The sequence below is a fragment of the Lutjanus erythropterus genome, chromosome 8, assembly GCF_056507025.1.
Source record: "Lutjanus erythropterus isolate fLutEry1 chromosome 8, fLutEry1.hap2, whole genome shotgun sequence".
NCBI lineage: Eukaryota > Metazoa > Chordata > Actinopteri > Lutjaniformes > Lutjanidae > Lutjanus > Lutjanus erythropterus.
In genome coordinates, this window is record NC_139324.1 from 782,677 (window position 1) to 854,765 (window position 72,089).

The 72,089-nt window shown below is 39.4% G+C and overlaps 2 protein-coding genes and 1 long non-coding RNA gene across 4 annotated transcripts; 2 read left to right on the plus strand and 1 right to left on the minus strand.

Annotated features, from left to right (window-relative positions):
- The first annotated feature begins 8,812 nt into the window (after positions 1–8,812).
- Positions 8,813–22,207, plus strand: LOC146322271 (uncharacterized). The gene is made up of 5 exons (XR_014771258.1): positions 8,813–8,907; positions 21,212–21,303; positions 21,417–21,518; positions 21,664–21,723; positions 21,819–22,207. It is a non-coding gene; the product is annotated as an uncharacterized LOC146322271 (long non-coding RNA).
- Positions 22,208–22,330: 123 nt separating this feature from the next.
- LOC146322272 (uncharacterized) lies at positions 22,331–25,270 on the plus strand. Of its 2 annotated transcripts, XM_084723934.1 has the most exons (4): positions 22,331–22,674; positions 22,786–22,848; positions 24,201–24,360; positions 24,702–25,266. In XM_084723934.1, exons 1-4 carry the CDS (start codon positions 22,624–22,626, stop codon positions 24,824–24,826), a joined length of 399 nt encoding a protein of 132 aa, XP_084580060.1. In that variant the 5' UTR covers positions 22,331–22,623; the 3' UTR covers positions 24,827–25,266. The 2 variants fall into 2 exon arrangements, with proteins under 2 accessions (XP_084580060.1, XP_084580059.1); XM_084723933.1 differs by lacking the exons at positions 22,331–22,674; positions 22,786–22,848 and adding an exon at positions 23,062–23,284 and having other exon boundaries at positions 24,702–25,270.
- Positions 25,271–34,418: 9,148 nt separating this feature from the next.
- On the minus strand, positions 34,419–42,804 carry LOC146322273 (uncharacterized). Its single transcript, XM_084723935.1, has 5 exons — positions 40,116–42,804; positions 38,651–39,679; positions 38,269–38,421; positions 35,549–35,638; positions 34,419–35,305 (listed from the first exon to the last, which is right to left on the minus strand). The coding sequence occupies exons 2-5, from the start codon at positions 39,536–39,538 to the stop codon at positions 34,997–34,999; spliced, it is 1,440 nt and encodes a 479-aa protein (XP_084580061.1). The 5' UTR covers positions 39,539–39,679; positions 40,116–42,804; the 3' UTR covers positions 34,419–34,996.
- Positions 42,805–72,089: the final 29,285 nt, after the last annotated feature.

The window sequence follows — 72,089 nt, forward strand, 5'->3', positions numbered from 1 at the left end:
CACTGGCTCAACATCTGTCTTAATGTGACCTGTCCAGCACCTTGGTGCTGAATGAAAACGATGCCAGGCAAATCAATTGTTATATAACAAAAAAATAAATCAGCGCATAAATCACACACAGTGACAAGCACAACCCCCGACGAGCGATGTAAATATCTAAAGCAGGATTTCCACTCACTCAACATCCATTTGGGGGGCATCGAAATTTAAAAAATTATCATCCACCAGAAAACGATAACATTTATAAATTAAAAGTAAGCCTACATTATGATGGGCGTTGCTTACCTTTCCAAATGTAGAGAAGACAAAGACTCTAAAGTGAAGAAAAGAAAAAGGTATCATGTTAGGTTACTGCGTTTCTTCCAGTGTTGCGCAACTGTGCATCATCAGCTGCTGTATCAACTTAGAAAATCAGAAAAATAGAAAAAAGAAGAAAATGTGCCCATGTTGTTCAATTAACTTATACTATACAATATTATACCCATACTTCACAAATAAACACGTACAAATAGACACACCAAGGAAGGAAAACGTAGCTGTGCCTTTTTTCCCGGCCGCTGTCTGACCTTAGAGAGCCACCGTAGTTGATAAGAGACCTGTAGCTAATAGTATTAGCCCTATGCTCTTTAGCTATTAAACGTGTTAAAAAGCACCACAATAAGACCTCCAAATAACCCACGCTTCATACAGTGTCACAGGCAACACTGTATGAAGCACCAGCAGAAAGCATGACTTGAAAATATGAACCACAAAAAGTTCGCGTGTAGCCCTGACAGCCCCGGTTTGATCGCGGATAGCTGCTGAACTCTGGCCAGCTCTACAGGAGAGGCGGGGGGGGGGGGGGGGTGACTGGAGGGACATGACAGAAACAACTGGAGTCTGTTGTGTTTTCCACACACCTACGTGAAGTGGATATTAACTTCACTTACAATACAAACACACCAACAATAGTCCATAACCTGTACCGAACTATGAGAAAATGTTACACCGAGTCATATTTACAAATGGAGCGGAGCAGAGCTTCCCTTCATTAGCTGCCAGTTAACCACTAAAGTTAACTCTGCAGCTGTAAAAACACCGAAGCCCACCAGCTACGAGCTAACAGCTAACGCTAACTAACGTTACCTGACCCTTTCCCAAATTCAACACTGATTTGTTGTCTAGATGGAGACTGTTCACGTGCTGGAAAGACTTATGGCTACCTAGCAATGGCTAAATGAAGTTAGAGCTAGTTGATACATTTGCTGGTCAGGTCTAAGCAACTAACGTTTGTTAAGCTAGCCTGTTAGGAGTCGGCATCTGGGCTCTTCACCTGTGCTAACATACCCAGTCAGGGCTTAACAACTTATGTTGCTAAATCCCGACTTATCTTGCTAACCCTGTATGTCATATTTATAAAACAGCTATTTTTTATATATTTACTTTAAGTGAGCTTACCTGAAGACTAGTCCTGGCTGACATGAAGTAGCCTCTCCGTCTCCAAAGCCTGCTCTCAGTTCCGTTGACAGTGACACCAATTGGATAACGTGCAATGTATCGATCCACAGCCGACCTATCGCCGACTTTGAAATGGCACGCATAATCCCGCCCCCTGGCAAACCATGTCCCTGCTATGGGCCAATGCTTCTCCGATGCATTTACAGACGTCAGGAGGAGAATGCCGACACACGATCTGAGGCCGACGTCGGCGAGACGTATGCGTGCTATCTGGGATGATATGCATGTGCTTGCTTGTTTTTCATTGTCTTTTACCTTTGTATCTTACACACAACCATATCAAATTTTTATACACAATCTCTCCAATTATTGCGAATCTCAAAATGTTATTTTTTGATATGAATATTCATGGGGCTGCACGGTGGTGCAGTGGGCTGCACGGTGGTGCAGTGGTTAGCACTGCCGCCTCACAGTGATAAACCTGTATTGATTGATTAACTACGTCAGCATCCAGGTAACATTTTTCAGCTCAACTTGTATCAACTTAGAAAATCAGAAAAATAGAAAAAAGAAGAAAATGTCTAACAGTTATTTGGCGGGGTCTGCCTGTCATCCGCCTGTGTCTCTGTCATTCCTGTCAGTCAGCAGGCGGTCTTTGAACGAGTGAGCCTGCAGGTATAGCCTAGTTTGTGTAGTGACTGACCGGCTGTATGCAACAAGCTGCAGTTAATTAAGGTATGTGCCGTTATACAATGCTCTATTTGAGAGGCTAAATAAAACGGCTTTGTTCGGGTATAACCTCTTGTCTCTGACGCTGAAATGTTACAATAAGGCAATGTCGAAAATCTATAATAAAAACACCAACAACAATACTTCTAATTATACTAATAATAATCGTAAAATTGATTTACAAGTCAAGCATTTTAACAGGATTAGAACTACATTGACCTAAAGGATCTCAGAGTAAGTAATACTAAGCCCCCTGTCAACATCTGATAAAAAAAATAAATAAATAAAAATAATGAAGTGGCCATGAGATGGTAGCCTAACGCATGGCCATGAGATAGCATTTTTACACGAGGTAACATTACTATCTGACATTGGATTAAAAAATAATAATAACGCGTGGCCATGCATTTCTTTTTAACCCAATGTCACCAGAGGGGCTCCATAAGAGTAAAATATCATATATAAGATTACTCCGTCCAGTAATATATTAACATAATACCTTTATTTTGGCATTTGCACCGATTCAAGTTTATGAAAGATAGCCTTTTGTGCACATTCTTCATATGTAACCACATGTGCCCATTAACACTAGCTGATAGCTAATAGGCTAGTGTTAATTAGCTAAACTATTAACCTAACCATGTGCAGTACAGCCCAAATATTGGTCATAGGCCTAACCCACATAAAATATTTAAGTTAATCTTGATCTACGAATATCAACATCCCATGTTATTTTAGCCCAAGTAGCCTTGGGGAAATATTTGAAAGGCCCACTTACCCTTGTCTTGCCGCCATGCTTCCAACCTGTGCGATGTCTAATTGTCGGGCGAATGGGTCGTTTCAAGGGCAAATCTCATCCGTAACAGTGTTAATTTACCAACTCAGAAATTAAAAATTAATTTATAATTAAATACCAATTTTTTTTAAAAGGGTTGAAATAGTATAGTATCAAAAAAGGGACATCGGGGGCTAAGTTTCTCAAAATTGATACAGTAAAACTGCTTGATACTGAGTGAGTGGGTAGTCAGGATGGTGGTGAGGTGAACTGCATCAACCATTGTCAGAAATTATGGACCAAAGTGTCGTTACTGTACAGAAAAAATGGAGTATTAGACCTTTTTGTAAGCAAAAAAGGGATATTAAAGGGTTAATTTCTCAAAAATGATACAGTAAAAATGCTTGATACTGTGTGAGTGAGTAGTCAGGATGGTGGTGAGGTGAACTGTATCAACCATTGTCAGAAATTATGGACCAAAGTGTCATTACTGTACAGCAAAAATGGAGCATAAGACCTTCTTCTGAGCCAAAAATGCAACTTGGATGCTTTATTTCTCAAAAATGATACAGTAACAATGGTTGACATTGAGTGAATGAGTAGTCAGGATGGTACTGAAGTCAACTGCATCCAACATTGTCCGAAATTATGGACTAAAGTGTCATTACTGTACGGTAAAATAGTTAGCTCGCTCTGTGTTAAAGTAGCCCTGACTTTCTGAGTGGACGTAGAGCATTAACCGTAAGTTTCATAATACGGGTGCACTAAAAATGTTCGTGCGGCTGGCTTGACGAAGCGACGACGAAAGACGGCTCACTTGACCGCAGTGTTAAATTCATCAGGCCATGCCGCTATTTGCTCCTCGCCACGCAGAGTGCCTTTAATGTTTAAAGTCGCGGAGGTCAGGGCGGAACTTGGACTCGATTGCTTTTTGGGCCCCGCCCATAGACGCAAATCAACCAATCAGAAAAGGGCCGGCCAAATTTGACCGTGTGTATCAAAAATGTGTATGAAACTGTAATACAGGAACAAACTCTAGTTGGCGCAGTGCAATACACTGGAATACACTGAAAATCACGTCAAGTGGTACATGAGGACTATCAAAGAAAATGAGAATATATGTTATTTAGACACTAAAAAACATGGATACACTCTCCGAATTACGAGGACACTGGCATGGTCCGCCTAATACCCCTAGGACCGTGGAGCCCAGGTATTTTGTCAGGTGTGTTGTCCGTCTAAACCATATGGACAAATACACACACACACACACACACACACACACACACACACACACGTGTGTTTATTTGTGCCTAAAAATGAATAAATATGTGTGTGTATAATAGGGCATGATTTTTTTCCCGTATGGTCTAGTGTTTCAAAAAAACAAACAAACAAGCAAACAAAAAATCAGAATGAACCCTCAGTGAATCTGCCACAGATTCAAATGCCGCGGTCTAAGGCAGCTGCCACAGATCTGCCACGACAAATACCGTTTCATTTTATCGTGAGTATAGTATTTTAAGATCATAATCTTTATCTAATATGTTGCAAAATTAGTTTTCTTCTAGAGACTTCACATCCAGCGACTCAGGACTGACAGTGTCAACACGTCTGAACAACTGGGAAGAAGTCTTCTGCATTTTTTGGTCAAACTCTGGATGTGAAGACAGACAAAGCAATTGAGAGTTTTAATCACTGGTTTCAATTGAACAGAAAAAGACTTAGACATGTTTTTTTTTTTTTTTTTTTTTTTTTTTTTTTTTGTTATTGGTTTGTTTTTTGTTTGTTTATTTGTTGTTGTTGCTTTAAATCATAATACATATTATGTATGACTTCCATTGTACTGAACTCAGTCCAAAATAAAAAAAAACAAAAACGTAACTTTATGGTTGTAATTGGGATTGTCTTTTTTTGGGATTGTCTTGTTTGTGTTTTTGGTTAGGTGATATGTCACATCCATGTTCTGAACGGTTTCAATGAAGCCAATCCCAGACAGCACGCCTATGTCTTGCCGACGTCAGCACGATGAATAAAGTTACATCGCTGCGACGTCGTATGGAGAGCGTTTGCTCATTGGGAAGACGTCGCCCAGACGTCGGCATTTGGTCGAAAATGCTCTCCAGACAACGTTTGGCCGATGTATCAAAGCTGCACAGCATAGCCTCTCTACAGCTTCTATGACCTTTATTTATTCAGGTCGAATCATTCTATCAGCAAATATCTCATATCTCATAATATCTATCATAATATCTCACCTTACATGTGATAGGAATATGGTAATATGACAATAAAAAACAATATGCTTGACCATCAAAATAGCTTCCTAATTTAGTGTGGTAATAAAATAAAGAGACACGAACGATTCAAGTTAATGATCATACATTTATTTCAGACTGCATAGTCAAAACAACTCCAGCACAGAGAACATATAAAAACATACAGGTGGCCGGTCAGGAGACGCACATGGACAGCACGGTCTGGACTGCTGGCAGAGCCTGCAAAGGGGAGAAAAAGATAAAACACATGAGCCCATGTTGTTCAGTTAACTTATACTATACAATATTATACCCATACTTCACAAATAAACACGTACAAATAGACACACCAAGGAAGGAAAACGTAGCTGTGCCTTTTTTCCCGGCCGCTGTCTGACCTTAGAGAGCCACCGTAGTTGATAAGAGACCTGTAGCTAATAGTATTAGCCCTATGCTCTTTAGCTATTAAACGTGTTAAAAAGCACCACAATAAGACCTCCAAATAACCCATGCTTCATACAGTGTCACAGGCAACACTGTATGAAGCACCAGCAGAAAGCATGACTTGAAAATATGAACCACAAAAAGTTCGCGTGTAGCCCTGACAGCCCCGGTTTGATCGCGGATAGCTGCTGAACTCCGGCCAGCTCTACAGGAGAGGCGGGGGGGGGGGGGAGTGACTGGAGGGACATGACAGAAACAACTGGAGTCTGTTGTGTTTTCCACACACCTACGTGAAGTGGATATTAACTTCACTTACAATACAAACACACCAACAATAGTCCATAACCTGTACCGAACTATGAGAAAATGTTACACCGAGTCATATTTACAAATGGAGCGGAGCAGAGCTTCCCTTCATTAGCTGCCAGTTAACCGCTAAAGTTAACTCTGCAGCTGTAAAAACACCGAAGCCCACCAGCTACGAGCTAACAGCTAACGCTAACTAACGTTACCTGACCCTTTCCCAAATTCAACACTGATTTGTTGTCTAGATGGAGACTGTTCACGTGCTGGAAAGACTTATGGCTACCTAGCAATGGCTAAATGAAGTTAGAGCTAGTTGATACATTTGCTGGTCAGGTCTAAGCAACTAACGTTTGTTAAGCTAGCCTGTTAGGAGTCGGCATCTGGGCTCTTCACCTGTGCTAACATACCCAATCAGGGCTTAACAACTTATGTTGCTAAATCCCGACTTATCTTGCTAACCCTGTATGTCATATTTATAAAACAGCTATTTTTTATATATTTACTTTAAGTGAGCTTACCTGAAGACTAGTCCTGGCTGACATGAAGTAGCCTCTCCGTCTCCAAAGCCTGCTCTCAGTTCCGTTGACAGTGACACCAATTGGATAACGTGCAATGTATCGATCCACAGCCGACCTATCGCCGACTTTGAAATGGCACGCATAATCCCGCCCCCTGGCAAACCATGTCCCTGCTATGGGCCAATGCTTCTCCGATGCATTTACAGACGTCAGGAGGAGAATGCCGACACACGATCTGAGGCCGACGTCGGCGAGACGTATGCGTGCTATCTGGGATGATATGCATGTGCTTGCTTGTTTTTCATTGTCTTTTACCTTTGTATCTTACACACAACCATATCAAATTTTTATACGCAATCTCTCCAATTATTGCGAATCTCAAAATGTTATTTTTTGATATGAATATTCATGGAGCTGCACGGGGGTGCAGTGGGCTGCACGGTGGTGCAGTGGTTAGCACTGCCGCCTCACAGTGATAAACCTGTATTGATTGATTAACTACGTCAGCATCCAGGTAACATTTTTCAGCTCAACGAAAAAAATGGTTCTCCGTGATTTATCTTTCAAAATAACAAGAACGTGTCAACTAGTGGCTTTTTAAGCTCATTAAAACAATTTAAATACTACTTTGCAGTGATGGAGTTTGATTTCAAAACTTTATGACCCAGATAGCAAAATGCATTTATTAAATGTTGGATTTTGGTCAGATTGGTTATTTTTGGTTGAGGTTGAAAAAGCTATGTTGATTCAACATTTAATTACAGTTACCATTTCAACAATTGAAAAACTGATGTTGAATCAATTTAGAATAGATGTTGTATTTTCAACGCTGAATTTACCTACGTTGATTTGACATTGAATCGATGACGTCTTCTCAACGCTGAATTAGCCTACGTTGATTTGACATTGAATCGATGACGTACTTTTCAACGCTAAATTAGCCTACGTTGATTTGACATTGAATCGATGACGTCTTTTCAATGCTAAATTAGCCTACGTTGATTTGACATTGAATCGATGACGTCTTTTCAATGCTGAATTAGCCGATGTTGATTTGACATTGAATCGATGACGTACTTTTCAACGCTAAATTAGCCTACATTGATTTGACATTGAATCGATGACGTCTTTTTAATGCTGAATTAGCCTATGTTGATTTGACATTGAATCAATGATGTCTTTTCAACGCTGAATTTGCGTACGTCGATTTGACATGGTATAGATGTTGCATTTTCAATGATGAATTTGCCTACGTTGATTTTACATTATTTCAATGTGTGGTGCTGATATTATTATAAAAATATTATAAATATAATAATAATTATTATTATTAGTAAAATGCCCTAAGGACGAGAGGAGACCGTAAAGGGCGAGGTTGCATAGTCGTTTTTATGTATGGATCTCTAGTGTTTGATTAGGTCATATGGATTTATGACTACAATATGTAGTAGGGCAGTCCCAGATAAAGGGGGGTCCTACATCTTGATCACTGATTCTGACATCACTCTGACTCACATGTCACAACACTTGGTGTGATGGACAAACAGACACTGATGACATCAGGGATCTCCATATATGGGCATAAAGGGGAGTCCTACATCTTGGTTACCGGTTCTGACATCACTCTGACACGTGCATGTCACAACAGTTCGCATGACGAACACACAGACAGACAAGATCTGCACGTTTTCAGAGTAAACAGCAACCTTTGGTCGCATCATTATTATTATTATTATTATTTTTATTATTATTATTAGTCCTGTATATCTCACCACTATGGAAGCAGTAAATATCCCCCCAAAAAACCTCTGTCTTCATGTAATAAGATAATATGTCCATATTGGTTTTTCTGTATATTAATAATTATGACTTTGAGACCATATGTCCTGAAAACAATGGTAACTTTAACTTTTCAGATTTCTGGGGGTTTGGGACAGATCCCAAGGTAATTTGTCATTCATTCAAGCTTATTTCCACTAATTTACTAAAATATGCAAATGATCCAATTAAATATGCACAATATAAAAATGTCCTCAGCAGAAATAGAATTCTACAGGACAAATTACCTGTGAAAAGCTGATAAGTGACCATTTTTTACAGAAATGTGGTTTAGAAGTCATGATAATTGATATACAGATTTATTTTTTATTTATTTTTATTATTATCTTTTTAATGTTCATAATTGCTGATCAGATGAACAAAGATCAGTTTATTGGGATATTTACTGCTTCAGTAGTGGTCAGGTGTACAGGGATAATAATAATAGTCAAAATAAATACTTTACCCTACCACCCCATCCCCTCCTCTCACCTCCCCCCGCCCCCCGAGAGGGTAGTAGTCAACTCGCGAGACCAGCGAGATTTCACGGGACTTGAGTATTTTCAAACCGTCACCACTGGTGCACTGCTTGTCTTCCTTCACATCATTCTGAGACAAACTGGTAAGTCCGAGTTAATATATATTTAATTTTGCCTTTCAGATACCATCGCCTGGCTTTAATCGTTTGACGACTAAACGATAGATTTATTTAAATTCTTGCCATTTGGAGGATAAGTTGTTTTTTCGGGCTTTATATTAGTGTTTAGCTTGGATGCTAGATAACAGCTAACTGGTAGGCAAGGCAAGTGCCTACGTGAATATAACTTATCCCGTTCAGACATCATCATCTGGCCGTCATCTTTGGAGTAAATGTTAACTTAGTGAACCATTGTCGTGAAAACGTAAGTGTGGACAAAAATAGCGATGCATGTTACTAGCCAGCGTGCTAACAAACTGCGCCCGCCATTTTGTTAGCATTTCCACGATCGAAACATATTTTTATTTGTTTATCTGTGCATATAGAATTATAGCTCATTAGCAGTTCCGGTCTAGACCGGATACGGAAATCCCATCTGTGCTAGCTGTGGACCCGGACCGAGAACCAATGCCATAAGACTCTATATTAGTGTGTTTTATGTTATGTTATTGTGGGGAAAGCTTTTGCAGAAAATAGCCGCTCGACAAGCTTACAACGTATCGCAGCGCGGTGCGCAAAAGCCTTTCCCACAAAAAGGATGCTGGGGTTAATATATATATATATATATATATATATATATATATATATATTTAACCTCCTGAGACCCGGCCCATTCATTTATGTCCTTTATAATGGACATTCTGTTCACCTGCATCTTCCTTAACTATTTGAAGTTACCCTACCAACCCCTATAGTGTTCTGTAGAGGACATCCTGGGCTTTCCAGTGATGTGTCATGTTGTGGGATTGCATGCTGGGAACTTTACTTTCTTCCTCTATGAAGATGGCCGCCATACCAACAAGCACATTTTATGGAAAGAGGAGAGGTAAGTCAAATATTCTTTATTTATTGCTATTTTTACCATGATAATTATATATATTCTTGTTCATAAACATGTTAATAACAATATTTTTACATCTGAAAACAGTTTCATTATTTCTGTTTTGAAATAACAGTCATTTAATGAATGTCAACTGTAGTGGACACCAGGACCATTTTAATGTATTTAATGACTGCACATTGTTGTAGGAGAAAGAAGTGAAGCAGAGAGGATTCTATACTGGATAGTAGAGGGAGATTCAGATTTGGAGCTTTCAGATGAGGAAAAGGATGAGGAGGATGAGTATCAGCCTGTGATAGGAGAAGATGATGATGGAGAAGGAGAGGAAGAAGATGCAGGAGAATCTGAGACAGAGTCAGAGGCAGAGAAGGAGCAGGAAAGTCGTCGTGCTCTGTGGACCAGGAATAACTTGTATGTTTTATTTAGTTTCAGGCTAATGTATTAAATTTTACTATCATGTTAGATTATTGTATTGTGCTATGTGTAAATGCTGTTAAAATATGCAAGTTATCTAAAAATATGCTTATAAAGATGGTCAATAGGGAGTCATATCACATCCATGACACTGAAATTACTGCATTAATCCAAATGGATGTCAAACAAATTAACTGCTACTCCTTTTATTAACTTTTATTTATTTGTGTTTTTTTCCATCCATCATAACAGATTCACACCTGTGCTACCTGGGCTTCCTGCCAATCAAGATGACCCCAAAATCCGTGAATACTGGAATCCAATCCAGTACTTTTCACAGTACATAGATGACAAAATCTTTGAAGATCTGGCAGCTTTTACAAATCAAAGACAGCTCCAAACTACAGGAGTGTCACTGAATACTACTGCCCAAGAAATCAAGAGTCAAAATGTTTTGGAAATAAAAACAGCCTGAGAAATCTGAGCCGTTAGCAGCAGTGGTGGACAAAGTACTCAACCCCAGTACTTGAGTCAAAGTATGGATACTCCTGGTCAAATATTACTCAACTACAAGTGAAAGTTGCTCAGTCAAAATTTTACTTGAGTTAAAGTACTAGAGTACTCGGTTTTAAAAATACTTAAGTATTCAGAAGTACATGTTTTTTAATAATACTTAAGTATTCAAAAGTACAAATTACAAAGTACATTTTCTAATATCAATACACGCTGTATTGTTTTCATGATGCATTTACAGAAGCTTGTAACTCTCTGAAACCATCTAATGAAGCACCGACTTGCTTGTAGAACCACTCTGCTACACAAAGCCTATAGAAACACCTATAAAAACTTCAACATAGAAATACAATCGGAAACAAAAAGGACAGTTATTGTCATTTTCTGATGCAACTGTATTAAAATCATATCATAAAATTAGATTGAAGCCAACTGTAAGGGGTTCTCCAAGTCTGTTAAATAACTGAGATTTTTTTTTTCTGTCCTCAGAGGCAGTATATATACATGAATTATGTGGTATTTTTCACCCCGATAAAAACAATCCAACTTTAAAAGCTACCTGGAATAATGAATAATTATAATAACATCTTGAGATTTAATTTTGTCTTTCTCCTGCCGTCACCATTACCGCTTTTTGTTTGAATGAAAGAGGGAGAGCTTGCTTGTTCTTGTTAGTGCGCCTGGATGTATTTCTGCTTTTACATCAGTCCCATTTGAGAGGAGCTACTGTGATTGGTTTCCTGTGTTTTGTGAGGAACACAGCATGTGACCAACTGCATTTTAGAAAAGAAAAAAATACCAACAGCTGACTTCAAAGCTCAGGCGAAAAGTAACAACAACCTTCCTACAAATGTAGTGGAGTCAAAAGTACAATATTTGTCTTTGAAATGTAGTGGAGTGAAAGTCAGAAGTTTCCAAAAAAACAAATACTCAAGTAAAGTACAGATACTCAAAAAATGTACTTAAGTACAGTACTCAAGTAAATGTACTTCACTACTGTCCACCACTGGTTAGCAGCGGGAACTAAGTAATGAACTGCTGTGGACAGGGTCAGCAACACTGTTGAACTGAATACATGTTTTACATTACATTGTAATGAATTATTACATACATTTTGTCCTTGCAAGCAGTAACAGAAGAGTGATACAGAAATTTATTGTATTTGTTCAAATGAAATGTGTTCTTGGGTGAATATCACTCTAAAGATATAATCTGCTCATTTTTTCTAATTTTCTAAATTCAGTTCTATTTTCACACGGATATCGTCCTGTTGTCCTCTACAGTGGACATGCTGTGAAATTAAAATAAAAAATATATTCAAAAAAATTAAAATTGTAAGGTGTTTTTTTAGGCCCAAATATATAGGAAATCACAAAAAAACAGAAATTTTAAGACACTTTTTTCCCTTGGTTCTCAGGAGGATATATATATTGGAAAAATATGTTGGGCCTGAAACAAATTGTGTGCTGTGCGTGTGCATACCGTATGTATATACATGTGTAAAATGTGTATGTCTGTGTGTGTGTCTGTATGTGTGTGTTAATGCTTTTATTATTTTAATTATTTGTTTTTTCTCTCTATTTACAGGGTTGTGCTACAACAGGACGCCAGGGGATCAACCACATTAAACTGGGCCAAGTAATAATTATAGCAGCACCACCTCTCTTTTCATACCATACATCTTTAAAACCAAGAGCCACCTCTGTCTCATTACTATTTGCTTTACATATAGTAACATAATTTGTTTTACTTTTTCTTGAATCTTGAATAAGAATTTGAAGGATTTCAGTTTAGGTTTTAGAATACATTTTTAGAAACAGTCTTGGATCTAAACGGGTTAAGATGGCTTCCTATTGGACTAAAAGACGTAGACTCAAAAGAACTGTAAGGGACATAGAGAAAGAGATCCTTAAGGAATATGAGGAAACTCTGCATGATCAAAGGGAAGCTGTATACCCCTGTGTAAATAAGGCAGCTCCCTTCACAATCTCGCATGTTCATGCTCATCCCCAACCAGATACACCAGCAGCATCCCATGTACACTTTGAAAATTGTATTGATGGCAGTGCAGCTGTTAATGATCAATTTGAATCAGATTACGTGCAAATAGAAAATGATCATACAGATGGTAGTGTAGTAAATGGAAATGAAGTTGTTGAACCAGATCATGTGCAAATGGAAGATAATCTTATAGATGATAGTCATGGTGATGAATCAGATTCTCACTCTGACAGCGACAGTGAGCATCCTCCTAGTCAGGATCTGCTTATAAGGAGTCTAAGATACTGGGCAACATCCTACTCCATCAGTCTTGTTGCTTTGTCTGCTCTGCTGTCCATCCTAAAGTTATTTCACCCTAAGCTCCCTAAAGATGGAAGGACTCTGCTTAGAACACAATCTCATGTTGCAACTACTCAAATACAAGGTGGTGAATACCATCATTTTGGATTGGTGCAAGGAATACTTTCACGATTGAAATGTCTGACTTTACCAGTGAACCTCACAGCTCTTACGTTGCAATTCAACATAGATGGCCTTCCCCTCTTTAGGAGTTCAAGACTTCAATTTTGGCCTATACTTGCAATCCTGAAATGTGATTATACTAAGTCCCCATTTATTGTCGGTATATTTAGTGGTTTAAGCAAGCCAAAGTGTGTTGTTGAGTATCTGCAGATATTTGTTAACGACCTTAAAAATGTACTGGCTAATGGCATTGTTCATAATGGTAAGCAACTGAGTGTACAGGTTTCCTCATTTGTGTGTGATGCTCCCGCCAGAGCCTTCGTTAAGAATATTAAGTCACATAATGGTTATTCAGGGTGTGACAAATGTGATCAAGAGGGTGTGTGGAGGAACAACAAAATGACATATCCTGAAACTAATGTCAGGCTGAGGACAGACTCAAGTTATTGTGATATGATTGATGAGGAACACCACTTGAAACAGAAACTCAGTCCTTTAACAGGGATTGTAAAGATGGTTTCTTCATTCCCAATAGATTATATGCACCTCTGTTGTCTTGGGTTGATGAGAAAACTGTTGAATATGTGGTTAAAGGGCAATCTAGCCTATAGGCTTCCTTCACAAACTGTTAACAGTATATCAAGTAAACTGCTGGTGTTACACGCCCACACCCCTACTGAATTCAACCGCAAGCCAAGAGGTTTGAATGAGCTTGATCGTTGGAAAGCTACTGAACTCCGATCCTTCATGTTATACTGGGGTCCTGTTGTGCTGAAGGGCTGCCTTCCCAGTGAGTTTTATGAAAACTTTATGTTATTTTCAGTGGCCATGTATTTGTTTTTGTCTCCTGGAATTTCTGACCAAATGGTTGAATTTGCACATGGATTGATGATTTCCTTTGTGGGACACTTTGGACAGTTGTATGGTAGGGATGAGATAGTGTTCAGTGTCCACCAGCTTATACATTTAGCAGACGAATACAAAGCATTTGGACCTTTAGATAATATTTCAGGATTCCCTTTTGAGAATTATCTTGGCCAAATAAAGCACCTTTTACGCAAGCCACACCAACCTCTACAACAAGTTGTCAAAAGGCTGTCAGAAATGCCACATGTTAAGGTTCCATTAGCAACAGAAGAACCAGTCTTACAGCACATTCATACTGATGGTCCACTTCCTCAACATTTCAGTGTTGCTCTACAGTACTCAAAGGTGTCCAACAGTCGTTTTACCTTATCTACAAAGCAGGGGGATAATTGTATTCAGGTAGGAGATAGAATTGCAGTAGTGCAGAATATAGTCCAAGAAGAAGATGATGTCTATGTCATATACAGAAGGTTCAGACAACAAGAATCATATTACACGTATCCCTGTGAGTCCTCACATATAGGAACATACAGGGTTGGAGAGTTGTGTGATGATATTGGGGTTGGTAAACTTGGCTCTATTAAAAGTAAATGTGTTCTATATCCAGAGTCAGAGGGAAATAGCCTCATAGCTATTCCAATAGCTCATATGCAGTAGACTTCCTATGATTCATGATTACTTTTTTATTTATTTTTTCGCCCTTTTATATAATTTACATTCTAATTTGATTTATTATTCACAGAATGGAAAGGGAGGTGGTGCTTTGGGCCGTTGTACTTTTTCCAAATGGTGGAACTGCAACAGTTCGTGCCAGCTGGTTCAATCCAATGGAAAAGACATTGCTATGGCCCCCCAAAAGTGTAAATTTTACAAAGGCCCTTAGAGAAAACATGATACCCAGCAATGGATGGAACACATATGAAAATGTTCGGATCTTAATTACCTGTGGTAAGTAGTCATTGTGTCTTTATTGCTGTCTGATGTTAATTGTTCCTTATCTGGGCTTGTCAGTCCCATTTGTGGCAGTATATGTCTGGCAATATTTCCTTTTCATACTACTGGCACATACTTTAACATGTATTTTACATGTCCGCGTTTTTGTGGATTGCAGTGTGCTGCTCTACGGGCGCGTGGCAGCGTCACAATGTGTCATTAGTTCGATGGTTTGACACTCCCCGTTGACTAACCCTAACCATAGTTGAACTATTTACACATCTTGATATCGAGATTCTCTTATGCCGTACATCAGTCACAAGTGGGATTAGTCAATAGGGTTGACTGATTGATTCACCTCATTAGGCTACAGATGGTAACTAAACAGAATTCAGTATTTGAATTAATGTCTGATTGTTGGAGGTGGCAATGTGTTAAAGTTACCAGCCCACCATGACAAAGGTTCTGGGTTCAACTCCACTGTGGTGCAACCAGCTATGTTGGGCATTTATGCCAACACAATTGGCCGGTGTTTATGGGGAGGGAGGCAGGGACCGTGACACTGGTCATTTCATACTCTTGCTGGCTGGTTGTACCTGTTGGATGGGAGTAGTAGTACTATATGTCCTGGTGACGCTCCTCTCTGGCAGGTGAGTCAATACATGTGTCGGGAGGAATCAATTTGGCATTACAACTAAAAAAGGGTGTAAAATTGTACAATTTATTTTCTATACCCTCTTTATATCAATTAGTTATACTTAATGTCATAATGTATTTTCTGCTTGTCCATTTACAGACTCATTTGAAAAGGCCAAGAAATATGAAGACAAGTACGTGACTACTGGATGCCCAACCACTGAGTTGGAATCAGAGGAGGAAGCAGATGCACGTGAGAAGAAAAGGAAATCAAGGTACAGTTGCAATTCCTTTGTTTTGTATATTGGTTCATTAAATTAGTCTATACTTAGACAAGATCCATAAATGGCTACAAAGGAATTGGAGATCTCTGATGTCATCAATACATGTCCTTGTCCCTTTTATGCCCCTATATGGATATCTTTGATGTAATCAATATTAAGTCCATATCTGGACATGCCCGTGGTGTATTGTGTCAGTATCATGTAGTCTTTGCCCCTCCAAAGTCTGGAAACCTGGCCCATACTGCGCTCTCCATATTTGGGAAAATGTGGCCACATTTTGTCCAACTTAAGTGTTTAAGGTGTCAAAGTTGATCCCATGCCAAAGCACGAGCACTCGCCCTGCTGTCTGCCTGGCGGATGCACGCACGTGCCCATGTGGGCGAGGTCACTTCTTGCACTTAAAAGGATCCCTGGTTAATAAGACAGATATGCCTTGAAACATCATAATTGCCCTCTATATCTAAAAAGTAAAACTAAAAACACCTCAAATTATTTATTTTATAAATAGTGAATCTATCACTCAATAGCAACCACTCATGTCTCTTGTTGATGTCATATGTCCATGTGGGGTCTAGCCCTATGGGATGTATGAAATGCATTATGCTAATAAAAATGTAAAATATTGCTTTGATGCTCAAATTAAGTTGAATTCTATTAGCAGAATGCATTCCATACATCCCATAGGGCTAGACATGGACATATCACATCATCAACTTGCGACAGAAGCCCCAGCTGGCATTTTAACGTTTTTTCACCGTTGAATCAACGTCATGGACCATAGTTGAATCACCGTTGGATTATGTTTTGATTTTGAAAGATGAAACAACGTTGATTTTGCAACGTTGAAACAACATTGCGAAAGGTCGCAATTTCAATGTTGATTCATCTTTCAAAATCAAAACATAATTCAACGTTAATTCAATGTTGACACAAGACCTAAATTCACCTATGTTGAAAGGGGCAACGTTGTTTCACCGTTGTGAAGTCAAGTCATGTTTTGATTTTGAAAGATGAATCAACGTTGAAATTGCGACCTTTCTTCAACATCTCACAAATTTATTTACATAGCACATTTCATACACAGGGGCAATTCAGTGCTTCAAACAGAACATCCATATAATAAATACAATTAACAAGGAGGAAATACATCAAATAGTAAATAAAAGGGGATCATTAAAGTTAATGATATAATACTAACATTTAAACTGATAAAGCAAAAAAAGAGTCTATGTATTACCTACAGTAGATGGATGTCGACACAGTTTTGTAGAAGCATAGACGAGTACCAGCACAGAAGCACAGCATGTAGGGTCAGCAACAACATAACATATTGTAGCCACTTACAAAAATCTATCAGTTTAAATGAATGTTTAGAAATACATTTGGCTCATATAATGGCTGTGTCCTGTCAGAAAAGGCTGGCTGACAGAAAGGTAAAGCAGTGAAAATATTCTAAATATTGTATAAAGTTAAATAGTTTTTTGTTAGGGAGGAAAACTTTTAAGTGGTTTAAATATGTTTTGCTGCTTACCCTGTATACAGCAGTATACTGTTTAGCTCTCCTACACCAGTACTCCTGCTGCTTCTCCAAACTCAGGGTGTGTCAACTGCCATCTACTGTGAGCAATACACTGACTATAGATAAGTATCTCATACAACCACACTTTAAATAACATGAACCATCCCTTTAACAGTTATATAGGTAGTGTGTGGCATGCTTTTGGCCATCAGCCATAACCAGAAAGGTGGGTCCCTGCAAATATGAAACCAAATGAAAATTTTTAAATTGTGTTCTTTGAGGACAATTTGTTAATTCAGTCATGAATTATTTATCCAGTCAGTCATGTATCAGTGAATATTCTTCTGTTCTGATTCAAAATTCTTTCCCAAAACTACCTACCTACCTAGTGCACCTTTATAAAAAAAATCTTTAAAAATGTCACACAACAGCTTACAAACACTACATATCTTTTTTTTTATGGTTAATGCAAAATTATTATATAAATAAGTTCAAAGGCAGTGTGTACTAAAAGTCTGTAGACTACAGTAGCAATTTCAACACAATGAGCTAAACAGTAGTCAACATGGATAATGACATATTTATGTTGTGGATCATGCTGTAACTAGCCACTTAAGTCCAATATTCCTTTGCAGAATCCACAAAATCTGTTTAGATCTTGAGTTCTAAAGGTGTCATCAAGTCATTCTTGAGTCTGTAGCCTTGGCAACAGTTTATGGTTCTGCTGGTGAGTCTTTGGGGATAGCTGAGATGTGCATCTATCAGGCTGAACATTACCAAGAAAGCATCAACAGTGTGGGGAGGTTGATCACTCAGGATGACAGATTTTCACAGGGTGGTAATGAAGCAGAGTGAGACTCATAGCATTGTTGCTAACAGTTGTACGGAGTCCCAATGATGCATCCCAAAGATCTGGTTCACCCAATTCATCCTAAAAGAATTAAAGAAGGATCATTCACTAATCACATCCAATGAAAAACCATGGAAACTAAGGCTGTGGTGAGCATAGAATTTTGATTGCGGTTGATTGTCATAAAAATGTTGAAAATTAGCCTGCTCACTGGTTGGCTAACATTGGCACATTTACAGAAATGTTGATCAGGTTATCCTTAGAAATAAATGAAAATATGAATATATTAATAAAGAATGGGCCTGATTTTTCTTACCACACGCTATAAAGACTTCCTCACACAGAAACACAGGAAGGGCAGGGAGAACAGCGGTACAACTTGTGTTGATATGATGAAGTTCCTAAGAAGATAAAAATAGTGTAAATTCCGTGACAAGTTTATTCATGAAACCCAATGCCAAACTGTTCCAACCAACCAGCCACTACAATATCTGAAATAAATCCACAAGTGATGTGCTGACTAATCTGGTGCAACCAGAGACAGAACATATACATGCAAAAACGCCAATTATGGAATGAAGCAATTGTGGAATTAAAACTCATTTGAACCATAAAAATAAAACATCACACAAAGATTTAACTTGTGAAATGCATAATCACCTGTTCATCGTGCATCGTGTTTTGGAAGCCTTCAGTCTGAATAAGGTCATCAGTTGAGGGGTGTGGCAATCAAGCTCAGTGTACAGTGTGTTAAGCTGGTTCTGGTAGACGTTGGAACTCTGCATACAGCTACATTTAAGAAAAGAAAAAGTATAGTAAGTTCTAGGTTTGTGTATCGTTAAATTATTGTTTTATTAAAAAAAAAATAATACATTCAGAACAAGATTAGAACAGAATATTCTAATTATGACTAAATGTTGTGTGTAGCAGTGCTAGTAATATTTATAACATAAAAGACACTACATAAACTCAATATCTTATTACGAACAAATCTATAAAGGTAAAAATAAATAATTCTCAGTAAAACCAATTAATTATTTCATGAATAATCAAATTAGGCAAAACTACGCTAAGCTGAACCACATTACCTCAGACTGCATATGAAGAACAGGCCAGAGGTCCATGAGCTCTTTCACAGAAAGTTGATTCTGCATGTTTGAGATGTTGGAGTGTGAAGGTTTAGTGCCTCTGTTTCTTTGGCTTCTTATTTCAGCTCAAGCAACCAACCCAAAGTCTCCGTATCTGATGATCTGAGAATGAGAATGAGATCTTTCTCCAGAATTGCTCACTGCTCCTTGAAAATCTGGACTCGTCTGACTCTAGGGAGAGAGACACACACAGTGTGTAAATAGGCAACAACAATATAACGCATGAGCTATCTGAACATTTGTATTAAATTTTGAAAAACACATAATATGGCTCCTCTGAGAAAATGTACCAAACAAAGTCTTCAAAACGTGTGAAATTAATTCATTCCCCTGCTCTGGTGTGACGTCATCACGTCAGGTCAAAATGTAACGGCCGGGGTCAGCTAAAGGGCCGGCGGGAGCTAGGTTAATCAAATAATGCAGAAAATATTTCACTTTTCAAAGCCCATAAACTCAAACAAAACATAGCAGAACAAGAGGACGTGGTGTCATGTTCATGTATTACCATTGTGTCTGCTAAGTTGGTTAGCCAAGCTGCCGACATAGCTTGTTAGCTTGCTAACGCTAGCTGTGTAGCTAATATAGTCTGTATACACACCGAATTTCCGAACAAATATTTAAACAAGTATTTGTTTCGTGTAAACTACTTACAGTTATGCCAATAGTGCTGATAGTTGAAGACACGAGCAGATGGTCAGCCTGGCCTGCTCAACTGTGAAGAGGATGATGCAATTCTCGCGCTGTCAGCGTAGGTCAACCGTTAGTACAGGAAGTGCAGAAACTTCAAAATAAGAGCACGTAAACACTTCCGGTCCCGCGATTTTGTTGGTACTTAAATAATAGTCAAAATTAGTCAACAATATAACATGAAAACTATTGATTAGCAGTTATATTTATTTATGTATACCACTCGTATTGATAATAATAATAATAATAAAATAATAATAATAATAATAATCTTTATTTATAGAGCACTTTTCAAAATTCACATTACAAAGTGCTTCACAAAGGCAACAAAATAAAACAGACAGGATCAAGTGTCACACAACAACTCAAACAGGTAAAATATAATAATAATGGTAATAATATTGTTATTATTATTGTTGTTGTTGTTGTTGTTATTGTTGTTGTTGTTGTTTATGAGTTCCATATGTTGGTCAGAAACGTTTTTTGTACGTCGATTTCAATGTTGATTTATGAGAATTTTGTTAACCCTTTCACAACCATTTGCATTAAACGTTGTTTCAACGTTGTTTCAAAGTTGAAACAGATCTTGTTGAAATTTCAGTGTTGAATTATAAGAATTTTCTAAACCTTTTTACAACCATTAGAATTAAACGTTGTTTCAATGTTGTATCAGCGTTGAAACAACAACTGACATAATTTCAACTATATTTCAACGTTGAAGGTCGGTCGTGTGCCAGCTGGGGCAGGTCTTATTGAGTGAAGGATTCATTATTATTTATAAAATAAATAAAATATTTTAGGTATTTTTAGTTTTACATTTTAGTTATAGAAGGCAACAAGATGTTTTAAGGCATATTTGTCTTATTAGCCAGCATTCCTTTTAAGGCAGTAAGGGTGCTTCTGACTGCCAATGTGTACATATACATTAAACTGCCTCATTCAATAGTAACAAGCCATGGGCTGTTAACCTGTGAATAATGTCCCCTCAAGGCTTGCTCACTTAATTTACTTATCCACAAAATGTTTTTGATTACTGGGAATGTTAAATGTGATTTAGTTTGCTTTATTTTCAAGGCCAAACCCTGTGTACCAGGACTCTGATGAGGAGCCAGCAACCAGCAATGTCAAGAGAAAATTTGCTGCACCACCTGATGTTCATTTTCCAGGTAAAGTGGTGACATTGTCTACTGTGACTTCTGTGCTACAGTAGTGTTAGAGTAGTAGCACTACACCTACTTTAAGTATTGCCGTGTTTAATTCCACTTATTTATTAATTCAGCGCTGACAGGATCCAGCCAGTACCCCTCAACACCAACTCCAAACACAGCCCTGACAGGATCCACTCAGTATCCCTCAGTTGGAACCTCAAGCGCAAGCAGTGGTATGACCTCACTTGACTAACATGACAGAAACAAAGTCTAATTGCATGAGAGCTTTACTTTACAAGCATTCAATACAAAAGCAAACATATCAGTGATATGCTCAAAAGTTATAGCATCCTCTATTCATGTTATGTTCCCTTTTAGCATCTGGAGGAAGCTGGTCTGAGGACCATTCGAGTCAGACATTTGACCAGCCTAATAATGGTAAGTTACTACCTTGGGATGGACATATTGTAAATGTGCTTTGAGTTAGAATATAGTTCATGTTTTTTTTTTTTGTTGTTGTTCTCTCATTGTAGGCTTTTGTGGAAGCTACTTGGCAGCGTTAGAGTCAACAGACCCCTCTAATGATGGTAAATAGACTAATAGGCTTCATATTACTGTCAAGTCTGTTTCTTTGGATTTCTATTCTGCCTTACTGGAGTTAAATGGGTGGAAATGTTGAGTTTATAAAGTAGCATATTCTGTGTATCATTTTTTTGAAAGGAGCTGTTAATGTTGGCGTGATATTATGACAACAATGCATTTTACCTTGACTAATTAGGGTAATTTGAATCCATTTCAGCAAAGCTCCACACTGGACCAGTAAGGAATGGTATGTCTGTTGTCCCTCTGTCAACAAGAGCCTTTTGTACAGATTTAATTCTTTCATTAGCCAGCACTCAACAGTTGTTGTGCCTTGACTATTGCGCCAAATATTGTGTCAAATTCTCGCTGCTCTAAACATTGAAACGTATACAGTTTACAAATTCTGTGCTTTTTTTGAATATTTTCTTTGTCCTCTTTTTAGACTTCAATGGCAACCATCCCCAAAGCGGTGAGTCAACTAAAGAAATTCTCTTTTTTTTTTTTTCTTTTTTTCCCATTTTTACTACCAGTATATGGAGCTGATATAAACTTTCTGTATGGTGCATAATTGCCTTTTTTCTGTATTTCTCTAGGAATGCTGACAATGTATAGTTCCAGCCCCAACCACAATGTGCCATTAGAGCCAGCAAGGAATCGTATGTTATTTCTTTATTTGTTTTAAATGTTTTTTTCTTTTTCTTTTTTCTTCCCTCAGCAGTGTTTTGTGTAAACAATGATGTGTGTCTTTGCTTTTAGATGTTGACAGCTACGCACATGGGTCTGCTACCTTCAGATCACCTGGTCCAGGTAAAGAATCCTATTGTCCCATTTACACCCCCCTCCCCCCTTTTTCCCCTTTCCTGCTCAGTCAAATGTGTAATGCTGATGCCATCATGCCATGCTGTTGGTTTCTTAAAGGTTCAGCTCCTGAAACGCCACGTGGACGACTCCATGGAGGGGAACCCAGTCAAGTGTTGCAAGGTAAGAATCACTGCTGCTCTCTGCATTGGGAAAACTGTCCTTCGGCTTAAAGTTAAACAACAACAATGGTTACTATAAGTTATGTGTGCAAGCACTTATGCCATTAGTGAGTTGCTCAGTGTCATTCTAATTTGAAAATGCTTCATCTGTCCTTGACATTTAATCTAAATCCAATCATTCTTTTAAAGACATTGCTGCAACCAAGAACACCAGGATTCTTACAGAGCTACTGATGGAGGTGAAGGAAATGTCCCGGGACATTCAGTGGATTAAGGCTGAAATCGCCAAATCCTCCTTGAATGCTCCCGGAGCTGGACCTGAAGCACTGCAGAGAGAAGAGACCGTCAGCTTCCCCATTGTTCTGCCACTCAGCAGCGAGGAGCAGTTTAATGAGGCCGAAACTGCGCTCAAGGAGGAAACTGTCCGTCGAAAGATGGTGAGCAATTGTTTATTTTGTCATAGAAATATTGTGCATATAGCCAATCTACGAGTTCAGAAAGCCTTAAAGGAGTAGTTCACCCCCAAAATGAAATTTTTTACCCCCTATTGATTAATCATGCCTTGAACTTGTGTTCAATAGTATGACAAATGGTTTTAGTAAATTTACCCCCATTGATTCCGGATGGGGACCTGTGTCGACATGAGTCCCCATCCGGAATCAATAGGGGTGAATTTATATTATATAAACACACACACACACACACACAGCTTGTAGATCTGCTATTTTGGGGGGGGGAATCTTGAAAATGTGTGCAAGCCTTTGAATATTTTGACCCGGTTCTAAGGATGTCTTCTAAATCCTAGATCTGCTATTTTTGAAATGTTTTTTTTTTTTTTTTCAAAGCAAACTTTTGCACGCTCAAACCTCTGCTTCTGAGGGTTCCTGGAAATAATTATTTTGAGATGGGGGGGGGGCACAGCCAAATACATGTAATTTTGGGGGTCCTTGACATGAAAATGTTTGAGAACCACTGATTTAGAAGAGGGATTTAGAAGATAGAATCAGGTCAAAATATTCAAAGAGTTATGCAACTTTTTCCACTATTATTCAAAAATAGCAGATATACAAGCTCGCAGCACGCAGCGCTGTGAGCTTGTATATCTACTATTTTTGCGCTGAAGTGGTTCAAATCTAACGTAGAATGCAATCCCAGTTTTAATGGGTTAATGATATGAGGGATAATTTGACAATTTATTTAGTTAATTTGTTGGCATCGTTTGGTTTTGAGATGTTAATGGTCTTATTTCTTAGAGGTAAAAATATTTTTTAAGTATAAAATGAATTATTACTCATCTGACATGGCATACTGTACACTTTAGCACACTAAGCATTTTCTCTCTAATCTGTTCAGATTACTCGCCTGTCATTGGTTGGAGGGACCAGCTGGGACAAAATGATCAGGCGAATGCTGGCCGCCGTCATGACGAACGCCCTGGCCTGCAGATTTAACTGGGCTGGAAAGTCACCAAAGAGAGCCTTCAAGGAGACGCTAATGCGGGACTGCATGTTTGGTGAGTTGGCAGATTGATGGATATTGAATTAAATTCATATACATTTCAACTAACTGACCAAGATGTAGGACTCCCCTTTATGCCCACATATGGAGATCTCTGTCATCAATATCAAGCCCATACTGTATCTAGGAATGCCCATATATGGACATATTGTAGTCATAAATCCTCATGACCTAATCAAACAATGATCCATACATAAAGACGTGTATTTCACCCTTAGGGTGTTTTACTAGTAAAAAGACTCTGGCACACTTAATAAAGACACAGGACATTGGTCACTTTGGAATGGAATGTGCCCACTGCTGCTTTTATAATAAGTATTTATTTCTTTTTCACAGCGGCTGCTCGTCAATTTGACAGAAAGCTGACTGATAAGCAGTTCGAGGGGGAAGTCCAGAATTGGCTGCGCTTTGCACATGAGAGAAATGGCGGGGTGCCAAGGAAGGACATGCCAAAGACTTAATGGACAAATGGTTTGGAGTTGGTGGCCAGTGGGTTTCATGGGGTTTGGAAACTGTTAGTCTTGTTCATGTTGAACTGCAGTCCTTTTCTGAGATTTAAAGCTGTTAGTTTTGTTCATGCTGAACTGTGGTTTTATTGTTCTGAATTATTGATCGCTTAATTGTATGGTTGAGTATGATCCTGTTTGTATTTGCCAGGTTTGTGTTCCCTGGACATCCAGGGCTGACTCTTCTTTAACCCATTTAGACCTTAGGCAGGTTCTAAAAATGCCATCTAAAACCTAATCTCAGGTTTCTGATACCCTTAAAATACTGAACCCTATTTAATGTTTAATAAATGACTAAATTTATAATTTGTCTGTTTGTTTCTGTTCATAGAGCATGCAGATTATTTTTGGCATTATTTGAGGCATATTAAAAAATAGAGGAAGGTTGAAAAATGCTGAAATGGCCCTTTAATAATAATATTTTTTCAATGTGTATACATAGTTGAATCAATGTTGATGCAATTCTACATTCTTTCAATGTTGATTATAACATGATTGAATCAAGGTTGATTCATTGTTTAGATTAGTTGAATCAAGGTTGGTTCAGTTCAATGTTCTTTCAATGTTGATTATAACATAGTTGAGTCAAGGTTGAATCAAGGTTGAATCAAGGTTGATTCATTGTCTAGGTTTGTTGAAAATTCAATATTATTTCCATGCTGATCATAATGAGCAACATCAATGTTCTTGTCAATGTTCTGACATCAATGTAGATCTCAATCTTCTGCCTAACCAATTTCCAATGTTGATTCAATAACTTTTTGCTATCTGGGGAGTTAAGTGAAGCTTGACCTTCGCTGAGGCTGCGTGCCAGCAGAAATCACAAGTTCAGCGTGTGATCTGTCTCTGTCTGACTGAACATAACTGACACTGAATTGAATATATGGAGACAGCAGGACGTCTCCAAAGCAACTTCATGTGAAAATGCATTTTACATGAACGCCTGCAAAAAGTAACACAATACATGAACAGCAAATATCATGCAGATATGTAACTGCTCGTATTTTACAGTGAAGCACCTTGAAATTGTGTTGTATTTTATAATTCATTATCATCATCATCATCATCATTATTATGCATCTGGCTGGAGAGCGAGGGAGAGGAGTAGGGGAGAGAGACTGCTGTAGAGAGGAGAGGCGAACCGATCCAGTCGATTAAGGAGAAGGTACGCGGCTGTCCGTGCTCCTCTTTCTTCTTCACTTCCTCGTCATCCTCATCTCCTCCTCCCATTCTGACTCGTCTGTACCGCTAACCCTATTGTGGGTGTAGGAAGCAGAATCAGAAAGTGTTTCTGAAATTTTAAGTGCGCAAAATTACGCACGGGTATATCCATCCAGCTCTGACATTATACGGTCTTACGGATTTATACTGTCAGATATAACGTCTTGTTCATTTTATAGATAATATTTGTTTTATCCTTGTTTTTTTCTGGATCCGATAAACATGCAAACACAAACACTACAGCTGCTCCAGCTTATGATCTGACAGCTACGATCCTATCCTGTATGCACTTTGTGGGCCTGTTGAGATTTATTAGGCTTTATAATTATAATAATAATTCATTTGTCTGTATTAGTGAGATTAACTTTAACAGCAGTGTGCCTGTGTCTTTAAACAAATGAAAGGTGTTTGTGGAGATGTGTGCGTACCCCAGCCAAGCGCAGACACACACACCCTCAACTCCAATACTTACACTTAATTTCTGATAGAAAATATGTTCAAAGGACTCTTTACTAATCCACACTCCTGTGTGGGGAAAAGATTGAACATAAATTAAGGTGTTTTGTGATTGTGGAGAGATGCATGCTTCGGACACGTTCATTTCTGTCTCTTACTGATTTTATTTTTTGTTATTCTAAACAGAAAATGAAAAAAAAGCATTTTAAAAATATCTCTTATCGCCTTCTGACCATGAAAAGGAGAAACGCCTTGTATTTCAATTTTAACTTTTGTATTTTAAAACGAATATCAAATAATCACTCGTTTTTTGTTTTTTAATGTGCATTTCTGAACGTAAAATCCAATTACCAAAAGATACACGGACCCGGTATAGTGCAATACATAACAAAGAAATACACATTGTGATTTTTCATTTTTTGTTCCTATTGGAATTTCCGAGTGACCTCGACTGTACTCGGCTGTGTGACGTCGTCGGACCATTAACTTCTCCCGCGTCTATTGAGGTGAGTGGCTGTGTGTCTCCTCCTGTCCCTTTAATGTTAAAAATCAGCAGGTAAATAGTCAGAAATATGTAAACTGCCAGTAAATTGGCGTGGTAATCGATAAATACGAACAGGAAATGAAGCCTCGGTCGATAGGCAGTCGGGGGGAGGGGCGGGAGAGGGAGGTGTGTCGAAGTCCGGCCATTTACAGTCGGTGCTAGGCTAACTGATAGTTGAGCTAGTGTTAGCTAACTTGGTGCTGTCTGATAGCTGCAGTAACAGTCACCTGTCTCCCCCCTGCTCCTCTGTGTGTATGAATGTAGCCCTAGCTTCAGTAGAGTGTGGTGTAATGGTTCAAGGGTATGTGTTGTAATACGTACATGGTGTGGTTAGGGGGCGTACGGGGGAAGTTCAAGTGTGTGTCAGGCTGCACAATGTTAGAAATACAAAGTTAAGAAAGAGACACGGTCGTCTTAATTTCCCACGAACACTACGATAATCCGACAAAGAGCACAGAGCACAGGTGACAGACAGGAGGAAAGACAGTGTGACAGTAAATATTAAATAAAATAAATAAATAAAGCAAAGGGCATCTTGAGGCATCTTGAGTCATATATGTGCCTATGGTGAATTAGTCTCATGTGATGGTGTTTTTATTTGACAATTATTAGCTGATTAGCTTTATTATGTAAAGATTGTTGGTTATGTGTGAACTTTTGCTTAGTGTAGTGTGTGTGTAGAAGTGTCTAGAATTTGAATATTTGTTATGAATGTACTTTCTTGCAAAGCTATGGATAAAAACAGTCATAACAAATGCTACTTAGTTTGAGTAGACATACACAGACAGACTGAGATACATAAGATGAGACTAATGTATTGTTTTCTCTTTTAGACAAAGAGAAGTATATCTTGAGGCTGCGCTTGATTGGTGAGTGAAATAACATCTGAGCTGAAAGTAACAACAGAGTACATTATTTGACTGGAGACTGTGCTTAGCTCCCTTAAATGGGACAAAAGAACAAAATGGCTGACATTAAAAATGGTAGTAGGCAGCCATGTATATTAGACTTAGAGCCAGACATTCAGTTAAACCAATCACAATCAGCTTTGACAATTTCTGCCCAGCAACTGTGGCTGGACATGTATCCACTGTGTAGGCAAGACATGCATTTGATGAAAATCTGCCTCTCGAACTACTGCCTCTGAGTGACAGACCCACAGCCAAACCAAACACGCGTTGAGTGACAAGAGAAGACTGTGAATACAGCCATGTAAATTTTATTCTTGTGGTGCCAAATATGTGGCCACACCAACGATTTAAAGAATTGGGATCATCTGCTTTTCTCCTGAAGGTCTTAATCTGAGTTAACATGGGAGTGAATGGGGCAGTTGGTTGGAAAACTTGTCCTTTTTGACCTTGCTGAGCCAATACTATAAGTCCTTTTGCTTCTGTGGTCACATGTCTGCAACCGGCACGGCTTTTCCTACAATCTGATGTGCAATTTGTGTATGTTGAGAGAACACTGTGGCTGTGGACATGAGTTTAAGAGAAAATTTCTAGATGATTTTACAGCTCCTCTTCACTCTAGCGATGACATCATCCACTCTAGCTCTAACGACTGCACGCAATACACACCCATTATAAAGTCTGAAACTGAGAAGGGAGCCGTTTCTCAATATGCGTTCTTCTCTGTACTTCTGTTCTCGGTACTTGAGAAACGTCATCAGTCTCAGTCCAAGTACTGTTCCAATTCAAAAGTCCGCATTTCGCCGAGTACAGTCAAATACCCGGATGTGTTCTTGCCCCGCCCGTTTTATCGAGGATGCATCGGGTGGTGACTTGTGTGGACTTGGGGCAGCCACGTATACCAGAATGCATTTCGTAGCGACAATGGCGGAGGAGAGGACACACAACTGTAAGTTACAAGTGTCGAAATACTATTGTTTTAGTATCACGGAATGTAATTTTAAGATTATTTTATGTGAGAATGTAGACATTTAAACGTAAAATCTGTGGTTGATTCACCACGATAGCACGTAGTTTAAAATTTGCTCCGAAGTTTTCGGAGATGTGTCGTCCTGCTAACGGGACGGCCAGCATACAACGCCAGCTAGCAAGATGACCGGGCGGTTAGCATTCATGTTACCCCGCTAAAAACAACGTTATCCCGGCATGACTTTTTGAAATCTGTCGCTGGCTCTGATATCTCTGTAGTAGTAAAACATGAGATATAATTCGTTGTCCGCACATGTAACAGGCAGTTTTTGGTCTCGGAAACTGTTGTATTATTTGTTAGGGGGAAAAGTGGTTTGTCTTAGGGCGAAATCAAATCAAAGATTAATAATTTTTATACTTTTTATTTAACTATAACGTTGTACCAGAGCACTATCTTTGTGGTTTCGACCAAATGTTTGTTTGCTTGTCCATTTACCATGCTGCACAAACGTACTATACTTGTTATAATAGCTGTCATTGTGCATTTTAAGTAACATAAGCAATATTTCAATCGAGGGACAACTGAGGAAACCCGGGCCCTCATACAGTGGCGGGCGGCTAAAGAGGCCCTTTTCACCGGCCGGCGAAACTCGGCCAAGTCAGGATAGGAGTGAGTATTGCTTTTGGGTGCTTGTATCTAGCTTGTATGGCTGGGCAAGGATTAGAGCCAGATTTTTGCAGTCTTCATCCATAATGGTTAGTATTTTATTGAAGTAGCGTGTCACCTCACTTATTCCTGTATTTGTTTTTCCCAGGGACTTTGTTGCCACTTTGGGCATGGCCATAACGACCAAGCAGGCGAAGAAGAAGTGGAACAATTTAAAGGACAAATATAAGGTAATATGCCTGTTTCTCTGCTTGGTATTATCCTGAGAGACTTTCTTAGAATACTTTTAAATCAATTACATAGCTTTTGTTTGCCAGGCCAATCAGTTTTGCAGTGTAATATTTAATAACCTATTTTCAGGAGCTAAGAGACCCACCAACAGGCAAAGGGGTAGAGGCCGGGAGTGTAACCGCTGCCACCTGGCAGTGGTACAGTGAGATGAATGCTGCACTCCAGGGGCAGCACTCAATCAGTCCGCCCCTGGTTGTTGCAGCAAATCTCACTGCCACTATAGGTGGTGTGGTGAGCACCTTGGCCTCTACCCCTTCTGCAGGAGAAGGCAGGGCCAGGCAGAGCAGGAAGAGGCCAAGGGAGAGTGAGCTGCTGGACTTTTTAAAAGAACGGGCAGAGAAGGAAGAACAGAGGGAGAGAGAGAGAGGGCAGCAACAGCCAGAGCGGAGCGCTATTTGTCTCTGTTTGAGAGGCTTGTGGACAAATTTTAAATAGTTACTGTTGTTTTAAAATGTTTGTTAATGTTGTTATTAAATTTTGTTATGTTTAATATTGAATCCAGGGAATTTATTTTTGAAAGCAGTGGTGTATTGTGTATATTTACAACAAAACATACATATTTTTTTTACAGTGATATACAGTTATTAATAGTGCAGTGCAGTTGAATTTAATTTAGCCAAAATCAGAAAAAGAACATTGCAACAAATGAATATACAACATATTTACAATTATTTACAGTCATGCAGCTGAATTTAAATTAGCCAGAAAAAGAACATTCAACACATTCAACATATATACACACACATCAATCTCATCTCTTATATATCTAATCTATACAGTATATATAATAGCATCTAAATTATGTTTTAAATATTTTTACCTCCAGTGAATATGACTACATCTGGAGAGGGTTTCTTTCTAGATGTCATGTTCACCCAGACATACAGGCAGCTCCTCAGGAGCAGAGAGCTGGGCAGCCAGCCTTGTTCGGACACCGTTCCCTGACAGGTCCCTCTCATCCACCTCATTGTTACCAGGGTCATCCTCATCGTCTGGGCCCAGGCCTTCTTCTTCTTCTTCCTCTTCCTCCTCCAGGATGTCCCCTGCTGCCACACAGATGTTGTGCAGGATGCAGCAGGCACCTACTACTTTTGGGGCAAATCGAGGCCGGATCTCGAGGGCCCTCAAGAATATTGAGCGCCACCGTGTTTTCAGGATCCCAAAGGTGCGCTCAATAGTGTTCCGTGCCCGTGCATGGTGCCTGTTGTATCGGGCTTCAACTTGGCCTGTTAATTAGAATTCAGGTAGAAAATGTATTGTTGTATGCAACAACACAATGTGTGTGCATGTGTGTGTGTGTGTGTAATGAGAATGAGTGTGTTCTTACTTGCTACAGGCTGGCAATATAGTGTCATAATCGCAACAGGACGCAGGCATGGGTATCCTCCATCTCCCAACAAGAAGTACCCAGCTGGTGGATACAGGGCCTGGTGGTACATCGGGGATCTGCAGAGGACAAGTGCATCATGCACCGATCCTGGTTGGCCAATGAAAACATCCAGAAATTTGCCTTTGGCATCACAAATGCCCTGCAGGATGACAGAGGGGAAAAGCTTTCTGTTTATGTAGCTTCTCTTCTGTGGCTCTGCAGGAGGAAGAATCCTCACATGGCACCCATCAATGGCACCAGCAGCATACTGAAAAGTATCATGGCCAGCAAGGTGAGCAAAGCCAGCCCCCACCTCCTCCATCTGCTCTGCTGTGGGGAAATGGACCACCCTATGGAGGATGGTCATCATGTCCTCGATGACTTTGTGCACAATCCTGCACACTGTGGCGAGTGGCATGGCAAAGATGTCTGCCGTTACCCTGTAGGAGGTTCCACAGGCAAGCCAGTAGAGCGTGACAAGCACCTCAACTTCATGGCTCCATCCATGTGCTTTTCCCCGGGGCAGTATCTGGAGCAGCATGGTGATGCTGTCCCTGGATAGCCTGAAGGCCGGTTTCAGCTCTGCTCCAGAGAAGAATGTAGCCAGGATACACTGAAAAAAAAAAAACACATTGGATTTACTCAATTCAATAGTGGACATTTGTTGCACACAGATTGTTTGCTTTGGCAGCAACCTACAGCATTGTGTTAAATCAACACAAATTATTTATATTCAATAAACAAAAGTACTTTGTGTTGACACAATGTAATTGAAATGTGATTCAATAAAGTAATTTCAACTCTTTGATCATTTTACTCCTACACAATTTGATCACTTTACTACAAGGTTTTTCAATCCCTTTTACTGCAACACTATTTGATCCCTTAACTTTAACAATATTTGTTACTGTAACATTCCAATGTTAATTACATATTTTCATAATTGTAAAGGCTACATTTAATTTAATAAATTTATACAATTTTACTTAGAAATAATCTAATGTAAATATAGAATGGAACTTAAATGTAAATACAACAAATATGTTTTTTCCCCCAATTGAAATTGATGGAACAGTTTTGTTTCAAACCTTTGAGGACCTGGCATGAACAGCAGGTGTCTCAACTCTGAGTGAAGCCAGAATTTCTCATAAACAAACAATAGGGATGCACTGGCTGACGTGGCTTTGAAATGAAATATTGGCATTGGCCAGAAATGAACATTTCAATATAGCATGTTTTATGTGTAAAGTTGGAAGTAGTTTTCTTATTTTGCCCAGACTTTGAGACTTTGTATGTCGGCATCTAGTCTGGTAAGAGTAGGCATGATATGTTTATTTCACAACAGGAGAGACAATGTTCTCTGCAATTAGGTGGGAATAAAGTGCATATATGAGTACTGGCATTGGCCAAATGTATTGGAAAATATCAGCATATCAGATATCAGCAAAAAATCCAGTATTGTGTGTTCCTAATAAACATCAGGTTGGCCTGCCTCACAAAGGCACAGTGGTAAAAGTACACACTGTGTATACCTGAAGATGAAAATACATAGGAGTTTTCCTCTACAGCAAAGGAGGAACATCGACAATGCTTAGCCTGAGTGGATAAAAACTTTAATGAACACTGACCCTATTGTTGCAGCCAACTATTGTCAGTCCCAACTCTTTCCTTTCCTCTCATTGAGTTATAGGTGTGTGTTCCATTAACACATATCACAAAACCAGAAATGCACTAAACAAGTGCATCTTGTGTAATGCAACATTATCAGATTAGTCAACAATGTAGGGGAGACCGGGGATGATAGTAACACTTTTTGTTTGAGCAAGTGTAACTCAGTGGTTCTTTGTGCTAGAGATCTCAAATTTTGACATGTGGTACCCATATTTGTCTGCTATACATGACATACACTTGGACTTGTACTACACCATCACAGATTATGTAAATTAATGTCAAATACAAAGAGGTATGTTGTTACAACCTACCCCAGTACCAGGGTGAGTTGCAACACTACTTGAGGATGGATGTAACAATTAAATTATTATGCTTAAAAAAGATCCACAATAATAAATGTATGGAAGCACTTTAATGAATAATAAAGAAGGAACCATAAACTATTAAGACTACAAAAATAATAAAATAAAATAAAATGCCATGGAGTTCTCATCCCAGGACTGGGGGTGCTTGCAGTTGTATTGAACTGCCAACTGGTAGACAAACTTCCTGACCTAAGAAACACATCAGAAATACACGTTATCAACTATTTATCTGCTATTATTTATTACTGGAACTCTTTTTGTGTATCATATTGTAAAGTGTAAGCACCTAAACATCTTGTTACCTCTCGAGGGGTTAAGCCATAGTACATGTCAGCTGCTTCCTTTATGTACTCAGCCACAAGTTCCTCCTGTTCCTCACTGAAGACCTTCTGGCTACTACGGTAGCCTACATGGGGCTTCTCACTGTTACCCTCTTCTCTTAGCTTCTCTGCAGCTTTACAGTATCTGTACAAGGTAACGTGGCAGATGTTGTGGGCCTTGGCGACTCGTCTCAAAGATGTTCTGTGGATGACTTCAGCTGCTGCCTTCTGGAGAACTTCTGCAGGGACACCCCTGTCTGTTTTACGCTTCCACTGTCTAGGCATGCTGTAAAAAGGAGACCAGTACAAAATGTCAACATAAAGGGAAGGTTGTAACACTTTTTAAAAACAGTTACAACCATCCCCATGCCAGGCAGCCATTAAAAAGCTAACCATTTTTAGCATTTAGCTTCAGAGCTAGCACTAATGCAACACATCAAATTAAATTAGAGAACCTACTACTTGAGCTTATGTAAGTGAAACAATTGTATCTACAACACCATGGACACTATGCAAAAAATATTTGTGATGAAAATTTTTACTTTCTTACCTGAAAAATCGTTTTTTGGCTCCAGAACAGACAGTTTTCAACTCAGAGACATGAGGCTTCACCAGTGAGCACAATTTGTAAGTTGGCATGGACTGTATTGATGACATCACCACAGCTCGTTTCTGATTGGTCAAACTGAGAGTGTTACAACTATCCCTTTGTTACAACCATCCCCGGTCTCCCCTATCACATGACCAAACATGCAAACGAGCCGCACAGCAACTGCAACTGTAACTGTAAAACTAGGGATAGACCAATTATTAGCCTGGCCAATAATATCATAGTGAGTATTTTCACAATAATTATCAGTAGTGTTATCTGATTGCTGATGAAATTACTTCATTAAAAATTGCACTAAATGGTACCATAGATTTAATAAGTTAGGATATATTTTTCAGAATGTTTCTTTAGTCTTTGTTTCATGTTGGAGTTTGTGTTCTTCAAAATTTTGACACCAAGATTTTTTTACTGCACAAAAACTATTGTCAGTTCCAAATATCGGGTATTGGTCTCCTTCATTACTAATAATCATTATTGGCCATGAAAAAAACATTGGTTGATCCCTAGTAAAAATAGCAAATGGAATTAACAATACAATATGCCATGAACTTGACAGTAGTTTCAACTGTAAAAACATCAATACTGGTGGGTAGAGGACCAGTCACACCAGTCCACATGCAGTCCAGCAATGTAGAGTTTCTTACATGTGCACTTTTCAAAGAGCAGTGAGCCAAGAACAAGAACAGTGAGCTCTCCTTACTGCTGCATCTTAGTTTTCAAGCTTTGGGCCTTTCTTACTGGTGCATTTTAGTTTTCAAGCTTTGGGCCTTTCTTGATAGTTCAGCTGCATTTACCTCCATTATGATCTTTTGAATGACTTCAAAAGTGTAGCGGAGCTTTGATGGATACCTCATATTTAAGGTATAAAAAAGCCCAAACAGCATGGCAGATGCAAGGGCCACATTCTCAAGATCACGAAGCACCACTGCACCCTCAATGATGACCCCCACATCAGAATGGTCACTGCTGGGAGTCTCTCTGGCGACATAGATCCCCACTGTTGTTCCCTCTATGGCACTTAGTGTGTTGGCCTCAGTCATGTCCTGGTGAAAGAAAGCATTTGTTTTAAGACTTTTTTGAAAAAAGAAAGAAAAAAAAAAATCTCATTAAAACACAGCATTTCTTACACCATACAGTTTATCTCAACCATTACATCACGGCCATGACCTGAATAAATTAAGCTCTTATAACTTAGGCTACTCATTATTTTTAAACATGCTGTAACAAACTTTTTTCTTTTTTTTTTTAATGTGGTAAAGGCACCTCCTCCTTTTGCACACACTCACCATGTATTCGTGCACCAGATCATCAGGATCCTCGTTGAGGTAGATGCAGAGTCCTTTTATGATGCACTCCCTGCCAGCATCGATGTCATCCTGAAGTTTTGGAACAAAGAACAGAGTGACATTTTAACTTGAACTGTCAGTAGCATGGATGAAAGTGGGCAAAGACAAAAATTCTAAAAACAGTTAACTTGTGATGATGGCATCTGCATAAAAAATCTGAAAACCAAACAAAATGGAGAGGCTGCTCTGTTCAATGATGGAAGATGATCACTGAATAATTAAAGCATTTTTGTTGTAATCCAAACTGATGGTCGACATTACCTGTTGACTTCAAATCAATATCATGATTATTTCAAACTTTTACCTCAATAACAATTAATGAACAATTATTTATTTGGTACACTTTTTTTTACACTGCCCTCATAGTGATTAAACAAATTGGTGGTGTCAGCTTCACCCACCAAAATTGTTATTCAGCAGTGTTTACATTTGACTTCTTTTCATTTGTTGTAGTCTTCACTGAAGCTAAAATGTGTCCCAACATCGGACGCAGCATTCTTTAAAGGAATAGTTTATCCAACAATGAAAGTTCAGTCATTATCTAGTCACCCCCATGCCAATAGAAGGTCTGGTGTAGTTTTTTATAGTCCATAAAACACTCAAGTTGCAGCTTGCTACTTTTTGTGGATTAAAAACTTCACATGGCCTTTTATTGGCTGTGGGATGAATAGATAATGACTGAATTTTTATTTTTGGGTGAACTGTTCCTTTAACGTATAAACTGCTTGGATTGAGGATGTCTTGGCTCGATTACTCGACATGAGCAAGATTAAGTCAGTGACAGGTTCAAAATGTTGGTTTTGATATATTTTCAGTTAGTTGCCCAGCCCTATTACAGGGTATATGCAGGAATCCTGAGGTTAATTTCAATACCTTTTAAGACTTTTTTAAAAACCTTTCAAAAAAAAATTTAAGACCTCATCGCAACTTTAAGCTGTTGTTAGCAACCCATCTTTAACAGTTGTAGTTTGCAATTTAACAGAAATGAGGTGAGCTGAGAAGGAATAAAGCTCGAAAGAATAAATTAAACTGAAGGCAGGTTTATTGACATTCCCCTCGGGTCACAACAAGTAACAACAGTTATTCAAGGCCAACTTGCGGAAAACAACAAGAACTTATTACATCATGATCAAAATTTAGGACATGTGCCTGAGATTGTGTGATTTGCTTTCCTTCAGCTCTCTGAGTAAGGTTGCCACCCGTCCCGTAAAATACGGAATCGTCCTTTAATTGACAATTAAATGTTGTGTCCCGTATTGAACCAATGCGGGACGCGATTTGTTCCGTATTTTCATAAATGTTCAATACTCGTCTGTCACACACACATCAACACTAAATCTAACATTAATGAACAAAATAAAACACAGGAAATACTAAGGCCAGCAAAATTGTCGTGGCGGGACCCCACGCTCCAGTCCTCTGTGTGTCTGTGATTGGCTGCCTGCGTGTGTTGCTGTCACGGTTGCCTAGAGACAGACACCACACACCGGCGCTGCTCACAACACCCGCGCCTTTTAAAAATGTCCACTACACCCGATACTCCACCATCACCCCTTTACTAAAAACACTGACACAAAATAAAACATAGCACTGCTGCGGGCGCCCCACCCCAAGGAGCTGTGGTGGGCGTCCCTCATTTTCATTTCTTAAAGGTGGCAACCATATCTCTGAGCTTTTCTTTGTGCCTTCGGCGCAAGTTGTTGGACTGCTTAAAGTACGACGCTAACCTGAATCTCATGACGTATCCAGTTTTGTCCTTGCCACAGGTGAACGTCTTAGCAATGTCCGAATCCGGATACATCGATTTAAAAATATCAGAAATGCCTTCGTTTGAGTTCAATGAGTGGTGATCCACCGCTGTGTTGAGACACCAAATAACCGTTGGTGTGCCGCCTATAGCCACCCTTATGTCAGCAGACGATGAGGCAGAGATCGCGGTCGTAGCTGTGTTTTCTAGCTCAGCTGTCATGATACCAGGTGGTCGTGTTGCTGGTGGAGCACAGAAAGATGCTATGCGGCCAACCGCAGTCTTGTGGCTAGTACCTTGCATATGAGACTTAACTGCATTTATGCTCATCGATGCAACGCTTATCGTTTACTTGCAATAGGCTTCCCTGTTGTTATTTTCGACCGGCTTTATCCAGTCTTTGAATTCGGGCATCTCGAGCCAGGAGTTCGAAAACTTGCACTTCCTCATTTTTGTTTTCTTCTCCTCTGTTTGGGCGCCAGAACATTCGCAGTCGCGTGACGTGTCACCCGTACGCGCGCGGCCCCGAGGCGATCTAGCTCCGAGTACGCCACCTACACATCGTTGTTTGTAATAGTCGCAAGGAGGAAAATAAATATTCATGGATACTTTTTGGAGTCAAAGCTTGAATACCAATAAAATTTAATACCTCATTAAATCGCGATTAAGACTTTTTAATACTTTTTAAGGGCCTTAATTTTCCCACAACTGATTTATCAACTTTTAATACTTTTTAAGACCCCGCGGACACCCTGTATTACCTGTCCAACCTGTTGCTGTCCTAAGTGTGGATCCTTTCAGTGGCATCAAGTAGTCAAATATTAGAAAAATTTACTATTGTAAGGGATACTTATAAATCTTTTGCTGACCTAATGCAATGCATATGCAATTTAAAGTTAATTAAAGTTCTTACTGTCATCATGGCAGCCATGTCTTTAAGCTTTTTGCCTTTCTGCCCCGATCGCTTTGCAAACACCCTCAGCAGACTTGCAGAGTGTAGGTCAAGCTGTGACAAAAACCTTGACTGTAGAGGCATAGTTGTGATGCACTTGAACTCTGCATTTATCTGAAACGACATGAAACCTTTTTGTTAACATCACAACCCATTGACATTTACACATGACATTTGTAACACCAAAACTACACCTGCAAATCATATCACTGTATGCACTGTGCATGTTTATGGAATATTCTGAACCACATCCAAATAGAGTCAAGCATTAGTCTAACTGTTGCACATACAATGTACGGCACAAGAAGTTACACCATTATTAAGTTTTCTTTTTTAAACTTGCCTCCACAACATCAAAGAGAGCTGGCCATCTCTCTTGGACATCGCTGATCATGGGAGCATCACAAATTATTTCTTGTCTTCTTAATGCAAATGTTTTCTCCATTTTAGCCCTAACTGTCTCTCTGTTGTTACGCTTCTTGATATCTGAAAGGAGTTCGACCCTCATTTTCTCGAGGGACTGGCTGCTTTCTCCAAGTGGAAAGGAGGGGTAGTAAGCCACTTCACCCCTCTTTGGTTTCTTAACATCAAAGGCAGGAGAACGTTTCCCATCTGGTTTGCGTTTCAAAGCATTCAAACATACTTCAGGACATCCTACTTTCCGGAGATATGTACGGTAGTTGGACAACTTGTATTTGAGACTCATCTTCCATCCCTCATAGCCAGTGGCTGAGCCTTTTTCTTGTAAACATGGATGCCTCATGACAAGTGCCTCTGCAACTTGGTCAAACCTATTGTCCATGAGGTAGACTGCATGTTTGACTACCTCCTGAATCAACCCATCTAGTATAACGGACTTCAACTTTGGATCAGGGATCAGCAGTGTCCCATTTTCTTTGAAAGCTTCATGGGCCTTCTCAAGCTTCAACTCTGCATCATATGTAAAACGGGGAACACAGAACAGATCTGGCCACGAAGACCGTGAAGAGGTGGACTCTGTAGATGAGAGAATCACGGTGCTGTCACCAGAATAAGATGAAATGTCATCAGGAGCACTGGTTGGTGTAAAGGAGAAACTGTTTACACCTTGATCTGCATCAGCATCTTGAGGTGGGTAGGATGTGTATATGACCTTGATTGTAGCTCTGTCTTGTATTTCTGCCATGGAAGTTAAGTTTACAAACTCATTGTCAAAAAGTGTGTCCATGAACTGTAGCCGAAAGGGTTCCATTATTTCTACAGACTCTTTATCTTAGTCTCCAGTTCAGTCACAGTTGAAGGCAGGCCAGCAGAAAACACCATCCTCTGACTGCTGTCAGGCCCCAGGATTACTCTGAGAATAGCTGCAGTCGTCATGGTCTTACTTCATCGTCTGTTAGGAAAGAAGAAATAAACAATGAAAGGTTTATGTAATGTAATATAACTTTCAGGGACATGTAATGACCAAATCTCATATTTTAACTGTCAATATACTTTTTTGTAATTAAAGAATGTGATTAACAAATTATGCAAAAAAAAAAACATACCAATGTATCAAAACTGAACTGTATAAAATAATGAAATTTAGAGAACAAACAAAAAAAAAAGTAAAAACACCACCAGCTAGTGTGTCCAGGGTTTCCCATACACACTAAAATGTGCCAGTGCACAACACAGTGCACACAAATTTTAGGAAAGTGTTTTCTGGTGCTGCCCAACATGCAGTCACTCCATTCCTTTGTCATCGCAGTAATGTACACCTGATGTACCCCTAATTACCAGTCCTGACTGCATGTACCTGCCAACGCAGTGTTAATTTGTTACCTTACCTCAAGACACAGATCAATCTCTTCAAGGTCACCATCCGCGCACACCCAACCAGATAAGCAGCCAAGGGATACTCATCGACCAGTTCACAGACTTCCACAAGAACAAGTTCTCGTGCCGGAGATGGAGTCAGCTCAAAGGCTCCATAATGCTCACAATACCATCCACACAGCAGTTTCAACACAAAAAATGGCCTCTGATGCAAAATGCATATCTGATGGATTTCCCCAAATTCAGGCAAGCCACCTTCAGACCCATGCACAACTACCATACCTGTCCTGTAGTTTATTCCCTTGCTCCAAATATCTTTTGCAAGGTGTATTTCAGATAAATCAGGATGTCTCTGCTTAAAAGCTTGAGCTAGCTCTTCCTTCAAAAAATCTAACGGGACAGTAGATACATCTGACACATCTAGCATTGGTTTATCAATATTTGGAGACGACAGATGGTACCCAATCATAAACTGATGTTTCACAGCCAGAGAGAGAGGCACGTTTTTAAAGCAACTGGTGTGTTTAATTACCTTTTTAAAGAAACTGTGCTTTGCCTCAAACCTGATGGTCCAAAGTCCCACAAGAGGCCTAAATAGTCTTATTAGTTGTGGGTAATGTTCTATGTAGTGGTGTTTGGGCAGCAGTCTTTTGTTAGGAAACACCTCTTTATACCTTTATCGATGGTCTGAAATTTTGCTCTCAAGGTATGCAATAGACTCGTCGTTGTGGACTGGGGCAACCACAAGCTCAACAATCTGTTTTAGGTCCAACAAGACCTGCCATGCTGGCTCGTGCTCAGGAATCTTAGGCCCAATTAGAAATGGGAGCAATCTTAACAAGCTCCAATTTTCATGGGCATTACCGCCTATGGTGTTCCTGCTTGAGAGATCTTGTGGCAAAATATGAGGCTTGTTGGTTTTGTCTGTCCACTTGTATGGAAAATGTAGAATGGAATTGTTAATCTAATCCAAGGTGATATACTTCTTTGATATTAGTAATGTGAGACAATGTGCTATTTCAACAGGCACAACGCCTTCAAAGAGATCGTGGGCAATGTCAGGAGGGTAGCCACTGACAACATGAAAATGAGAAAGTGCTCCAGTAAAAGGGCAAGCTTTTTTAACTCCAAAACAGCTACTGCCACCATCTAGTGCTGCTCTGACATGAGTTTCATGTATTTCTTTTGTTCTGAGGGTGAACGTTCCTGACCTAACCTCATTTGACACAATGTCTGAAGCTGTTGCCATACAAAAACGACAAAAATAGTGGCCTGTAAAGTTCTCAACAAAGCCCGCTATTCCATGAGCTCCTAAATTGTCTGCAGCAATAGTCTGCACTGTACCTTTAAGTGATGTGCCCAATTGCGGGACAAAAATTCCATCAACTTCCAAAGACCTGAGATCACGTATTAAGGGCTCTAAAACCTTGTCATAGCCATAGGACTTAACATCATTTGTTTTACACAAAACGGCCAAGTAAATGGAGGACAAAGAGGAATGAGAGCCTGGGGGTAGGTTACACAGCACCCAATACACAGCACAAAGTTTGTGGGTTTTACGGGAGGTGCCTAGAGGGTTACAGACCTCAAAGTCGTCAACATACAAACCAATAGATATACTTAAGTCTTGCCCTGACAACAAACTGTTTTGTTTACAATGCAGACCATCCCTGAATGAATTGTACACAATTTCTTTTGCGGTCTCTGTTTCCCTTTGTGTTTCGTGATTACAAACTATCTTGTCCACAACATCTTTCCTACCCAACAACACTTGTAGGGATTCAAGAATGGGGACGTACTGCAAGGTTTTGTTCTCTTTAGCATCCAAAATATATTCAACCGGTTCAACAATATTAAAGTTTGCCTTGTAATATTGCTTACGTTGATATGCAGAACTCAAAGGACCACCCTTCTCTATGGCTTTATTTATAGGATTCCCTTTGGACAGAGAAGAGGTTATTTCCTCTATGATAGCTCTGTCAACCTGGAGCTTGTGCTTTTGAAAAATGTCAACTAGAATCCCATCAGTGTGGGATCTCAAGAGAGAACCAGTTAAGTGGTGAAGTTCTAGCAAAAAATCATTAATTGCTGTGCTTGGTAAATGGGAAAGATGTTCTAATTTTAACAAAGCTGCTGCAAATTTGTGCTCAATTACATCTGGAAGATCTTTTGGAGCATCAACACTGCTATCTGGTTGAGTATCAGAGTATCCCTCACCAATGTCATCATCAGAAGTATTTATTGTGGATTCTGGGGAAACAAAGGTGGTTGTTGTTACAATTTCGGGTTTAAAATCTGTTGATGAATAAGAATTGTGTTTTCTGCTCTTGTGGGATTTAAAAGTTCCAAGGATATTCGTTTGAAAGTTGCAATCTAAGAACATACAAGTTACAACCTCATTTTTCTTCAAGTGTGCATTAATGTGAACCCAGTACTCCATTTCAGAGACAAGACCCTTACAAGGACACACATGGCAACTAAATATACAGTTCTCTGATTGATGACTGTTCTTTTTAATCACATGTAATCTATTCAAATGAATTATCAGCGCATTCCATGTTCTAAAATTGCATGGACAGCTTGCATATACACATGGAAAGCGATTATTTTTCCCATAATATCTATGTTTCTGTCAATAATGCTTTAATATTTGGGACCTACTTGGTAAAACTGAGGGGCAGGCCTTACATTGCCACATTCACAGTAACTTTCTGCAACACTTCTGGCACCATTCACTGCAAAAGAGAAGTGGGAACAAAGAAGAAGTGATGTCAATGGCCAATCAGATAACAGTGATAAAAAGTGATAATTCTATTTAATGTTTATTACTGAAGTTGTAGTGGGTGGTGATGGTGGGCGGGGGTGCATTATACTGAATGGGTTTCTAATATTTTGTGCAATCCATTAACATACATGAGAGGGGCAAGATATTAAGACCACTTTTCCATATAATGCACTCCAGTACACCATGACCGCAATAATAAACAAAGTAGAATGATCACCTTTGTTACAATGTCAACAAAAACTGAAAAGAGAAGCTTCATAAAAGTATGTATGTGCTGGGTGATTAATTGAAATCTATTTTCCATTACAGTTTCGGCTACTAACAGAGCAAATAAAAGTCATATTCTCACCACAAAGACTTGAGGCCACAGTGAAAGAGCTGACTCCATATGATTTGCACAGACTGAATTTGCCTGTCAATCTGCAGGAAAAAAAAAAAACAGAGCAAACACTTTTACAGTGCAAAACTATTTCACTAAATGCAAATAATCTATACTAGTTGTGTACAGTGTGAGGAAATTATGTTTTTTGATGGCTGATACAAATATTTTTTATAGAAAAGCAGCAAAAATATATTTCTGCAAATGTAAATGACACCACTGATCTCTTCAATACACATTTACATAACCTTTATACTCACCACAGAATTTCAGAGAGTGAGGCTGATGGTGAGCTGCACCAAACACACACAAATCACTGCATTAGTATAAGGTTTATTTTCTTCTAAATATAACTGCATGAAGACACGTCTGATTCTGTTATTTAGAGAAAATATAGACTCTCACCACAGAGCTTGAGTGACAGAGGAGGCACTGATGTTAGGAACTTCTAAAGGCAATCTGCAGAAGCAACAAAAGCAACAACATGAAAATACAAATACTTCTACAATTCAAAACTGTCGCTCGCAAAGCAAAACTGATATATAATAAAGAACTATAGCCAAGTATGGGCCATACTTTTTTTTTTTTTTGAACAGTCACAAAAATGTCAAATAGTTAATGTTCTTTCGTTGTTCTTTCCCGTCATTGTATTTACAATGTCCATTTATGTCTGTGACCACAGCCTAACACTAAAAGCACAAGTAGGCAGGTTTCAACACCACAGAAATAACTCGATAGCCTACGTTTAACCACACAAGCCCGATAAAGTAATGCTAATCCTCCACCACAGCAAAGCACTGTACTCCTCCTTGACTAAAACTAATGCTACGTCAACTGCACAGACTATAAATAATGCCAACTAACTATTTTTTGCTAAAAAAAAAATGCTAACTTAGTAGATGACATTAGTACAACCAACACGTAGCCCACGGGCTAAATCCTGCCATTACCTGACTGGCACTGTTCTGTTAACTAATTTCACACAAACTCATTCAGCGTTCTCTCGATATTACGAACACACGTTGCCTGCGGGCCAAGTCCAACCATGTTAGTTGGCTGCCATTGTGCTGTTAACACAATTTCACAAAACTCAGCGTTTTCTCGCTGTTATGGTTGGTCGACTTACCAGTGCAAAGAAATTCAACCAGAGACGAGAAGCACTGCGTTCAGTCAAGTTAAATAACGTTAACAGAAAATGCGTTGGCTCCGAAAAAAAAACCCACACACAGCGAGGAAACTTAACGTTAGCAGACATGGTGATAAAACAGCTTGAGCAAATAACTTCGTGTCAGTTCATTAACCTTTGTTGGCGTTTCTCAAGACATTAAACTATGTATAATTAAGCCTTAGCCAATATTCAAATTGAAAATGCGTACTTACCGAGCTGATGGAATGGCGTACTGCGTGACAGCTGACATTCCCGCGACCGTTGTCTTCTCCTACCTATAATACATTGCGTGCAATACATGATTGCGCGGATTATCGCGAGATAATTAATAAAGACATGATCGACTCACTTTATCCCAACATGAGCTGAACATGTTCATGTACTTTGTCTGCATATCATGTAGTTTCTACACTATACTGTTACATTTTGTTTCAGAACATGAAACAATTGTGTTAAACACATCAAAGATGTTTATATAAATCCAACAGATGGCAGTCTCATTTTTTTCAGTGTAGGCATATTATAATTCATTTGTGCATACCTCTGCAAGGGACTTTGGTCCTGTTAAAAAAGAATTGTTTATTAATTGTTGTTGTATTTGTGTTTTTAGTATTTAATATTTATTCAATATTTATTTTATATGTATTAAACTTTGTTCTAAATATGAATTGTCTTTTTAAATTTGAAGTGTTTGATATGAACTGTTAAGAATTACAATTACGTTTCCCTCTAACATATGACCTGTTCGTTCAGGTGCTTGAGAACGTTTCTAGTTCTTTCATAACTTGATAGGCTGTGTAAGGTTCTGAGACAAGAAGTTACTGTAGCCTACATGATTACTGTATCACAGACATCAAAATACATCTTTAAAAAAAAAAGTTTGGGAAACAGTGGGCTAAACCATTTCAATATTAGTAACTTTGTGTTACAGCTCTACAGTGTCAGTCTCAGTAATGTTATAGCCAGGGGTGGAAGTAATTAATTACAAATAGTGAAAGTATATATACACATATATATATATATATATAGTAGTAGTAGTAGTAGTATATAGTTTCAACATTGGCACGTTTGCATTGTCCATTATTTATAAATCAATTGTTGTGGCAGTAACTGCACTTCATCTAGCTTTGTTTTGTCTGCTGGAAACATTTGCTGAATAAGGAAATAAAAACTTAAAGTGAGAGAAAAAAAAGAGCCAGTCAAAATGAGGGAAAAAACACTTGTTTTGTATCAAATCAATTATTAATGATTAATTGATTGTTAGTGTTTTAACTATTGGTAAAGCAAAATACAGAAAATTTAGAGCCTCTGGAGAGGTGCTGGTGACATCATCAGTTAAAAGTTACTAATAGTCTGAGTAGTTTTTTTTTTTTTTTGACAAATACTTTGTACTTTTACTTAAGTATTTTTCTAACACCAATACTTTTACTTGTAATTGAGTAATATTTTAGCAATGTAATAGTAGTAACTGTTTTCTTTAATGTAATCTGTTTTTGAAAGGTATTTGTCCAGCCAGTATAACCCAGTACATTTCAACATCACCACAAACCACAGTTGATAAAATATTAATCAACATCTCTAAATAAAATGTTTAATGTAGGGGTACCAAGTAAACTGTCAAGTTCTATGTAAATTGGTAGACAGCCTGACAAAAAAGCTCAATAAATAGACAAACGTACTGTGCCAGAGAGACATGCCAATAAAGCACGCCTCCTCTCTATCCTCCTCTGCATCGTAGCTCGTCTCATACGGATCCGCCTCCTCAGTTCAGAAGCCTCCTCTTCAGCTGCTTGGTACAACGACCCGATGGTGATAGCTGTCATTATCTGATCCATACTGTTTTTCACCGTCATAAATCTCAATTTAGTGCCACTACTGCAATCACGACCCTCCACAAATGGTTTTCCCGCCACTGGCTCTTTATATATAGGCCACAAGTCAGTGAAAATAAATATACCGGGTTGTTTCATATCATATTTTGTTTTATTTCAAATATACATTAATGGTGAAAATAACCGTAAGTGGCTAAGCCAAGCCTAGCTGAGATGATGACGTCATCAAGTACGCTGCCGTCCCAATTGCAGAATGACCGTCCTGCGTCCTGCCGTCCTCGAGAGACTGTACTCCCAGGTCGAACTTGCTAAGTCCGAACTGCCAAGTCCGTAAGTCCGAACTTGGCGTACTTGGTATTGAGAAACGACCATGGTTTGCCAGAGGGCGAGATTATGCATGCCATTTCAAAGTCGGCGATAGGTCGGCTGTGGATCGATACATTGCACGTTATCCAATTGGTGCCACTGTCAACAGAACTGAGAGCAGGCTTTGGAGACGGAGAGGGTACTTCATCTCATCCAGGACTAGTCTTCAGGTAAACTCACTTAAAGTAAATATATAAAAAATAGCTGTTTTATAACTATAACATACAGGGTTAGCAAGATAAGTCGGGATTTAGCAACATAAATTGTTAAGCCCTGACTGGGTATGCATAGTAAGTATACATAGCATATGATGCTATTGTGATAATGTGTTTAGTAGATGCTGGAGACACATTGTCACAACAAGGCCAGGAAACAGCAGGGGGTCCAAATTACAAAAGTTGCATCTGAAAGTAATAACACGCAACGAAAAGACTAGAGTGCCATTTCGGCAACATATTTTTGAGTCAGAAAAAGGAGCATCACTAACTGGTCGCAAAATGACTACAGTCACATTTCAGCGACATACTTTTGAGTGAAAAAAAGAGCAGCACTAACAGGTCGCGAACTTGCACCTGCGACGTGGCAGCACTACTAGAGTGACATTTTGGTGATAGTCTAACACACGAACACCTGTCCCACCAATATACGTGAGAAATTGGGTGAGCGTAGGTAAAATTAGGGTAATCCCTAAATCCCTTTCACAGTCCTATGTTCCCACATTTCAAAGATTTTTTTTTCTTCAAAATTAGGGTTAGGAAAAGGAAAGATCTCTCGATGCCTTCCCCCAGACCAGTCCGACGACTGGCCCAGTTTGGAATGGGAAGACAAAGGCAAGGCACTGGCCGACACTTGTCACTACAGGACCCCTGGCCTAATGTGTAACCCCCAACCCAAGGCAGGCCGGGAAACTGTACAAGACGTTCATCCTCCCCCCATGTCTCAATTACCAATTGCAAACAGACACGGTATAGCACCCCGAGAAAATTTAGAAAATAAGAGACCGGAAAGAGGAAGATAAACAGGAGCTGGTGGTGGGAAATGGGACTGCATCTCGACCACCACCCTGCCGGATTAGGCATGTCCTGCATCCCCCCGCCAACCTCGGACCGAGGAGGAGGGGAGAGGAGGGGAGAAAGACCATCCCCCAAAGAGAAGCTGCAACCCTGAAGGAATCGAGAACTAGTAAAGCAAAGTAACCAGAAAAGAAAGAAGGAGGAAGGAAAAACAGGAACCGGTAGTGGGAAATGGGACTGCATCTCGACCACCACCCTGCTGGATAAGGCATGTCCTGCATCCCTCCGCCAACCTCGCACCGAGGGGGAGTGGGGAGGAGGGGAGAAAGAAAATCTCCCAAAGAGAAGTCAGGACCCTGAAGGAATCAAGAAGCTCGTGAAACGAAGTACACCAGAAAGAGGGAAAGAGAGGAAAAAAGAAAAAAGAAAAGAAAAAAGAAAAAGGAAGAAAGGAAGAGACAAAGAAAACCAGGAAAACAGGAACCGGTAGTGGGAAATGGGACTGCATCTCAACCACTACCCTGCCGGATTAGGCATGTCCTGCACCACCCCACCAACCTCAAGGTCGAGGAGGAGTGGGGTGAGGAGGGGAAAAGAATTTTCCCAAAGAAAACAAGAACCCCGAAAGAATTAAGAACCAGTGAGAAAGAGGGACACCAGGAATAGGTAGCAGGAAATGGGACTGCATCTCAACCACTACCCTGCCAAATAGGCATATCCTGCATCTCCCCGCTGCCTCGCCAATGGGAGGAAGAGGGGAGAGGTCTCATAAAGAAAAGAAAAGAAAAGAAAAGAAGAAGATAACCCGAGAGACCACCGAATAAAGTCAGTCCATGCAGAGAAGGCGGTAAGGTTGAGGCAAGAACCAAGGCGGTTAGGTTTAGGCAAGAAGAAGGTGGTTAGGTTTAGGCAAGAAGAAGGTGGTTAGGTTTAGGCAAGAACAAAGGTGTTTAGGTTTAGGCCAGATGGAGATGATGGTTAGGTTAAGGATAAGTCTATGGGTCAGGGATCAAACAAAGAAGCCGGCCAAAACAACTTCACCCCCCCAGTTATCCAATAAACCTTCAGACCGCACGAAGTAAGTCAGCCCCCTCCTAATCCATAAAAACCAGCTACCGCACGTCCACCAGGATCCCCCTCAGACAAACCTTCACCCTCAAAACCAAGTCCCAAGCTATTCCTACACACATCCTCAGTAGTGAACCTCAGGATCATCGGGTGTTTCGGCCATTATCACTAGACACCCTCCCCCGAGGAAAGCCCCGCTGGGATTGATCAGGGTGTGTCATACCTCCCACCCCCTAAAGGACCCGCTAAAACCTGTCCAAGCTGATGCCCAACCTGGCAACGACGCCACCCCCATCCTATGTCTAAGCCTACCCCCCGATACATCCACGGCTTAGCCCCTAAATCCGGACTTAGGAATGAAAAACTATTTAGGGGAATGGTGACCATTAGAATCCTTTAAAAAAATTTTTTTGGCCATCTAATTAAGACGTGTGTCGTGTACCATGGACTGTTGTGTGGGTGGAGCTATTCTCCATAGAAAATCGGGCCACGTTCAAGGTCCTGACGCCCTGGACCACACCCGTCGTGCTTTGTCCCTAGAGTCGGGACACGGGGGGCCTCATACTTACCCCTTACCCGGTTCAACAGACCAGTTGTTAACACCGCTAGGTTACTCTGGCCTGCCCAAGTAAGGTAGAATCAACCTGGACAAACCCCCCCCCCCCCTTTTTTTTTTTAAACAAAAACCGGAGAACTGCCAGGACCAGCCCCGACCAACCGTTGCCTTCCCAGCTCCCCGGGATCTATGAATCAAAATGGAGCCAGAAAAGGAAGGGAAAAAAAACGTTTGGAATGACCAAGGCCAGCCGCCAAAAAACTGCCTCCTTAGACACTCAAAACGCACCCCCATCAATCACTTTAACAAATAACCGGGGGAAGGCCTGGACCAGCCCCGCTCTAGCGTTGCCTTCCAGCCCCCCCGGATCTATAAATACAGAAGAGGGAAACCATATTTGGAAGGGTCAGGGCCAGCTGTCTCAAAGTGCCTCCCTGACCCCCCCTAAAAAAAAAACCCCCCCCCCATCCCCATATATCCTGTGCCCCATACACCGCACGGCCCCATGAAATGCTCCCTACCCTGTACTTACCAAGAAAGGACTTCGAATGTTGGAATAGATTCTGATAATGGGCATCAGCCAGCCCTATGTGGTGAAGCTTCCCCTGACTCATGGATTCCCACCACGGAAATCCAAACCAAACAAGCGAAAAAATACCGCCCCAAAAAATGTTCCTTCCATCAAACAACCCCTCATATCCAAGAAGGAATGGTCAACAACCCAGAACAACCCCATAGATCCAACTAAACCCCACAATTGTATATAAAAAATCCTGAAATAAAACCAACAGTCCCACCCTTTCCCTCCTCCCTCAGTCAGTAGCCACACCCCGCAACCCCACCCACCTGATAATCCCATACCACAGGTCAAGTCCATTAGGCCAACCAAGAAGAAAGAAAGAAGAAAGAAGAAGAAGCAGAAGCAAGGAGTGAAGGAGGGGGAAAGAAAAAAAAGAAAAGAAAGGAAATTGGAAAGAAGGCCCAAGATGAAAAACTAAGGAAAGACCCACAAAAAAGGGGCAATCCCCAAAGAACCACCCTAGAGATAAATAAAATAAAAGAAGTCCTCCTTTATTTTTTTTATATATTTATATTTATTTTTTATTTTTTTATTTTTCTATTTTTTTTATTTTATTTCTAGTTTATTTTTTAAATTTTTTTATTTTTATCCACCTATATTAATACTACACTTTCCAAATATTATATTTATTTTTTGTATATTATTTCGCCTTGATTTTATATTTCCCCTTCACTCTGGATAAACTAATATTAGGCAAAATCGGCCTTTATCGTTTTGACCCGGAAGGGACCTTCCGAGGAACCAAAACTCTGGCTGTGTGTTAAACAAACAACCATGTCATGGTACTTCAAAAAAAAATTGTTTTCTTTTCTTGTTTTTAATATTCTTATTATTATTCCAATCCACCGACTGCTTTATTTTACTTCCATCATATTCGTCATGATCCAAATATCCAAGTAATACCTTCAACCAAACCCGGACCTAATTGGGTATGTACTAGCCCCCCCTTTTTTTTCCCCCAAAAAACGCGCGATACCCCGCCTAAGGGATCTAAACATACACATACACATACACATACACACATACACATATACATATATACATACATACATACATACATACATACATACATATACACACACACACATACACACACACACACACACACACACACACACACACACACACACACACATATATATATATATATATATATATATATATATATATATATATATATATATATATACATATATATTTACACACACACACATATATACATACATACACATATACACATACACATACATGCACCCATACATACACACATATATCCCCATAAATATACATCCTTTATAATTATGTTTTATCCCAATAATCTTTATTTTCCCAATATTCCGGCCTTAGCCCCCAACAATTATTCGCGCATCTAAGAAACTCCTCCTGATGAACCAAAACTCCACCTAGTTGCCGCATACCTATATTCCCTCCCCCAAGTCCTCCGTCGTGGTGCCCAATAAAACAATTTTTTCTTTTATTTCTCTTCCTTATTCTTTATTCCCATACCTTATGATTTCAAATAATTGTAATCATTATCAACCCGTTATATATTCTATTTATTTTTCCGATCCCTTGTTATCTAATCTATATACTTACATATATCTACCCCCTATCCCTATATCCCTATAGATACCCATACCTCTAATTCCATTCTTTTACTTCTTCCTTCGTTATTTTTCCTATATATTTTTTTTTTTATTTTATTTTTTTATTTTATGATTCCTCCCTTTTTTAAAAAAAATTCTTGTTTTTTATACTTTATTTTAATATTCTATTTTATCCCTTGACCTGATTTTATTATTAGGAGTATGGGAACCTGTCAGATATTGACTTTGTCGGCATCTGCCGCAAGTTGTCCCTGATCCTCATCCAGACCCATTCTCCCATCCAAAACAACAGTTAAATAAATACATAGAAAAATCATACAAATTATCCCAACTCATAATCCTACTATTACTTATATTTTATTATTATAATAATACTCTCTGTTATCATTATCCTCCTAATCCACCCTATCCCCCCATCTAACCAGCCACCCACCTTTAATCCCTATAAGGAATCCCAAAACGACACCCTTGATTCTTCATTAATTTATTAACCCATTTCTTTTATTTACCCCCAGATAAGACTAAATTGCATTCAAACCCTTGGGAAATACACAATCCAGTCTCTTAATCCAATGCCTCTCCGCCTGACGTCGTTCCACACACGACCACCCTGTTTTACACTCCAGACCAAGGACCCCCAAATTATTAATCCCGTGTGCCCTGAAATGCTGCACCAAGGGCGTCCTTCTACCTCTATTGGAGGTAATGTTATATCGGTGGGCGTATAACCGTGTCCGAATCGAGTTCCGTGTTTCCCCCACATGTTGTTTCCTACATTTCCGGCAAAAGAGAAGATAGACGCAGTTCACAGAGGATAAGTTAACCCCTTATTCTGCGGAAAACCTGGTACCAGTTTGCATATTTACCACAACCCGCGCGCCTGTACGATTAGGGGGCCGAAACTCCATAGGTGGGAGTTTTGCCCTCACTAGCAAATCCAATAAATTTGGATTCTTTTTATATGTGGCAACCAACCTGTACCCCTGAAGTCTCGTGTTGCTCATCCAGGTTGAAAAGTTATTTTTGATAATCCGAGTCGCCCTCTGGCTGTAAGACGAATAAATAGAGACAATAGGTACTACTGGACGGTGTACCCCCTCCCCTTGTCTTGCTTCCCCTGTGTCTAATGTCACCCGCTTGTAGATACCCCTCAAGAAGGATCTCTGGTATCCCCTCTGTCTCAGAGCCCGAAATAATATCCTGGCGGCCTTGTCATAATCTTCCTTACGTGTACAAATCCGCTTGAATCGCAATAACTGTGAGTAAACCACACCCCGGAATGTATGCGGTGGATGAAAACTGCCCTTGTGGAGCAGAGCATGACTATCTGTTGGCTTAAAAAACACGCGGATATCCAACCGACCTGTCCCTGTGAACTCCGGCCCCTTAAAGGTTGTGGTATCCAAAAATCAATAGGATCTGCCTGTAAGACTGCCTGTAGCTTAATAGAGGCATGATGCCTGTTGAGGATGGACACAAATTCTTCAAACTCTTCTCTCGAATGTGTCCACACGCCCCAAATATCATCTAAGTATCGAAGATAAATAAATGGTCGTGCTGGACATTTCGACAAAGCCATTTCCTCCCATTCGGCCATGTAAATATTTGCATAAGCTGGAGAAAATCGCTTCCCCATCGCCGTCCCTTTTACCTGGAGAAACGATTGCCCATTAAATTCAAAATCATTGCATGTCAGGTTAATATACAATAATTCCAATAAATATGAGTCCGGGCGAGACTCATTTTTTTCAAAAATACGACGAACCGCTGCCATGCCCATTTCTGTGTCAATATTCGTATACAGGCTTTCCACATCCATTGAAAAAAGAAGGCAATCCCTTGGACAAACCAATGCCTTAACCTTGGAAATAAAATCACCAGTATCCCTCACGTAACTAGAATGTTTAACCGATAAAGGATTCAGGAAATGAGTGATTAATTCCGCTGATCCGTAAGACTCGCTTCCGCAATCTGAGACTATCGGGCGACCCGGAGGAATTTTATATGGAACAGGCCATGTTGCCGGAGCCTTATGCACCTGTGGTAGTAGGTAAAAGTATCTAGGCCGAGGAGGTGCTTGGCCTTTTAAATAAAGGACCTGGGATTTTGAAAGGAACCGGTCCTCCACTAGCTTATCTAAAATGGAATGTATTCTCCGTACTGTATCCGTGAATATCGGTTTTTCCAATTTTCGATAATAATTTTCATCCTGCAGTTGCCGGTGGGCTTCTGACACATAATCTTTTCTATCCATAAGCACCACCGCTGATCCCTTATCCGCAGGTTTAATGACCACTGTCGTCAATCGATGCAACTCTGTCAAGGCCTCCTCCTCCGATTTAGAGAGGTTCAAATTTTCGGCCGGTAACTCTAATCGGGCCAAGTCCCCCTTATCCTTTGAAATCAGGGTCAACAATTCCAAGGGAAGGTGGCAGTTTTCAGGTTCCCAAATTGACTTAAGATGGAACGGTTGAATATTCGTACTAACGGCATCCCCGAAGAAAGCTGCTAACTTCAATCGTCTATGATATTGTTGTAGATCCGCCGCCATTGATTGGCGGATGTTGTTAAATCGTGAAACTGTTGGGATAAAACCCAACCCCTTACGCAAAAGTTGAAAATGTTTCTCAGATAAATGAATCGACGTAGACAGGTTGATTACAGAGTCATTTATTCCCTTATCAAGGACAGAGGACATTTATCGTTTTGTAGGCCCCATGGGCCCAACCCCAAAAAAGTCGCCCAATGTGTTCACATATCTTCCGCCGTGCCCCGGGTCCAGTGGACATGGTCAGGCTCCGTTCAGAAGGCTGCTCGGGGTAGTCTGGGTATATATCGCCCTTTTTCTCTAATCATCCGATTCAAGTAACTCAGGCCCGTTTGGGCCAGAGAATCCAAATGGGATGAATAGTTCAAAATGGGTATGAAAATACGGGCACACGGAAATGTTGCCTGTGCCACCCCCAGCAGGCGACCCAGCTGTCCCCGGAGGTGTGATGCCATACCCCTGTTTCTGTCATTGATCCCTAGTGACAGCACCACCGTCTGTTCACCGTCAAATGTGGGTGTGTTACGCCGCACTATGTATGTTAATAGGGATATCGTTAGTCCAGGAAACGAGTCTACCTGGACCCGATTATCCTTGATCATAGGTAGGCGTGACAAGTTAGAATCCCCCACCAACAAAACTGGTCGTTTGGGTGTCAGGGCCCAATTTGCCGTCTTATTTCCATGGTGGTCATGTCTTGTGAACAACGGTGTATCCTCTGGTGTTTCCAGAAGCCGTAGCAGAGCCTCCACATCCGTCATTGGGTCTGCACAGCCTGGTTCTTCCCCCGCCCCCCCAGCTACTTCCCCCGAACCCCCAAACAAGGAATCTCTCTCCTGTTCCGGTGCAAAAAGATCCAATGATCCCACCCCCTGTGTCTCCTCCACCACCGTGATCTCCCGGTGCCTATCCGTGTCCCCCTCCCCCTGACCCCCTTCATGGTGTCCCTCCCCCCCACCCGGACACTCCCCCCCATTCCCAACACCCTCCGCTTCCATAGCTTCCACCCTCTCCCTCTCATCCTCCCCCACTCCCCTCCCAAAAGACTCCTCCTCCCTCACCCTTGAAGGGCTAGACACTCCCCTGGTGGCCCGTGGCACCCTCTGGGATAACAGTGGAGGAACCCGCCCCTGCCACGATTCCCCCGACTGCCAGTCCCCACCGGGGGCCCCAGTGTTCCGCTCGCTTCCTGCTGTGCCAGGAGCCCACCAGTTAGTCTCCGCCGAAGTCTTGGGTCGTAGTGGGGTTTGAGACTCACCCCCAAGTCTCTCTGATTTCCCAAGGACCCCCCAACCCCCTGAATGTCCCTCCCCCCCGGGACGGAATTGTCCCTCCCAATGCCCCTCCGAACCATTGCAGGTCGAGGGATTTTGACCGGTGAGGGTTCCGTCTCATGGCGCCCGGAACCCTCCGGTCTGTTTCTTCTCCTTGATCTTTTGATCTTTCTTCTCCTGACCAAGGGACTCACAGACGATGGCGCCGGTCCCGGTCCAGCTCTCACCCAGGACACGCCCACCGTACCAAGCACCTCCCGGGTCTGGTCCAGCACCTCCGGGCACAAGTTAGGAAAATGGCGGTGGGCCCAACGGAGTGCCACCCCCCACGCTTCAGCCCAATCCACCCCCGACAAGGTCTGGATCTCCTGCTTCAGCACCCCCACCGACTCCTCATAATGCTCCTCCAAAATTTGGAGCGCAGTGTGCATCCAATTTCTGGAGTTCCCCTGCAACAAGAGCAAGGTTTTTGCCGTAGGAACCGCTAGGTTCACCGCCGCATTTAGCCATTCCGTGATCTCCTTGAAGAATTTCGGAGTCCGGGCCTCTCCCACCGACCTCCTCACGTGCCTGACGTGGTGGTGCGCCTGTAAAAGGCGGTATATTACGCGCACCCCGTGCTGAAAGGCTGAAAAAGGTTTTCTAGCTGGTGGAGCCATATCAAGCCTAAACCACAAGGAGGAGAAAACCATTACAATCCTAATTATTTAAAAGAATACTAAGAAACTATAACCCCAACAAGGTACCAGAAAGATCCACCTCCCCCTTTTTTTAATTTAAAAAACATCTTGTTGTACCCGGCCCAGCCCTAACACAGAGACATATTTTTCTCTTATACAGTTAGATTACTTCCATTACTTGGTAATGTGGGAACATATGGCTGTGGGGACATACAGCTGTGGGAACAAATTTTAAAAAATTATTTCATTCGTCAACATATGATAATAACAATCATTGCACTGCTTTGTTAGATACTAAATTCTGATTGGCCAGCATTGGTCAGCATTCTGTCTATATAGGACACGATTGCTATGTATATTAGACTGTCAGTTCTGATCATTGACTCTGTCTTAAACTATGCATTCCCACTATTGTTCTTCTATTCTTTATTATTATTCTATTCTTTATTATTATTAGTGGATTATTCTATTCGTTATTGTTCTTCTATTCTTTATTATTAGTGGGAATGTTCTTCTATTCTTTCTTTATTATTATTATTATTATTATTATTAGTGGGAATGCTTAAGGCATTCCCACTATTGTTCTTCTATTCTTTATTATTATTATTATTGGGTGTGAATGCTGAAAGCATTCAAACCCTATGTTCTTCTACTACCAAAATTCTTTATTTTTGGGTGTGAATGCTGAAAGCATTCAAACCCTATGTTCTTCTACTACCAAAATTCTTTATTGGGTGTGAATGCTGAAAGCATTCAAACCCTTTGTTCTTCTACTACCAAAATTCTTTATTTTTATTATTGGGTGTGAATGCTGAAAGCATTCAAACCCTATGTTATTGTACTACCAAAATTCTTTATTGGGTGTGAATGCTGAAAGCATTCAAACCCTATGTTCTTCTACTACCAAAATTCTTTATTTTTGGGTGTGAATGCTGAAAGCATTCAAACCCTTTGTTCTTCTACTACCAAAATTCTTTAATCTTATTATTATTCTTCCGCCGCGATTTTCAAAGTCCTATAACTTCAGCATACTTCAACCGATTCAAACCATTCAAATTTCAACTTATTCAGATTTATTATGACACGGTGGGAAACCTCTTCAATTTTCCATAACATTCATATTTTCCGAAATATTCCACGTTAAAATTCCCATCCCTATTAAATCCCATTCAAAAAAATCTCGTGAACGCTTCTTCTTCTACAAATTTCAACCGATTCAAACCATTTCAAGTCACGACATTCATCTGAATTTTTCCAACAACCGAATGTATATTTGAAGCCGTCACGTTCAATACTTTCCGAGATATTCCAGGTTTTTTCCGAACGGCATTCCCATTGAAAATGAATTACGGAATCTTCAAAAATCTCAAAATTTCACCTTTTTTCAAACAGTAACTAGTGATTCATACTTTGAGCTAGAAACTCCATTCAAACTGGACAATATTCAACATTTACCTGACTTTCTATGTTTGTTTCAACTTTTTAATACCATTCAAACTTTAAAAATTATTCACCGTTTTCTGAAACTTGGTTATAATGGAAGTCAATGAGAAAATCCTTCAAACTCACTCGACTTCATCCTGTCGCCATAGATTCATACATTCACGTAGAAACTCCATTCCAACTCTCAAATGCTTACATTCCCGTGGACATTCAGTCACTAATTCCGATTTTCAATATCTCTTTTAGTTTTTCCACAGCAGCAGTTTAAAAAACATGACATTTTCATCTCTTCTCAGACTTTATAATGGGTGTGTATTGCATGGAATCCTTGGAGCTAGAGTGGGTGATGTCATCACTAGAGTGGAGAGCGGCTACAAAATCATCCAGAAATTTTCTCTTCAACTCGCCGCTACAGCCACACCGTTCGCTCTACATACACAAATTTTACAGCATTTTGTAGGAAAAGCCGTGCCGGTCACAGAGGTGTGACCGCCGAAGCCAACGGACAAACGGTTTGGGCTGAGCGGGGTCTGAAAGGGCAACAAGTGCAACCGGCCGCCCCATTCGCTCCCATGTTAAGCGAGAGTCAACATTTCTGGAAGAAAGTAGATGATCCCTGTTTTTTCCATCGCTCTGCTGGCCTCATTTTTCACACTACAGAAATAAAATTTGCACCATCGCGTTCGCCATCTCGTCCTCTCGCTCACCGTATCCCGCTTTTAACTCTAGCATTTACGGTTGTTTGTTAAATGGCTGGAGTTTGACAGAGACTTTTCTCTAGAAATACACTCTAAACTGCCTCGCAAGCAGGAGCAGCTGTGTGGGTCGTCAGTCAGTCACCATGGCAACCTGTTCAGCTGGGGAGTCAGCTCATTTACTCAGGTCCTACAGATGACTTGACAAAACTTTGTCAGTTGTTCTGCCTGCCTGTCTGTCTCTCTCTGTCTGTCTGTCTAGAATTGAATGTGGTGTTGCTCACAGGCGATTGGCTGATTTAACCAACAGCAGTTAGGTCCTCTCAATATTCAAATTTGAATGTTCTGTAACACACAGGCGATTGGTCAATATTGCCAGCCTGAGTTCTTAGCAGTTAAAACCTCATAGAGAGAGAATTATACCTGAAGCAGCTCAAGATTTTTGAAATTAACAGTTTAAAAAGACTGTCTGTCTGTCTGTCTCTCTCTGTTACTCTGCATGCGTGTCTTTGTCTCTGTCTGTCTGTGTCTTTCTGTGTCCACCTTGGATATTTTAGACTGCAGTTTTTTTTAACTGTCAATAAATTCAGTTTCAGTTGCTTCATGTAAAATTGTTACCCTTCTTTCTTCAGATTTATTTCTTTCATCTTTCTAACAAACATTCAAATTTTCTACATAATTCTAACATTATTACAATTTCATGGCAGCTATTCAGTGTCGCATCACCTTGCTAACAAAATTCAAATATTCTATTACATTCAAATATATATTTATTTTAAAGGCATCTATTCAATGTGGTATCAACTTTTTCTTTAATACAAATTCAAATATGCTACCAAATTCAGATATTAATTTATCTTCATGACAGATATTCAGTTTGGCGTCAGCCTTTCAACATACATTCAAACATTCAAACGATTCAAAACTTTCTTGTATTCAAGGCAGCATTGCAGTTTGGCTTCAGCTTGAAGCATTCACACCCGCAATTTCTTCAGAAATTGCTTTTCTAGTTGGGTGTGAATGCTGAAAGCATTCAAACCCTATGTTCTTCTACTACCAAAATTCTTTATTATTATTGGGTGTGAATGCTGAAAGCATTCAAACCCTATGTTCTTCTACTACCAAAATTCTTTATTATTATTATTATTATTATTATTATTCTTCCGTAGCGTTTTTTGATCTTCAATAACTTCAACATACTTCAACCGATTCAAACCATTCAAACTTCAACTTATTCAGCTTCATGAGGACATTATCGGAAACTTTCAGATTTTTCATCGCATTCATATTTTCCGAAATATTCCACGTTAAAATTCCCATCCCTATTAAATCCCATTCAAAAAAAGCTTTGTAATGTATCTAGTTCCACAAACTTCAACCGATTCAAACCATTTCAAGTCACAACGTTCATCTGAATTTTTACCAGAGCCATATGACTTTTCTAAGCCGTAACCTTCATATTTTCCGAGATATTCCAGGTTTTTTCCAAACGGCATTCCCATTGAAAATGAATTACGGAATGTTCAGAAATCTCAAAATTTCACCTTTTTTCAAACGTTGACTACCGATTCATACTTTGAGCTAGAAACTCCATTCAAACTGGAAAATATTCAACATTTCGCTGACTTTTTATATTTGTTTCAACTTCTTAATCCCATTCAAACTAAAAATTATTCACTGTTTTCTGAAACTTGGTTATAATGGAAGTCAATGAGAAAATCCTTCAAAGTCGCTCGACTTCACCCTGTCGCCATGGATTCATACATTCACACAGAAACTCCATTCCAACTCTCAAACGCTTACAATCATGTGGACTTTCGGTCACTAATTCAGATTTTCGATATCTCTTTTAGTTTTTCCACAGCAGCAGTTTAAAAAACATGAAATTTTCATCTCTTCTCAGACTTTACAATGGGTGTGTATTGCGTGCGGTCATTAAAGCTAGAGTGGGTGATGTCATCGCTAGAGTGGAGAGGGGGTACAAAATCATCCAGAAATGTTCTCTTCAACTCGCCGCTACGGCCACACCGTTCGCTCTACATACACAAATTTTACAGCATTTTGTAGGAAAAGCCGTGCCGGTCGCAGAGGTGTGACCGCCGAAGCCAACGGACAAAAGGTTTGGGCTGAGAGGGGTCTGAAAGGGCGCCAAGTCAAACCGGCTGCCCCATTTGCTCCCATGTTAAGCGAGAGCCCAACATTTCTGGAAGAAAGCAGACGATCCCTGTTTTTTCCATCGCCCTACCGGCCTCATTTTTCACACTACAGAAATAAAATTTGCACTATCGCGTTCGCCATCTCGTCCTCTCGCTCACCGTATCCCGTTTTTAGCTCTAGCAATTATGGTTGTTTGTTAAACGGCTGGAGTTTGAGTGGTACGTTTTCTCAATTTTTGCGTTTGTTTGGAGTATTTGAAATTGAATGTGTGGTTGCTTGCAGGCGATTGGCTGATTCAACCAACAGCAGTTAGGCTGAAATTGACCAATCGCCTGTGTGTTACAGAACATTCAAATTAAAATACTGAGAGGACCTGAGTTCTTAAAACCTCATGCAGAGACAATTACACCTGAAGCATCTCAAGGTTTGAAATGACTAGCAGTTTAGAAAGACTGTTTATCTATCTCTGTCTGCCACTCTCCATACCTGTCTGTCTCTCTGTCTCTCTAGAATTGAATGTGCTGTTGCTTGCAGGCGATTGGCTGATTAAACCAACAGCAGTTAGGCTGAAATTGACCAATCGCCTGTGTGTTACAGAATATTCAAATTTGAATACTGTGAGGACCTGAGTGAAAACCTCATGCAGAGCACCTGAAGCAGTTCAAGGTTTGAAATGACTAACAGTTTAAAATGACTGTTGGTCTATCTCTGTCTCTCTATCTCTGTCTGCCTACAATTGAATGTGCTGTTGCTCACAGGCGATTGGTTGATTTAACCAACAGCAGTTAGGTCCTCTCAGTATTCAAATTTGAATGTTCTGTAACACACAGGCGATTGGTCAATTTCACCAGCCCGAGTTCTTAGCAGTTAAAACCTCATAGAGAGACAATTACACCTGAAGCAGGTCAAGGTGTTTGAAATTAACAGTTTCAAAAGTCTGTCTGTCTGTCTCTCTCTGTTGCTCTGCATGTCTGTCTGTGTCTCTCTGTCTGTCTGTGTCTTTCTGTGTCCACCTTGGACATTTTAGACTGCAGTCTTTTTTTAACTGTCAATAAATTCAAAGTTTCAGTTGCTTCATGTAAAATTATTACCCTTCTTTCTTCAGATTTAGTTCTTTCAGCTTTCTAACAAACATTCAAATTTTCTACATAATTCTAACATTATTGTATTTTCATGCCAGCTGTTCCATGTGGCGTGAGCCTTTCTTCAAACGCTCAAACATTTCACATATTTCAAACTTTCTTATATCATTCAGGCAGTTATTCAGTGTGGCGTCAGCCTTTCTAACAAAATTTCAAATATTTTACTAAATTCAAATATTAATTTATTTTCATGGCAGCTATTCAGTGTGGCGTGAGCCTTTCTTCAAACATTCAAACATTTCACATAATTCAAACCTTCTCATATCATTCAGGCAGCTATTCGGTGTGGCGTCAGCCTTTCAACAAACATTCAAACATTCAAATCTTTCAGACTTCATTTTATTCAAGGCAGCATTGCAGTTTAGCTTCAGCTTGAGGCATTCACACCCGCAATTTCTTCAGAAATTGCTTTTCTAGTTATTATTATTATTCTTCCGTAGCGTTTTTTGATCTTCAATAACTTCAACATACTTCAACCGATTCAAACCATTCAAACTTCAACTTATTCAGCTTCATGAGGACATTATCGGAAACTTTCAGATTTTTCATCGCATTCATATTTTCCGAAATATTCCACGTTAAAATTCCCATCCCTATTAAATCCCATTCAAAAAAAGCTTTGTAATGTATCTAGTTCCACAAACTTCAACCGATTCAAACCATTTCAAGTCACAACGTTCATCTGAATTTTTACCAGAGCCATATGACTTTTCTAAGCCGTAACCTTCATATTTTCCGAGATATTCCAGGTTTTTTCCAAACGGCATTCCCATTGAAAATGAATTACGGAATGTTCAGAAATCTCAAAATTTCACCTTTTTTCAAACGTTGACTACCGATTCATACTTTGAGCTAGAAACTCCATTCAAACTGGAAAATATTCAACATTTCGCTGACTTTTTATATTTGTTTCAACTTCTTAATCCCATTCAAACTTTAAAAATTATTCACTGTTTTCTGAAATTTGGTTATAATGGAAGTCAATGAGAAAATCCTTCAAAGTCGCTCGACTTCACCCTGTCGCCATGGATTCATACATTCACATAGAAACTCCATTCCAACTCTCAAACGCTTACAATCATGTGGACTTTCGGTCACTAATTCAGATTTTCGATATCTCTTTTAGTTTTTCCACAGCAGCAGTTTAAAAAACATGAAATTTTCATCTCTTCTCAGACTTTACAATGGGTGTGTATTGCGTGCGGTCATTAAAGCTAGAGTGGGTGATGTCATCGCTAGAGTGGAGAGGGGGTACAAAATCATCCAGAAATGTTCTCTTCAACTCGCCGCTACGGCCACACCGTTCGCTCTACATACACAAATTTTACAGCATTTTGTAGGAAAAGCCGTGCCGGTCGCAGAGGTGTGACCGCCGAAGCCAACGGACAAAAGGTTTGGGCTGAGAGGGGTCTGAAAGGGCGCCAAGTCAAACCGGCTGCCCCATTTGCTCCCATGTTAAGCGAGAGCCCAACATTTCTGGAAGAAAGCAGACGATCCCTGTTTTTTCCATCGCCCTACCGGCCTCATTTTTCACACTACAGAAATAAAATTTGCACTATCGCGTTCGCCATCTCGTCCTCTCGCTCACCGTATCCCGTTTTTAGCTCTAGCAATTATGGTTGTTTGTTAAACGGCTGGAGTTTGAGTGGTACGTTTTCTCAATTTTTGCGTTTGTTTGGAGTATTTGAAATTGAATGTGTGGTTGCTTGCAGGCGATTGGCTGATTCAACCAACAGCAGTTAGGCTGAAATTGACCAATCGCCTGTGTGTTACAGAACATTCAAATTAAAATACTGAGAGGACCTGAGTTCTTAAAACCTCATGCAGAGACAATTACACCTGAAGCATCTCAAGGTTTGAAATGACTAGCAGTTTAGAAAGACTGTTTATCTATCTCTGTCTGCCACTCTCCATACCTGTCTGTCTCTCTGTCTCTCTAGAATTGAATGTGCTGTTGCTTGCAGGCGATTGGCTGATTAAACCAACAGCAGTTAGGCTGAAATTGACCAATCGCCTGTGTGTTACAGAATATTCAAATTTGAATACTGTGAGGACCTGAGTGAAAACCTCATGCAGAGCACCTGAAGCAGTTCAAGGTTTGAAATGACTAACAGTTTAAAATGACTGTTGGTCTATCTCTGTCTCTCTATCTCTGTCTGCCTACAATTGAATGTGCTGTTGCTCACAGGCGATTGGTTGATTTAACCAACAGCAGTTAGGTCCTCTCAGTATTCAAATTTGAATGTTCTGTAACACACAGGCGATTGGTCAATTTCACCAGCCCGAGTTCTTAGCAGTTAAAACCTCATAGAGAGACAATTACACCTGAAGCAGGTCAAGGTGTTTGAAATTAACAGTTTCAAAAGTCTGTCTGTCTGTCTCTCTCTGTTGCTCTGCATGTCTGTCTGTGTCTCTCTGTCTGTCTGTGTCTTTCTGTGTCCACCTTGGACATTTTAGACTGCAGTCTTTTTTTAACTGTCAATAAATTCAAAGTTTCAGTTGCTTCATGTAAAATTATTACCCTTCTTTCTTCAGATTTAGTTCTTTCAGCTTTCTAACAAACATTCAAATTTTCTACATAATTCTAACATTATTGTATTTTCATGCCAGCTGTTCCATGTGGCGTGAGCCTTTCTTCAAACGCTCAAACATTTCACATATTTCAAACTTTCTTATATCATTCAGGCAGTTATTCAGTGTGGCGTCAGCCTTTCTAACAAAATTTCAAATATTTTACTAAATTCAAATATTAATTTATTTTCATGGCAGCTATTCGGTGTGGCGTCAGCCTTTCAACAAACATTCAAACATTCAAATCTTTCAGACTTCATTTTATTCAAGGCAGCATTGCAGTTTAGCTTCAGCTTGAGGCATTCACACCCGCAATTTCTTCAGAAATTGCTTTTCTAGTTATTATTATTTTTCCGCCGCGTTTTTCAAAGTCCTGTAACTTCAGCATACTTCAACCGATTCAAACCATTCAAATTTCAATTTATTCAGATTTATTATGACACGATTGGAAACCTCTTCAATTTTCCGTAACTTTCATATTTTCCGAAATATTCCATGTTAAAATTCCCATCCCTATTAAATCCCATTCAACAAAAAGTTTGTAACGCTTCTTCTTCTACAAATTTCAACCGATTCAAACCATTTCAAGTCACAACGTTCATCGGAATTTTTTCCAGAGCCGTATGACTTTTTTAAGCTGTAACATTCATACTTTCCGAGATATTCCAGGATTTTTCCAAACGGCTTTCCCATTGAAAATGAATTACGGAATCTTCAAATATCTGAAAATTTCACCTTTTTTCAAACGTTGAGTACCGATTCATACTTTCAGCTAGAAACTCCATTCAAACTGGAAAATATTCAACATTTCGCTGACTTTTTATGTTTGTTTCAACTTTTTAATCCCATTCAAACTTTAAAAATTATTCACCGTTTTCTGAAACTTTGTTATAATGGAAGTCAATGAGAAAATCCTTCAAACTCGCTCGACTTCACCCTGTCGCCATGAACTCATACATTCACGTAGAAACTCCATTCCAACTCTCAAACGTTTACAATCACGTGGACTTTCAGTGCCTAATTCAGATTTTCAATATCTCTTTTAGTTTTTCCACAGCAGCAGTTTAAAAAATATGAAATTTTCATGTCTTCTCAGACTTTATAATGGGTGTGTATTGCGTGGGGTCGTTAGAGCTAGAGTGGGTGATGTCATCGCTAGAGTGGAGAGCGGCTACAAAATCATCCAGAAATTTTCTCTTTAACTCGCCGCTACGGCCACACCGTTCGCTCTACATACACACATTTTACAGCATTTTGTAGGAAAAGCCGTGCCGGTCGCAGAGATGTGACCACCGAAGCCAACGGACAAACGGTTTGGGCTGAGCGGGGTCTGAAAGGGCGCCAAGTCGAACCGGCCGCCCCAGTTGCTCCCATGTTAAGCGAGAGCCCAACATTTCTGGAAGAAAGCAGATGATCCCTGTTTTTTCCATCGCCCTGCCGGCCTCATTTTTCACAGTACAGAAATAAAATTTGCACCTTCACGTTCGCCATCTCGTCCTCTCGCTCACCGTATCCTGTTTTTAACTCTAGCAATTACGGTTGTTTGTTAAACGGCTGGAGTTTGAGTGGTACGTTTTCTCAATTTTTGCCTTTGTTTGGAGTGTTTGAAATTGAATGTGCGGTTGTTTGCAGGCGATTGGCTGATTCAACCAACAGCAGTTAGGTTGAAATTGACCAATCGCCTGTGTGTTACAGAACATTCAAATTTGAATACTGTGAGGACCTGAGTGAAAACCTCATGCAGAGACAATTGCAGCTGAAGCAGTTCCAGGTTTGAAATGACTAACAGTTTAAAAAGACTGTTCGTCTATCTCTGTCTCTCTATCTCTGTCTGCCTAGAATTGAATGTGCTGTTGCTCACAGGCGATTGGCTGATTTAACCAACAGCAGTTAGGTCCTCTCAGTATTCAAATTTGAACGTTCTGTAACACACAGGCGATTGGTCAATTTGACCAGCCTGAGTTCTTAGCAGTTAAAATCTCATAGAGAGACAATTACACCTGAAGCAGATCAAGGTGTTTGAAATTAACAGTTTCAAAAGTCTGTCTGTCTGTCTGTCTCTGTTGCTCTGCATGTCTGTCTGTGTCTCTCTGTCTGTCTGTGTCTTTCTGTGTCCACCTTGGACATTTTAGACTGCAGTCTTTCTTTAACTGTCAATAAATTCAAAGTTTCAGTTGCTTCATGTAAAATTATTACCCTTCTTTCTTCAGATTTAGTTCTTTCAGCTTTCTAACAAACATTCAAATTTTCTACATAATTCTAACATTATTGTATTTTCATGCCAGCTGTTCCATGTGGCGTGAGCCTTTCTTCAAACACTCAAACATTTCACATATTTCAAACTTTCTTATATCATTCAGGCAGTTATTCAGTGTGGCATCAGCCTTTCTAACAAAATTTCAAATATTTTACTAAATTCAAATATTAATTTATTTTCATGGCAGCTATTCAGTGTGGCGTGAGCCTTTCTTCAAACATTCAAACATTTCACATAATTCAAACCTTCTCATATCATTCAGGCAGCTATTCGGTGTGGCGTCAGCCTTTCAACAAACATTCAAACATTCAAATCTTTCAGACTTCATTTTATTCAAGGCAGCATTGCAGTTTAGCTTCAGCTTGAGGCATTCACACCCGCAATTTCTTCAGAAATTGCTTTTCTAGTTATTATTATTCTACTTCCGTACGTTTTTTAACTTGTTTCAACTTCTTCATACTTTATGCTATTTAAACCATTCAACTACTAATCTGTTCAGCTTTTTTAGGACATTGCTGCTATTACTTTTGAGCTTTCTCACATTTATAGTTTTTACACTATAAAACTTTTTTTAACCAATTTTTACAATGGAACTCTATGGGGAAATTTTTCAAAAATGCTTCTACTGCTACTACTACTACTTTTGCTATTAATACTACTACTTTTGCTACTACTACTACTACTTCTGCTACTACTACTACTATTACTACTACTTCTACTACTACTACTACTACTTTTGCTACTACTACTACTACTACTTCAGCTACTACTACTACTTCTGCTACTACTAATACTACCTTTGCTATTACTACTACTACTTTTGCTACTACTTCTGCTACTACTACTACTACTTCTGCTACTTGTACTACTACTGCTACTACTAGTACTACTTCTGCTACTACTACTACTTCTACTACTACTACTACTACTACTTTTGCTACTACTACTACTACTACTTCTGCTACTACTACTACTACTTTTGCTACTACTACTACTACTACTTCTGCTACTACTACTTCTGCTATTACTACTACTACTTTTGCTACTACCACTACTACTACTTCTGCTACTACTACTACTACTACTTCTGCTACTTGTACTACTACTGCTACTACTAGTACTACTTCTGCTACTACTACTACTTCTACTACTACTACTACTACTTTTGCTACTACTACTTTTGCTACTACTACTACTACTACTTCTGCTACTACTACTACTTTTGCTACTACTTCTGCTACTACTACTACTACTTCTGCTACTTGTACTACTACTGCTACTACTAGTACTACTTCTGCTACTACTACTACTTCTACTACTACTACTACTACTTTTGCTACTACTACTACTTTTGCTACTACTACTACTACTACTTCTGCTACTACTACTTCTGCTACTACTAATACTACCTTTGCTATTACTACTACTACTTTTGCTACTACCACTACTACTACTTCTGCTACTACTACTACTACTACTTCTGCTACTTGTACTACTACTGCTACTACTAGTACTACTTCTGCTACTACTACTACTTCTACTACTACTACTACTTTTGCTACTACTACTTTTGCTACTACTACTACTACTACTTCTGCTACTACTACTACTTTTGCTACTACTTCTGCTACTTGTACTACTACTGCTACTACTATTACTACTTCTGCTACTGCTACTACTTCTACTACTACTACTACTACTTTTGCTACTACTACTTCTGCTACTACTAATACTACCTTTGCTATTACTACTACTACTTCTGCTACTACCACTACTACTACTTCTGCTACTACTACTACTACTACTTCTGCTACTTGTACTACTACTGCTACTACTAGTACTACTTCTGCTACTACTTCTACTACTACTACTACTACTACTACTACTTTTGCTACTACTACTTTTGCTACTACTACTACTTCTGCTACTACTACTTCTGCTACTACTACTACTACTTTTGCTACTACTACTACTACTACTTCTGCTACTACTACTACTACTTCTGCTACTTGTACTACTTCTGCTACTACTACTACTACTTCTACTACTATTACTACTACTACGACTTTTGCTACTGCTATTTCTGCTACTAGTACTACTATTTCTGCTACTTCTGCTACTACTACTACTACTTCTGCTACTACTACTACTTCTACTACTACTACTAGTACTACTACTACTACTACACTGTAAAACTATTATCAGTTTTACAGTGTAGTAGTTGTTTTTTTAACACAATTTTACAATGGAATTCTTCAAACCTGCTTCTACTAATACTACTACTACTTTTGCTACTACTACAACTACTTCTGCTTCTACTTACTACTACTACTACTGCTACTACTAGTACACTGTAAAACTATATTACTACTGCTATTAAAAAACTACTACTTAAACTGAAATACTTGGTGCTACAGATACCGTTCAGCCGTTTTAGGACATTGCTGCTATTACTTTTTGGCTTTTTCACTTTTATAGTTTTTGCACTGTAAAACTTTTTTTAAGTTTTACAATGTAAGTCTATGGGATAAATTTTCAAAACCTACTCAACTTTGAAATTGCACTACTTCCGCATACTTTGTGCTACAGAAACCATTCAAACATCATTCTGCTCGGCTCTTTCAGCACTTTTAGCCTATTAGTCATCAACTTTTGTAACTTTTATTCTTTTTACAGTCTTCAACTTTTTACAGTACTCGACTTTGAACTTGTACTGCTTCTGCGTAGTTTGTGCTACAGTTATGGCGTTTTCAGACACTTCTTTCAAATTCTTTTCAGCATTAAGCATTCCCACTGCATTTCCGCCAGGAAATGCAATTTTTCTAGTTATTAGTGGGAATGCTTCCCACTATTGTTCTTCCATTCTTTGTTATTATTATTATTATTATTATTATTATTATTATTATTATTATTCCGCCACTTTTCTAACATGTTTCAACTCCTTCATACTTTATGCTATTTAAACCATTCAACTATCATACTGTTCAGCTTTTTTAGGACATTGCTGCTATCACTTTTATAGTTTTTACACTATAAAACTTTTTTTAACCAATTTTTACGATGGAACTCTATGGGGAAAATCTTCAAACCTGCTTCTACTGCTACTACTACTACTTCTGCTACTACCACTACTACTACTTCTGCTGCTACTACTACTATTACTACTACTTCTACTACTACTACTACTACTACTTTTGCTACTACTTTTGCTACTACTTCTGCTACTACTACTACTACTGCTACTACTACTTCTGCTACAACTAATACTACCTTTGCTACTACTACGACTTTTGCTACTACTACTACTACTACTACTTCTGCTACTACTACTACTTCTGCTACTACTACTACTTCTGCTACTACTACTACTACTTCTGCTACTACTACTAATATTTCTGCTACTACTACTTTTGCTACTACTTCTACTACTTCTGCTACTATTACTTCTGCTACTACTACTACTACTTTTGCTACTACTAGTACTACTACTTCTGCTACTACTACTACTACTACTACTACTTTTGCTACTAATACTACTACTTTTGCTACTACTTCTACTACTTCTGCTACTATTACTTCTGCTACTACTACTACTACTTTTGCTACTACTAGTACTACTACTTCTGCTACTACTACTACTACTACTACTACTTTTGCTACTGCTACTTCTGCTACTAATACTACTACTACTTCTACTACTACTACTACTACTAGTACTACTACTACTACACTATAAAACTATTATTAGTCTTACAGTGTAGTAGTTGGTTTTTTTAACCAATTTTTACAATGGAACTCTTTAAACCTGCTTCTACTAATACTATTACTACTTTTGCTACTACTACTACTACTGCTGCTGCTTCTACTTACTGCTACTACTACTACTACTACTACTTCTACACTGTAAAACTATTATTACTACTGCTATTAAAAAACTACTAAAACTGAAATACTTGGTGCTACAGATACTGTTCAGCCGTTTTAGGACATTGCTGCTATTACTTTTTGGCTTTTTCACTTTTATAGTTTTTGCACTGTAAAACTTTTTTTAAGGTTTACAATGTAAGTCTATGGGAGAAATTTTCAAAACCTACTCAACTTTCAAATTGCACTACTTCTGCATACTTTGTGCTACAGAAACCATTCAAACATCATTCTGCTCAGCTCCTTCAGCACTTTCAGACAATTGCTCTTCAAATTTTGTAACTTTTATACTTTTTACAATCTTCAACTTTTTACAGTACTGAACTTTGAACTTGTACTGCTTCTGCATACTTTGTGCTACAGAAACCATTCAATGATCATTCTGCTCAGCTCTTTCGGCACTTTCAGACAATTGCTCTTCAACTTTTGTAACTTTTATTCTTTTTACAGTACTCAGCTTTTTACAGTACTCAACTTTGAACTTGTACTGCTTCTGCATACTTTCTGCTACAGAAACCATTCAACCACCATTCTGCTCAGCTCTTTCAGCACTTTCAGACAATTGCTCTTCAACTTTTGTAACTATTATTCTTTTTACAGTACTCAACTTTGAACTTGTACTGCTTCTGCATACTTTGTGCTACAGTTATGGCGTTTTCAGCAACTTTTTTCAAATTCTTTTCAGCATTAAGCATTCCCACTGCATTTCCGCCAGGAAATGCAATTTTTCTAGTTATTGGTGGGAATGCATTAAGCATCTCCTAAAAAAGCTGAACAGATTAGTAGTTGAATGGTTTAAATAACATAAAGTATGAAGGAGTTGAAACATGTTAGAAAAGTGGTGGAATAATAATAATAATAATAATAATAATAATAATAATAATAATGATAATAATAAAGAATAGAAGAGCAATAGTGGGAATGCCTTAAGCACTAATTAATTATGACTATATTCATTGAATTATGTGTGTTTTATTAAAATATATAGCATCTGTGGTCTTCCCGGGTCAAATTTGACCCGGCCACAATTAGTGGTATAATGGGTCATACTATTGTTGTTTCCAGTACAATAAACACACACACACACACACACACACACACACAAACACACACAAATGAACTCTGACTCACACACACACACACACACATACACGCGTGCACACCCACACACACACACACAGCCACACACCCACACACACACATACACACACATACACAAACAAACATTCAAAGTTACTGATTTTGTAAACCTGATTTCATAACAACTTTTGATGTGCCTCTACTTGCATGTTGCTACACACACACACACGTGCACACACACATGCACATGCACATGCACACACACACACACACACACACACACACACACAAACATTCAAAGTTACTGATTTGTAAACCTGATTTCATAACAACTTTTGATGTGCCTCTACTTGCATGTTGCTACACACACACACACACGCACGCACACACACACACACATACACACACACACACACACACACATTCAAAGTTACTGTAAACCTGATTTCATGGCAACTTTTGATGAGCCACACACGTAACAGGTGTTCCTACTCTGCATTAGGCCTCCAGATAACACACACACTCACTGACTGACACTCACTGACTGACACACACACACACACACACACACACACACACACACACACACACACACTGACTGACACACACACACACACTTTTTGTGTTTATATGAATTTCAAAATAGTTTTGGAAATGTTACACTTTGTAAATCACATTTGTTTGTTATTTGTATCGGTCAGTTTTGACCTGGGAATATCCTGGCTAATGTTTGACATATACCAGTGAGTAATTATCCAAAATAACTTTTTTTTTTTTAACTTGAAAACATGGTATAATTTTATGTACATGAGGTATATTGTCCATAAATTAAAAGTATAGTAAAGTATAATAAAAAGAAT

Coding starts and splice junctions, on each gene's coding strand:
- LOC146322273 (XM_084723935.1), bottom strand. CDS start 39,538: ATGGAACCCTTTCGGCTACAGTTCATGGACACACTTTTTGACAATGAG. Junction 38,422..38,650: donor CTCTCTTTGATGTTGTGGAG/GCAAGTTTAAAA, acceptor ATGTCGTTTCAG/ATAAATGCAGAGTTCAAGTG. Junction 35,306..35,548: donor ATCTGGTGCACGAATACATG/GTGAGTGTGTGC, acceptor TTCTTTCACCAG/GACATGACTGAGGCCAACAC.
- LOC146322272 (XM_084723933.1), top strand. CDS start 23,081: ATGGAGGTGAAGGAAATGTCCCGGGACATTCAGTGGATTAAGGCTGAA. Junction 23,285..24,200: donor AAACTGTCCGTCGAAAGATG/GTGAGCAATTGT, acceptor TAATCTGTTCAG/ATTACTCGCCTGTCATTGGT. Junction 24,361..24,701: donor AATGCGGGACTGCATGTTTG/GTGAGTTGGCAG, acceptor TCTTTTTCACAG/CGGCTGCTCGTCAATTTGAC.